At 35.6% G+C, this 70,255-nt stretch overlaps 7 protein-coding genes and 1 long non-coding RNA gene across 16 annotated transcripts in view; 4 read left to right on the top strand and 4 right to left on the bottom strand.

The window, feature by feature from the left end:
• The first annotated feature begins 16,616 nt into the window (after nucleotides 1-16,616).
• LOC112278344 (uncharacterized) lies at nucleotides 16,617-18,690 on the top strand. The gene is made up of 2 exons (XM_024511682.3): nucleotides 16,617-17,692; nucleotides 17,990-18,690. The coding sequence occupies exons 1-2, from the start codon at nucleotides 17,372-17,374 to the stop codon at nucleotides 18,470-18,472; spliced, it is 804 nt and encodes a 267-aa protein (XP_024367450.1). The 5' UTR covers nucleotides 16,617-17,371; the 3' UTR covers nucleotides 18,473-18,690.
• An 820-nt stretch (nucleotides 18,691-19,510) lies between these two features.
• LOC112278343 (uncharacterized) lies at nucleotides 19,511-27,377 on the bottom strand. Of its 4 annotated transcripts, none has more exons than XM_024511680.3 (20): nucleotides 27,148-27,373; nucleotides 26,507-26,557; nucleotides 25,943-26,217; nucleotides 25,552-25,684; nucleotides 25,026-25,075; nucleotides 24,758-24,847; nucleotides 24,432-24,548; nucleotides 23,959-24,074; nucleotides 23,450-23,584; nucleotides 22,966-23,101; nucleotides 22,609-22,692; nucleotides 22,355-22,411; nucleotides 22,075-22,170; nucleotides 21,773-21,903; nucleotides 21,509-21,616; nucleotides 21,265-21,364; nucleotides 20,895-21,116; nucleotides 20,626-20,699; nucleotides 20,359-20,481; nucleotides 19,511-20,057 (listed from the first exon to the last, which is right to left on the bottom strand). In XM_024511680.3, exons 3-20 carry the CDS (start codon nucleotides 26,123-26,125, stop codon nucleotides 19,982-19,984), a joined length of 2,031 nt encoding a protein of 676 aa, XP_024367448.1. In that variant the 5' UTR covers nucleotides 26,126-26,217; nucleotides 26,507-26,557; nucleotides 27,148-27,373; the 3' UTR covers nucleotides 19,511-19,981. The 4 variants fall into 4 exon arrangements, with proteins under 4 accessions (XP_024367448.1, XP_024367447.1, XP_024367446.1 ...); XM_024511679.3 differs by having other exon boundaries at nucleotides 27,100-27,370; XM_024511678.3 differs by lacking the exon at nucleotides 26,507-26,557 and having other exon boundaries at nucleotides 27,100-27,377.
• A 3,533-nt stretch (nucleotides 27,378-30,910) lies between these two features.
• On the top strand, nucleotides 30,911-37,299 carry LOC112278214 (LRR receptor-like serine/threonine-protein kinase FEI 2). 2 transcript variants are annotated; one of them, XM_024511371.3, is made up of 15 exons: nucleotides 30,916-31,782; nucleotides 32,059-32,244; nucleotides 32,423-32,614; nucleotides 33,015-33,150; nucleotides 33,399-33,470; nucleotides 33,643-33,714; nucleotides 33,895-33,966; nucleotides 34,261-34,332; nucleotides 34,569-34,640; nucleotides 34,760-34,917; nucleotides 35,031-35,201; nucleotides 35,366-35,698; nucleotides 35,852-36,106; nucleotides 36,297-36,430; nucleotides 36,694-37,299. In XM_024511371.3, the coding sequence occupies exons 3-15, from the start codon at nucleotides 32,473-32,475 to the stop codon at nucleotides 36,943-36,945; spliced, it is 1,941 nt and encodes a 646-aa protein (XP_024367139.1). In that variant the 5' UTR covers nucleotides 30,916-31,782; nucleotides 32,059-32,244; nucleotides 32,423-32,472; the 3' UTR covers nucleotides 36,946-37,299. The 2 variants fall into 2 exon arrangements, with proteins under 2 accessions (XP_024367140.1, XP_024367139.1); XM_024511372.3 differs by lacking the exon at nucleotides 32,059-32,244 and having other exon boundaries at nucleotides 30,911-31,782.
• A 6,313-nt stretch (nucleotides 37,300-43,612) lies between these two features.
• Nucleotides 43,613-49,735, top strand: LOC112278293 (protein HIRA). Its single transcript, XM_024511547.2, has 12 exons — nucleotides 43,613-43,752; nucleotides 44,372-44,641; nucleotides 45,047-45,298; nucleotides 45,479-45,670; nucleotides 45,920-46,140; nucleotides 46,335-46,485; nucleotides 46,602-47,612; nucleotides 47,773-47,986; nucleotides 48,207-48,441; nucleotides 48,668-48,796; nucleotides 48,979-49,075; nucleotides 49,330-49,735. The coding sequence occupies exons 1-12, from the start codon at nucleotides 43,645-43,647 to the stop codon at nucleotides 49,480-49,482; spliced, it is 3,033 nt and encodes a 1,010-aa protein (XP_024367315.1). The 5' UTR covers nucleotides 43,613-43,644; the 3' UTR covers nucleotides 49,483-49,735.
• On the bottom strand, nucleotides 49,658-51,336 carry LOC112278244 (3-hydroxyacyl-[acyl-carrier-protein] dehydratase, mitochondrial). The gene is made up of 5 exons (XM_073531847.2): nucleotides 51,218-51,336; nucleotides 51,026-51,140; nucleotides 50,611-50,858; nucleotides 50,342-50,457; nucleotides 49,658-50,179 (listed from the first exon to the last, which is right to left on the bottom strand). Exons 2-5 carry the CDS (start codon nucleotides 51,084-51,086, stop codon nucleotides 50,095-50,097), a joined length of 510 nt encoding a protein of 169 aa, XP_073387948.1. The 5' UTR covers nucleotides 51,087-51,140; nucleotides 51,218-51,336; the 3' UTR covers nucleotides 49,658-50,094.
• Nucleotides 51,337-51,728: 392 nt separating this feature from the next.
• Nucleotides 51,729-53,007, bottom strand: LOC141045013 (protein TIC 20-I, chloroplastic-like). Its single transcript, XM_073531846.2, has one exon. The coding sequence runs from the start codon at nucleotides 52,849-52,851 to the stop codon at nucleotides 51,994-51,996; it is 858 nt and encodes a 285-aa protein (XP_073387947.1). The 5' UTR covers nucleotides 52,852-53,007; the 3' UTR covers nucleotides 51,729-51,993.
• Nucleotides 53,008-64,258: 11,251 nt separating this feature from the next.
• On the top strand, nucleotides 64,259-66,889 carry LOC141045025 (uncharacterized). The gene is made up of 2 exons (XR_012216908.2): nucleotides 64,259-65,642; nucleotides 65,963-66,889. It is a non-coding gene; the product is annotated as an uncharacterized LOC141045025 (long non-coding RNA).
• Nucleotides 66,890-68,238: 1,349 nt separating this feature from the next.
• Nucleotides 68,239-70,255, bottom strand: part of LOC112278425 (uncharacterized) — a 2,724-nt gene continuing 707 nt past the window's right edge. The window contains exons 2-6 of one of the 5 annotated variants that reach the window (XR_016500901.1): nucleotides 70,195-70,255; nucleotides 69,787-69,984; nucleotides 69,561-69,605; nucleotides 68,959-69,230; nucleotides 68,239-68,386 (exon numbers count right to left, since the gene is read on the bottom strand). The exon at nucleotides 70,195-70,255 is cut by the window's right edge and continues 12 nt beyond it. Coding sequence is in view for 3 of the 5 variants with exons in the window: in XM_090247550.1 (XP_090103676.1) it covers nucleotides 69,030-69,230; nucleotides 69,561-69,605; nucleotides 69,787-69,984; nucleotides 70,195-70,255 (505 nt within the window). In the remaining 2 variants the exon portion in view is untranslated. The other 4 variants (XR_016500900.1, XM_090247550.1, XM_024511905.3 and 1 more) reach the window with 4 other exon arrangements.

Below are 70,255 nucleotides of genomic sequence, written 5' to 3'. Positions count from 1 at the left end.
TATTCTTATAAAAAATATTATGAAATAATATTTCTACTTAATCATATAGATTAATATTAGAATAAATATGTATGTCCATGATACATGCTCTTTTTACATGTAATCAATATCAAACATATGCAAAATCTATCAAGATCATTAAAAATCATATTAAATAGTAACTATAATTGGTTATAAAACTAGTAATAAATATCTTTACAAATCTTTCTACATAGGTTGTTAGGTCTTTATTGATAGATCTAGTAAATCTTGAAAGATTAGATAAAATTGATGCCCCTTGTAATCTTGTAGGTACTACAATTGATAGTCTTTTAAGCAACATCATTGGATCAATTTGGATGTTGATTTGAAAATTGTGATTATTTCTACTAGCTACATTAATCCTTTGAGTTGGAAATATTGAGATTTCTACTTAAGACTCTAAAGGATTCCCTCTACCATATTCCATTTCAATAGAAGCTTTTGACATCTTATCACCAATTTCTTCTAATATATGGATTTCTAAATTTGTAAGTTTAATATCTATTTCAAATTATAAAACACATCCAAATTATAAAACAAGGCTAGTAGAAGGATAAACTATCTTAGATTTAATTCTAAGTGTCATACAACTAAGTGTATGGTTTTTAAATAACTCCTTTAAGGTAAAAGACCTAATAGGGGATTAAAGCAAAATAAATAGATTTTAAATTATTTTAATTTTAATTTTATGAAATAACATAAAATCTTTTTCTTCTTACCTATTTGTAAGACATATGATTTAATTATATTCTAAGATGAGATCTTGTACCAATCTCAAATTAATGGTTTCATTCAATAATTAAATATTTTTCATAAATAATATACAAGGTCCAACTAAATACCAAGTTAAGAACTCATGTCAATCTTAATATGGCAAAATCATCTATTAATTGGACTCAATTCACAATTTAGAGATTGAAAAACAAGATCAAGGATAATACAAGTAATTTAAAATTTTAATATGTAGATACTACAAAAATTAGATAGATCAAATAAATCATGTAGGATAATATATAATAATCAACTTTGCTTCATGGAGGTCATTACTTTCTACAAGTACAGATTTAATGCCAAAAAAAAGTCATGCCAACCATCAATCCAACTTCACTTCTTACAAAATGTCTAAAAATTGAAAGCACCTATTACAAATATAACTAGGTATTCTTAACAAAAAGAGATGTAATGGAAAAATTCTTCGTGCATGAAATTGAATATTCGGTATTCAATTATACTATAAGATGATAGAATGATTAAGATATTACATTTAGGACAACAAGTCTCATTGTGCTTCTTCTTAAGTATACCTAAAATTTGAAATAAAAATAAAGAGCTAAGGTTTGAAATCCACTTAATTTTGCCAAGCATTTCTCTTTTTTCATGTGACTAAAATTTCAAATAAAATTGAAGAGCTCAAGTTTAAAATCTACTTAATTTTGCCAAACCATGCTCTTTTCTTGTGTATCTAAAATTTTAAATAAAATTGAATAGCTTGAGTTTGAAATCCACCATATTTATCCAAGTTGTGCTCCTTCCTTGCATATTAAGATTACTCTTTAAATTTAAAGTTTTACTTCAATTCCACTCTTTATGCTTTAGAAGTGACAACCAACATAAAGAAGACAACTAAATAATATTTATATTAATATTAGACTAATTAAATATTACTTAAGATCAGAAGAAGTAATATATCATAAAAGATAAATAAATGAATAAATAAAAATATATTAAACTTAAGTCAATACATAAAACTTATCATGCATATAAAAAAATAATATTAATGGATAAAATTTATAGTAAAAATTTAAGAAAAAAATTAAAATAAAAATTAAATTAAATTAAATTAAAATAAAATTCAATTAAATTAAAATTAAAAATATAATAAAATATTAAATAATTTTATTTTTTATTAATTAAATAATTATTTTAATTTAATGATACTATTCTATATTTAATATTTATTTTTTACTTATTTTTATTTTATTTATTATTTTATTTATTATTATTATAATTTAATAAAATTGAGACATAATTTAAAATAAAAAATTTAAAAGTATAACATAAAATTAACAATATAAATGATTAAAGAGATAGAAATCACTAACCTCAATTATATTCTGCTTCACGGAGCAATCTCTCTCTACTCCAAAAATTGCTAAAAATTCAATTTTGATTAAATAGCATTGAATTTTATACCACTACAAATTTAATTTGAAGGTGCTTGTATTCAAAAAAATTAAATATTAAATAGTTACCAAGTACTAAGAAATGCCTTTTTAAACATTTGATACATAAAACTGAGAAGGCAATGAATCTCTTTCTCATCTAAAATTTACCACAAATTCAAATCAATTCCAATTTAACTTCTAATAGCTTTTTAGAAATTTTAAATTAAGATACACAATCTTTACAAGTTTTGACTTAAAATATACAACATATAAAAATTGATTGGTGAAAACTTGAGAAAAAATCAACATTCAATTCAATAATGAAATTTTGACTATCTTATAAGCTAAGAAATAGAAAAGATTTGTTTACACCAATAAAGAAAAGATGTAAAATATTTATTAATGATGGAGAGCTACTTGAATTTTTCATTCAACGAAAACAAGGAAGATCAATTACAACAAGCAAACTTCACATTCACACATATCATTAGAAGCACCATCTTCCGACAAACGCACAATTTAGATAAATATAAATTTTTCCTTCAACTAAATTTATAAGATGGCCTCAATTAAAATTTTCTTGTAATTAGTGGTGTAAAGTAAAAGATAAAATAAAAAAAAATAAAAAAAATAACAATATAAATTAAGTGAAATAAGTGCAATCAAATAATTCTATACAACAGAAGTAGTCTATAGTTTGTTCACTAAATTTTCAACCAAAAATAAATATAATTAAATATTAAAAAGTATATTTTTAGATAAAAAAATTTATTTTCTTTATAATGACGTAAGAAAAATATAAATCGAAATTACTATGAATAAATTATAAAAGTTTTAAGATAATTAAAAAATAAATAATTAAAAAGTTAAGTGAAAATAATTTACTTCAAAAGTAACTTGCTTATAGATAAAAGATTTGAGCCTCACCAAGGCTCACATGTAGTATATATGGATTTTAAGAGAGGCCACAAGGCCTTATTTTTATCCTCCTAATTCTATTCAAGGTACTACAATCCATATGGAACATATGCACCTATTTTTTTACAAAGACTAGACTAGCTCCTGGTCCTCTTATTTCTACTAGTAAAACTCATAATTTTTTATTTTTGACTTCACCACAATGGTTAAAAAAATCCAAATATCCTAAGAACATTATGTGGCCTTCTAATCTTATTCTACTTTTTATAATGGCTCTTAAGGTGATAAAACTCAATTTTACAATATTCTTAAAATCTTCTGTAAAAATTCCTAAATAATTCTAAATAAATTTTAATTAAATCCTATAAAATCTTTTAATTTTTTTATAATTTTTTATCTATTTAAAGCTAAATTTTTCCTAATTTTATGATTTTTATGGTAATAAAATCAATTTAAATCTACTAAAAAATTCATTTTCTATATAATTAATTAAAAAAATATCAAGTTCTTTTTTATACTTCTTCTAAATAATAAATAATTATTGATAGGATTTTTTTAAGTAATACATGTAGATAGAAGGCCAATAAAGACAGTAGTCTCAATAACTAATCTTTAATTCTTAACAATAAGTAAAAATACTAAACCAACAAAGAAAATTGCCTCTAAGACTTATTAAGACTCCATTTTTATAACTTTTCTTCTAATAAGACTTTTGCAACTTAAAAGTACTTCTAAATTATAGTAAATACTTAAATAATCAAAAAGACTTTCTAACCTTAATATTTATATAATAAAATGACTTAAAACTATATTTTTAACTAATTTATCAATTAAAATGCATCGATGGAATTCATAGTATGTATATACATAGGCTAGCATATGCTTTTTAGTTCTTATAATTATTAGATTTTTTAAAAAAATCATCCTTTGTTCAATAATAATTCAAGATATTTAAACATGATTTTTATAAAAGCTACTTGACTTACTTTCTTATCTTAATAGCTAATAGATTAAAGATCGGCTAATAATTTTACATTCTAGACTATAAAAACTCTTTTATTATCTTAAAAAAACTATAAATTGATAAAAATAGAATAAAAAAGATAATTGATTAGTATGATTGACACTATTAAGGACAAGAACTCAATAAAAGCAATTAAAAAGTGAAACTCTCTCAAATAAATATAAAAAATATAGAAAAATATATATATTAAAAAAAAATAAAAAAAATAAAAAATAAAATGGCTATTACCTAAAGACAAGGAAACTAGACTAGAAGCAAGAATGAAATTGACAAGAGTGAAGAAGAATTTATTCTTTCTTCTATATATATTATCTATCTAGGATCTATATGGCAACATTCTATAGGATCTCCAAAAACATATTGACTTTGTAAGACATGTATCTTAACTTACAAGGTAATTTTTTTATATAGATGCTACATAATTAGTTTGTTTTATAAGCTATCAATACATGTATCATGTGATTAGTTTGTTGATCAAGTTTCTAACTTACATATTAACTACAAATATATGTAAAGTCAAAACAATGTTTAAGAAGCTTTTCTAGAAGGTATTATGAAATTAATCTACGTTTACCTACTTCTACCTATTCATATTATCTAGATAATGATTACAATAGATATATATTTGTGACATTATTCCCTTTTTTAAGGCCGAGTTCTACAAGGAGCAATAATCATATGTTAAGAAAGTCTAAGATGTAGCAAATTATATTTGCCACATACCATTATCTTTCTTTCTTTCAAAAGTAATTGATAGGTCCTAACAACCATCAATAATGTCCCATTCCACGATGAGAAGACCACCCTATTATTTGATCATTGTTGAAACCTTTGTAACTTCTTTCAAACAAAATATTTGTAAAACCATTAAGAGTCATTCCTATCTCTAATAAAATCACCAAATATTAAGAGTTTCTTCTCAAGTCGTAATATCAAATAGATTATATCTTGCCATCTGTTTGAAGAAAAATATGTTATTCTTGAAGGTCTTTATTCCTATTTTATCAACTTGAAAGATGAGATAATTACAATATCCCATCCAATAAGTCAAAAAATGATGGCTCTTGAATTGAATCCATTGGCTATTGATTTTTTATCTTCTAAACACCACAATTATATAGAAACTACAAACAATGATAGAAGGTAGAATGGAATATTTTCTAAATTATATTTCTTTTATAACAAAGGTTTATTATCCTTTATCTAGTTTTTTATAGATGTTGTTAATGAAAAGCTTTGATCTTTTCTATTGCATTTGTAAGATTTTTTGCTGGCTCTCATATACATTTGCTAATATTATATCTATACCAATGAATAAGATATTCTAACCTATCTTAGTGTCATCTTAAGTCTAAGTCTTCTTTTACTTCAAATTCTTGATTATTAACTACTTCTATAGGAGGCGGTGGTATTTATCTTCTTTTTAGAATATTCATTATCTTATATGGCTATAAAAGAAATACATGAAATATGGGATGGATTTTCATAAACTTCAATAGATGTAATCAATGAAAAATTAGATTGACTTGTTTACAAATAGAAAATGGTCCAACTCTATAATAATTCAAGTTGTCACAAGAAAAAATAGTTTTAATATTATGACAAAGTAACCATATCTTATTACCAACTTGAAAATGATGTTATTCCTTGCGATAAGCATCCGCATTGTTCTTTTTTTATTCTTGAGTCTCTTTAAGTCGTGTCTTTATTGATTAGCTGAGATAAATGATTTGTCAAAACTTCCATCACAAGATTATCAACTTTTAAAAAGTCAAAAACATCAAGATATGGATGATAACCATAATTAATATATATATATATATATATATATATATATATATATATATATATATATTTATTGTATAGAAGAATGTACTATATTATTATAAGTAAACTCTACCAATGGCAAAAGATTTGTCTAATTATCTTGTTGATAATTAATGATAGACCTCAAATACTACTCCAAAATTTAATTTACACACTCTATTTGTCCATCAATTTGAGGATGGAAAATCAAAGATAGTTTTATGTCTACTTTTAGAATCTCAAAAAGAATTCTCTAAAATTTTGATAAAAATTGAATTTTTTTATCTATTATAATATTCTTAAGAGATCCATGATAGTAATAGATTTGTCAAGGAAAAGCTTGGCTATTTCTTCAACTGTGATAGCTTTTGTACATAATACAAAATATGCTATCTTAATGAAATAATCTTCAATCACAAATATAGAATCATAAGAATCTAAGATTGAAAGATCCATAATAAAATCCATAGAAACAAAAGACCATGGTTGTTCTAAAATAGATAATCGTTGGAATAATTCATAGGACTCATAACAAAGAGATTTGGACCTTGAATAAATGTTTCATGACTTGACAAAGTCTTTCTTTGCCTTCCACATTTGTAGCCACTAAAAATCTTTAGATATAAGTTCTTAAGACTTTTTATATGCAATATATCTCATCATTAGAAAGTCATGACATACTTAAAGAACACATAAATTTTCTTCTTCTTCTAAAATAAATAAGCATCTTTTATAATAAAATAGATTATTTTTTAACTTAAACTTGGAAGCATTATGAAACTTAAAAGAAGGATTTTTGATATTATAAACAAGAAGAATAGAGGACATACTTGATTGAATTTGTTTGGTAAGGATTAAATCAATAGCTAGTATTGATTTTATTATTTGAAGATGAAAATGCTCCCTCTTCAAGAAAATCATTCTATATTGATCAAAAGTTGTATCTCCTTCTTTTGATGTAAGATAAAAATATCTATAAAAGGTGTCTAAAAAAATCTTGTTGTTTTTCAAGTCAATAAATAATCTTAAAATCAAATCTTAACAAAGACATGCTACAATGAATTTGGTGATGATTTAAAACATGTGTTGATATAATGTATTCAAGATTGTTGTAGTCAATATAAATAGTGATTGGATTAGAAGCACCTATTAGATAATGGCACCATTCTTAAAACAAATTTTACAACTACAAGAAGTTTTTTGTTGTGAATCTTGTAGTTGATCTTGGCTATTAAAATTTTTCTTGAATGAAAAGCTATTAAATGAAGTTTATCAGTTGTTTCTATTTATCATAATACAACATCCAAAACAAAGTCCAGTATATTTTTTTTCATAAAAAATGACTTAAAAAAGTTGTCATATAAGATTGATGCAAAAATAAAGGCTATCTTCAAAGCTTCAAATGTTGCTTTTGTTTCTTAATTCTATTGAAGTTTGTCTTTACAAGTCAAACATGTCAATGGAGCTACAATTTGAGAGAAGTTTTTGATGAAGATTTGGTAATGATTAGCAAATTTCAAAAAAAATTAGATATTTCTTACTATTTTTGAGATCTTTCAATCTATAATAGTTTAAACTTTCTTATGATCCATCATAAGTCCATCATTTGAAATGATGTATTCTAAAAAGTTGACCTGAGTAGTATGAAATATACACTTTTTTTATTTTAATATAAAATCATGTATCTTTTAATTTTTGTAACGTACAAAGAACATGAAGTTCATATTCTTTTATGTACTTAGAATAGATTAAGATTTTGTTAAAGTAACAGACAAGAAAGTCATCTAAAAACTCTCAAAAACATCATTCATTAGATGTTGAAAAGCTATTAGTGTATTTATAAGTCCAAAAGGCATGACATTGTATTTAAAATGTTTGTATCTTATTTGAAATGCAATCTTCTATTGAGCTCTTTTTTTGATGTATATTAGATTGTATGTTTATCATAGATCTATTTTTATATAGATCTTAACTTAATTTAATTGATTAAGAAGTCTAGATATCAAAGGTAGTAGATACATATTCTTAATCGTGATTTTGTTGAATCCTCGATAATCAATAAACATCCGCAATGATCCATCTTTTTTTTTTACAAATAAAATTAGAATTCTTGCTAAAAATTTGGAATGGCATATGAAATTTTTGGCTAGATTTTTTTCAATATATTCACTAAATTTATCTAACTTATTTTATGATAATTTATAAATTGATCCAAATTGTAGTTGAACTTCTTCTTGAAGATCAATTGAACAGCCATAGGGATAATATTCTAGTAAAATATCCACATTCTTTTTCTCAAATACATCTTCAAAATCTTAATATTAGCTTGGAATGCCACTTGTAATCTTTCTACCATTAGAAACAAGTACAATATAAATAACACAAGATAATCCTTCTTTTAGAATATACAAGAAAGTTCTTGCACCTATAAATATAAGTTTAATTACACTAAACTTATAATTTTTTACTTGATCAATTATATTCTTAGTTATACTTTTAAAAAAATCAAGACTATGAGAAATTTAATCTATTTTTGGATTATATTTTTTTAACCATGATAAACTTAAAATGGTTAGATTAGAAGAAGATCTAATAATGTTAAATATTACGAAGCTACTATAACCATTAGTTGTTACTTCTATAGGAAAGATTTTATGAATAATATTTTTTAAAGATAATAGATGACCATCTATGACTTCTATATAAATAAGTTGAATTTTCTTTACTAAAGATATGCTATATCTTTTAGCAAACTTTTCATCTAAAAAATATGTTGAAGCTCTTGAATCTAACAAGGCACAAGCTTTATAATGTTTAGGTCCTCAAATAATATTTATTGTAAAATAAAGAAAGGGTTTCAAGGAAAAAATAGGACCTTCACTAGATATTGTACAAGGTTCTAGCCACATAATTCCTATTGTATCTAGACAAACTTGTTTTTTGATATATTATTGTAGAATATGTAAATAAATTTTGTGGTAAGTTATTAGTTAGTTATTGATAACCTTGAGAATTAGACTTATAGTTAGGCAGTTTAGTTGGTAACAATAGGTTGTTAGTAGAACAAATGATTAAGAATTCAAAGATTCATAACCTTTGGAATCTGTTGGCCGATGGTCCATCTTTTGGTAGAATAAAGAGGTTGAGAAAAGGGAGATCGGGGCCAGACTGTGAAAGTCATAAGCCAGGGTAAGCTTGGTGCTACCTCTTTATTTTCTTTGCTTTTATTATTTGCTTGTGAAGAATTGTGATTGAGAGAAGTATTACTAAAACTGTGATTAGAATATTGTGGAATATGACTTTGGACTGACCGTTAATATTTGAAACATATTACATTAATTTGTATATCTTCTACTTCCAAATAAGTATGTTGAGAAGACATTGGCATTGTCATTGAATTATAATAATATTGAGGTGCTTGTGAATTTTTTTTAGATCAAAATTCAAAAAATTAATTGTTTCACCTTAAAATAAAATCAATTGCTTGACTCAATATTTAAAGATTAGATAAGTTGAAAATCAATTTTTTTACTTCATTTTATAATCTGTAGAAAAATTGGCTAATAAATACAACATCATTCTACTTGATATCAATTATAAGTTGTCAAAATTATAAAATATATAATACTATTGATCAATATCTTTATTACAAAAGATAGATCTTATTAGAATTAAATAGCTTTGGAATTGAAGTTCAATTATAAATTGTACTTCATTGATAAATCCTTGAAATTTGGATCTTGTGCCATCAAACTTCTTGAACTATACAATCTTTATTTCTTTAACACTAGAAGGATGTTCTACTGTAGGAGAACGGATATGATTTGGTGCAAATGTAAAAGTAGCTCCAATCATTTCTATATCTTTCCTCCTTGCCATTCTTGTTGTTTCTTACAGTGGTAAATTAAGTTGATGCATCACAAGTATTAACTCCTTCAATTTTTCTTACATTTGTGCCATTGCACTCTTAATTTCAAAAAGGTTTGCCATGATAATACTTAAATAAAGAAAAATATTTAATATCACTCTAGATAAATAAAAGAGTTGACTTAAAAATAAAAAAAAAATACTAATGATAATATCAATTTAGGATAAGATAATCCACAACTTCTTATATGCTTAAATCTTATTAAGAAAAAAGAGTAATCTACTTTTGATCAAAAAAAGACAAAGCTTTGATATTGTAAGTGTACTCATGTCAATTTGTCAAGGACAAGAACTTAATGAAAGCAAATAAACAAATAAGACTCTTTCAAAGAAATATGACAAAATAGAAATAGAAAAGTATATATATATATATATATATATATTAAAAAAGAAACTAGAATGGCTACTGTCAAAAGACAAAGAAACTAGAGACTCTTCAAACTAGACTAGAAGCAAGAAAGAAATTGATAAGAGTGAAGAAGACTTTATTCTTACCTCTATATTTATTATCTATCTAAGATCTATGTGGCGACAATCTATAGGACCTCCAAAAACGTATTGACTTTACATAACATGTATCTTAACTTACAAGATAAGTTTTTTATATTAATGCCACATAGTTAGCTTATTCTACAAGCTACCAACATATGTCACACATGATTAACTAATCGATCAAGTTTCTAACTTATCAATCAACTTCAAATACATATAAAGTCAAAATAGTGTCTAAAAAGCTTTTAAAAAAATTTTAGAAGATATTATGAAATTAATCTATTTTTACTTACTTCTACCTATTCATATTATCTAGATAATAATTATAGTGGATATATTCTCGTAACAAACAATAGAATTAAGTTGAAGGTAAGGTCGGGATAAAAAAATCCTATGAAAGGTTGGATTGATACTTGAGGATTAACCATTTGTGAGACAGGGGTGATATCAAATCTCTAGCCATTAAAATAGTTGCCTCAGATAAAATATGGAGACATTTGAAGATTGGTAATTAAGATTGATGAGCTAACTTTAAGCTTATTCTAAAAATATAAGGCTTATTTTCATAAGATTTGGAAGACTTTGAAATTATTATTCAAAGTTAAGAATTGTATTGGTAACTTTGGATTTATGCAATACAATTAGAGCTAGCACCCTTAGCTAGTTTATACAATTAATGTCACATCCACAATTTAAAATATAAAAAATCTTGATAAATTGGATGTCTTAAGTATATATAAAATTTTGTATTGAATTAATAATGCAGTTGAAAGATATCTAGTTTTTGATACAAGAAGATATCGGAAGTTGGTAGTTTGAAGTCAAATATGGTTTCTATGATGTCTAAAGATCTATTCTTTGAATGAAGGTGAAATTTGGCATGGTATTAGAAGACTTGAAGGTCAAGATACATACCAATTTTGAGCTAAAGTTAATACTTGGTGAAAGAAAAATTGCTATTGGAACATCTACATCAACTTTTGAATTGGTAGCCAAGTAGTATTAATACAATTTTTTGGACATTTTTCACAATCTATAGTTGGATTGGGCTGAATTTTTCTAAGCATGTAAAAGACTTATAATGGAATTTGTGTGCAAAAAATTTTATTAATAGAACAAACAAAATAGGAGTTACATCATACTAAAACTCATTGACTAGAATTAGGACTTGTAAAGAAAAATCATGATTGCCTAATTATGAAAGTAATAAGGCAATCAGAGTTTATATATAGTTGCAATCACTAAGAGGAGTGTTTTTGAACACTTTGTATTGGCTTTAAGTACTTTTGAGTTGAAATTCAAATTGTAGTCTTCTTATATGAATGAAACCTATTAAGATTTTTTGGATACTTGTAAAATACAGCTTTACCTTCCATAGCCAACTGCCTACTGCATTTTGAAACAAGACAACATGTAATATGACAATGTAAAAAAATCACTTAGATTTGTTTAACAAGATAGTAAAAATTCGATATGTTAATTAAATCATGTCTTATATGGCTTAAAACAAAGTCCTTCCATGTAATACAAAAAATAAATACTTATTTGAAATTACTTTGTATGATCAAAAGTACCAATAATTATAACCTATATTATTTTAAACAAGATGGAAATAAAATAATACTTATAACATATATTCAAAACTTATTCTTAATAAGAAAAAATAATAACATCATCTTATGGTTAAAATAAAAATTACATAAGCAATTTGATATAATAAACTTAAGAAAAATAACCAAATATTTAGAAATCAAATTCAAAATCTAATCCATGGTATATTTTTGTTACAACACTTGTATGCACTAAACATGGTACAAGAATTTCAAATGATTAATTTTAAAAGTAATTATATATGTAAACCATCTACTTTAGTTTTATTTACAAATATAAAAACTCCATAAGTTGATACACATAAGTATTGTCATATTATATAAGAACTCATCTTTTTAATAACTCCATTTAACTTGGACTTTGTAGTTAGCACAATCTCAAGGTTTATGTCTAAATCTCAAAAAACTTATTTAGATGTAGTTAATAATATGTAAAAATATATAAAAATAATGGAAAATTTTGCCTTGTATTACAGATTACAAAGAGATTATAAAATTTGTAGTTATACAAATGCTAACTAAGCTACCTATCTCAAAATAAGAAGATTCATTGGAGGATATTACTTTATGATGTCCAAGGTGACAATTACTTAGTAAAGTAAGAGGTAACAAATAATAAAAAAAATCTTTGAAAAAATCAAAATAGATGAGTCTAGCTATAGATGCATTAAAAGTAGTTTGACTCAAAAGACTACTTATCAAAAAAATAGGCTTTAGACCTTATTTCTTTCTTTAATTCTTACAAAAAGTAGCAAGCATATTTGGTTAAATATGCAAAATCATTATTTCCTACTTCTATATTGTACTAATTAATTTACAATTAAACTTGCATAAAAATCCTAACTTTAATGCAAGAATATAATACATAGAAAAGTATCACCATTTGATAGGAGAAATAGTTGCATCTAGTCAAATAAACTTATATTATATTTCTACAAATTCAAATCTACAAATATCTTTATAAAGATTATTTTTCAAACAAAACTTAAACAATATAGAACTAAACTAGGACTTACTAACTTTTCTACTATTTTATCATAAAAAATATTACTTGGATTTCTATAGGTAATTTACAACCACTTGATATGTCTTATAGCTCTTGAATTATGCTCGTGAAAAATGTCTCACTATTTTTTCACAATCTTCTTATGTATAATACAAACAAGGCTTTATTCTCTCTTTACTACATAGTACCTTAAAAAACTCTGTATTTTTGCATCAACACTTGCTCTAATCTTCACAAATAAGCTCCATCCAAATATACAATTAGTTACCCTATGGCTCTCATACTTTCTTCATTGTCTTGATTGTACTCCTTCACCTACCAATTGCAAGACAAGTCAATTCCTTGAGAAACAAGATCCTCAAGCATCAAAATTCAAAACCACTTTTTTTTTTTACTAGATCTTATGGCCCAACATGAAAATTACTAAAGATCTATCTCCTTATCAAATTCATTTTGATAAAGCGGCACCAATTAATATTGTACTATTTCCAATTCTAAACAAGCCAATAAAATCCTACACAAACGCATTAATATCAACACTATCAACTAAAAAAACAAGTAGTAACATCAACCTATATCATTAATGCAATCAAAGACAAAGTAAGACACAGTACTCAACAATCAAAGATTGAAAGACAAAATGAAGACTAACTACTCATCAAAGAATCCTTGTCATTTATTGTCATTTGCTGCATTCCTCATTCTTCAAAAAATTGTTGTAACCCTCAAAGTTTAGGATTATGTTATTTAGAGCTTGTGGTTTAGGATTATATCATTTATAACTTGTGGGAGGGTGTTGACATTCTCATTCACATGAACACAAGTCATCCCATATTCATCCACTGTAGATAACAGCCGCACCTTTTTTGGTTAACCAGATTGTGTATTATACTTAATATATCCTGATATATATAATCACACACTGCTTCAATTATCTATTATTCATTTTACTACATGTTTAGCAATCATCTGATGCATTGCAACATTTGGAACGATCGAAATCATATAGACTAGAACATACATTCGTGAAATCAAACGATGAACAAATCACATGTCAGGTTCAAAACACGCCACTGAATGCAAATTTCTCTTCGATAATACTACAGTTGTTCACTTCTTAATGGCACTTCCATTTGTTATTCACTTCTAAGAATATTGTTCGACTCCTGGTGAGACACACAACACCAAGGCACTGATCAAAAGACCCTAGCCACCAAGTTTACCGCTAAAACCAGAAGTTGTCAAGACGTTCGATTCTACTGAGATGGAGCACAGTGGGCAAGGCAGATTCGAGATGTCGCCGAACATGATCAGCGGGGAAGCTTCCGGAGCTTCATCGCAAAGAGGGAGCTGCGGTTTCAGAAACATGGTTTTGGAAACCAAGGCACAGTTGGGATGTACTCCACCCGCTTGACGGCTAGATCATGCCCAAAGCGACCGCTAGTGCAAATATCAGAAGCTAGTCCATGAACATCGCTCAGTGATGGAATGGTTTTTCATGCACGCACGCAAGCAAGCCTATTACTTCCAATCTGGTAGCTCCGTTGTTTACTGATCCATTTCTGTGGACCACCATATCAGGGACCCTACCATGACAATTGAGGTGTTAGATCTCGCTGGCTTTGGTTAACAACAAGTCTAGACATCAGCAACATCAACAATTCTGTACTCCATTCTCTGTTTACATCTTTGACGATTTGTTCGACTGCAGTGGATCCACGATGCTGCTCAGGCGGCGGCGACGAAGATGACGACCCCGTTGACTTTGACACTGATTTCGTTGGTATATGGATAAAAATCGTCTACTATTGATGAAAATTTGTCGGTATGTTGCCCAGAATAGCATGTAATCATCGTGAGATCTTTTTTTATTGTTTATGGGCTCAACAGACACAAATAAATGTATCTTATTTTTGTGTGTTAATGTGTGTGTGTGTATGTGTGTTTAGAATGATTTTACCGCTGCTTAGATTCCAAACAACAATATATATATTTGTGTTGTGTTGAAATAATGAAGGGGAATAAATGACTTGTTGGTACGCCTAATGATTCAGAGGGTTGAAAATAAGTACAGCAAGGAAGCGTATCTCCGTTTTCTGGGGAATGAATCAAAACTTATTCCAAATAATGCTGGACACAGGAACTAGGAAACACATTAAAAGCAAAGGAGTGAAATAATGAGATATTCATTCATACATGGCCCCACGACAACGTGAAAAGACAAGCCAGTGACCCACAACTGGTAAATTCTCATGGTCTGAGAGGAATGGATGTGGAGAGAGAACCAAACCCACGAAATGGAATGTCCTTTAACATGGCTTTACGACCGACTCTTGACTATGACATAATTCTGCTTTTACTATTCCAAACACGAGAAGGAAAATCAGAAAGAGAAGAATAATAATAATAATAATAAAGTGTGTGTGTGGACAAGAAAGATCATGTGTCTGGCGCCGGAATCTCGGAAGGCTGACGTGGAGGGTGACCGAAACAGACGTGGAAAGCTGGCGTGGACGCTGACCTGGACCGTGGGGGGTTAATGATTCCCAAACAGCAGTTGGGGTAGCGGCCAAAACCGACGGGGTCAGCAGTCAAGCAATCGCACAAGACTCGATTCACGACGCTTCCCCGAACTGATCTCGGCTAACCCGGCACCCAATTGGCTTGATTGCGAGGAGAAGGAGGAGCTCAATTCTAGCGCCTCGCATAGCATCGCGACCACAACGACGACGACGACGACGCTGGAGCTCGATCACATCGCGACAGGCAAACTCCTCGCAGTGGGGAACTACGCAGAGCGAGTGATGGGCGACGATCAGTCGCGACGGGGGTAAAAGCAGCGAGAGCGAAGAGCACATGGGTCACTGAGGTTGCGTCAGTAATTCCTTGACGGAGTTTGCCAGTGCCTGCTGCGTAAAAGCTGAACGGGCCACTCTTTGCTGCCCAACGCGAATGATGCTCTGCTGCGCTTTTCCAATCACGAGCTGGACATGCGTTGAAAGCGAGGGGATGAATATGGTGGTGGTGGTGGTGGTGGTGATGGTGGGGACGCAGGTTTTTTTTTTGCACTTAGTTGCTGTATCGAGATGTCCACTAGTTGGTGAAAGTCGTAGTGGTGGTGGATTTCGTGGTTTGCATCATGTGTGGGGTGCGGAGAATGTTTCATTCGGGTACATTACCTTGCGACGTATGTTCTATGCCTGATCATGTAGTGGGGAGGAGAGGTACACAGATTCTGGATGAGCGTTTTGGATGAGCTCGCTTTTGCGTCGCAACACATTTACTGGTTATGGGAGAGTGGAGCACTTCGTGGGTTTACAACTTTGGGCGCTGCGAGGAGCTATAAGACCCAAGCACTATCCCGGGGTGGAAACTTCGAGGCGACGGTTGCGTCTTCCCCAGATTTCGGGTGTAAATTTAGCCAACCAGGTATCTCGGCTCGTCTCGTTTCCAATCCGAGGCCTCGCCAACTGTTCCCCCCCAACGTTTTCGGTGCTGGGATTGCCAAACCCGGAAATGGACTCCATGCCCTGTTCGAATATGGAATCCCGACTCCCATGGATTCCTTCTTGTGATCCAACATATTCAGCAGTGCTCAGTTAACGCATAAATGCTCGGAAAACTGAGTTTGAGTTATTGTCTGAAACCGCCGAGGCAATGGATGCCATGTACTGAGGCTAGAATTAGATCGTGAAGGTCACAGTACAGGCGATGATCGATGATGAGAGGGAATGGAGATGTTTAGGAGTTTGATGGAGTTTGGGAGATCGAGTGGCTGCGTGCTCTTGTCGCTGGAGTTCAATAGCAGCTTTTCGTTACTGATAGTTGCATGATTGGTCGGAATTGGGAACAGATAGAAGAGGCTCGTTGTCAGAGTATTTATTGGAGAAGGTGCTTGTCGTCGATAGTTGCGATGGCAACGATTGCTTGAGGAATGTTTCTGTATTGGTTGGAATCGCGACGTGCTTCACTCTACAAGGGACGATTGCAGTGTGCTCTGTGCTGTTGGAGACTCTAAGCGCGCTACTGGTCTTCGGGGAGACAGGCAGGCAGGCAGGCAAGCAGGCGGAGAGGTGATTTGGGTGACTACTGCTCGCTCGAATGTATATTTGCTCGAAAGAGAGGACAGGGTCTGAGTATTGGAGCGTGCGATTGCACTTGAAACATAGTGCGGAACATCGCGGTATTACCAAATACAGAACGTCTTTCTGCAGCAGCTTGTGCGAGAAAAAAGCAACGAGAAGTTTGCGTCTTGAGATGTCTATGTTTGGGTTCCTATCCCTTATAGCTGTGGTCTAGCAAGAAACGCGCAGTAGATGAGGGCACGATTGCGGAAGGAACAGTTCGAATTGCATGTCTCGAAGAGTGAATTTATTTGTTACCAAAGGAAAATTTGACAACGATGAGGGAGGCCATGGCTAATTCTGTAGACTCGTCGCGAACTTGTAAGAGAGTTACGGTGGTGCTTTGCGCCATGGTTCATGTGGTGGTGACAGTGTATGTGCTCAGTCTCTTGGTCGAGTCTTCGTCGCAAGGATCCACGCCCCTGCCGGATTGCTTGAAAAGCTTGAATCCTTATAGAATACAGAAAGCGAAACCTACAACAAAGGATGAGGAATATAGAAAAGCCCTTATCGAATTGCGCCGTCAAGCAGCTCCTCTGGTACTGATATTGCGAATAAAAGACATCGAAGCGGAGCTAGCAATGGCCGATCAGGAGAAGGTTGGACTAACTCTTGATCCTTGTGCAAGCTCCTTTTGAATTTTCCACTCATTAAGGTATTTCATTGCAAAGTAGTTCAAGAGTTTCGAAGAGGACTGGCTTCCACTTTGAAGCCCCAATAGTTTCTCGTCAATTTTCACTCATCATGTGAGTAAGGAGTGTCTCATTTTGTTCTTAGTCCGCATGATTCTGTAGGATTATGATCAGGAAAAGTTCGATGATTGTGTGAACGTGGAACGACTTGCATTTAATGGTAACGCAATTAGTGAAGGAATTTTGACAAAATTTCATCTGCAGAATGAGATTCAAGCCGCGAAGAACATCGAGAAGGATGAGAAGGATGAGCTGGAAGATCAGAAAGAGTTGGAAACAGGGCAACGCCCACCAGCAGTAGTAGATGACCCAATTGGTAGAATTCAGCGGACTCTCACTCCGGAAAAGTGCCAACCAGAGCTGAAAACTGACTTCGGTGGAGTTGCTGTGCGGTGGGGTTTAACCCATCATGTGAACTCTGCTGCGGACTGTTGCAAGGCATGCTCACAGCAGGCTGCGTACGCGAAGTCAAGCCAGCGAAAGTGCAATGTCTGGGTGTTCTGCCCGGAGAAGAAAGGGTGTTCGTCTCCAGATGGTTACGAGCACAAATTTGGCGAGTGCTGGCTGAAACACGCAGATAAACCGCGCGGTATTGTGAATGACTACTCTCTCATAATGAGGAACAAAACAGCACCGCCAATGCCGGTTTTATGGATGTCTGGTGTGATTCCTTTTAATGGGGAATAACCGCAGCTGGTTTCAATGGATTTCCCTTCGGGTTTCAGCCCTTTACGGATGATTTCAGACAGACGAGAGTGTACTATAATCAATACTAGAGCTAGTCGGCACAAGCGGCACATCAGTATTTGCATTGAAATCTTCTTACAAGCCTGGATATCAGAATGTCACTTATTGATACTCTCTGGAGGAAAAGTTTCTCTCGTGTAATTGATCATCCATTTTCATGCAGTTGTTTCAATTGTGCTGTCTCCGTAATTTGTTGGGGCTAGAAGAGGTTTTTAAGGGTAACCGAGGACTGTATCAGAATTAGTGAAAATAGGGCTTCATCACCACTGTGTGCATATGATTAGCGCTTTGATTTCATGTCAGGACGTTAAGACGCTTAATCGGTAGTTAAATATTTTCCAGCAACCAAGATTCGTCTAGTTTTACGTAGAACATGCATATTAACGCGCATCTCTTCCTTATCCACACTAAGTTCACATGGTTCAGTGTCATCATACATGATATACAACCCAAAACCAACATGTTTATTGGAGAGATTTGTGCAAATTCTTGGATGTTTTGACACTTCATTTTTCTTAAATACTGTTTCAGAAATGATTGTCAAATTTCTTTATTGTGCTCCATACATCCACCAATTTTGTAAGTAGTTCCCTACTAGAGTATGTCAATATTACTGTATACCTATTGATTCGTTTTCGCATTTTTGCTGTTCAAAAATATGTTTTCATCCTCAACGTTGTCCCCGAGCTATGAGCTTGCCCAGTTCCTCGGGGTCAAACTTCTGGTCTCTCTTTTCCAGCGAACCCTTATCTACATTTCAAGTAATTATAACTCCCAAGTCATATCCTGCAGAACTGGAATGGGAAAAGCTCGCATTCTGCATACATGTCCGGCTATTAAGAAATAGTAAGACCACATTCGACGTATCTGAAGTTCAACACAAGTACCGACAGAAAAATACCCTGCTTCAAAGCATCAAGTGATGTGTCTCTATCACTAGAAGATTCCACAGATGAAGGGCATGATTGGGATAAGGGGTCGTCACAACTGTAATTGCAATTTCTGACTTATAATGTTAAGATGCATAACAAAAACTAGATCCTGTCAACAGAGTGCTGTACAAGAGCTACAAAAAGAAATTAAGGTATGTGTGTATCTGGTGAGGGATTAACTTAAAATGATGACAACCTACAATGAATGTATAAAATGGACCACCTACGAGGGGGATACGATTGTGAGGATTCTGCACGACTCAAACTTACAAGATCGCATTCTATGATTATTGCAAACTATACGTAAGGCTCCAAAGTTCCATACAAGTACAAAAGAATTGCTTACGGAGAAGAAAAGCGTTCATATCCTTCTCAGGGAATTTGGATTTTGTGAAGAAGGCTGTACGGTTCCTCTTAAGCTTGAACAAATCTTCAACATGTATGCTGGTCGGTTTAATCTTCAACTACAGGAAAAAATATCGTCAACTACGAAGGAATATTAGGAAAACGACAATGTCTAATTGTCCAGCCTCTCATATTTCCAACCGCAGCCAGATTTGCTGCCGTCCAGACACAACATTGCTGAGTGATACCTGCAGTCAGGAACGATACGTAAGCAGGAACAAAAGGAAATTCAGTCCACTAGAGCAGGTGAAGACGAGAAACAAAGATTTTTTACAAAAGAAACTGATCAACTTGCAACGCTAAATATTTCTTTTGGACAGTATTGACGATAACAACCAAGATATTAATTTTGAACCCTCATCTGGTCAGAATTGCATTTAATATTGACTTAGATGTGCACTGAAAGACCCAACGCATACATGAAGTATTAAAGTCCACAAATCATGGCAGCTTGATGGTGCCATTTACAGAAATGTTGAGAAGGCTTACTTCTTAAGAGCAGGACGATGGGCTATTGAAAGCAAGGTAATACCACTCCCACGCAAATTCTTGTACAGGTTTTCTTCCCCATCTGCACTCACTGCTGATGTGCATTCATCCAGCACAGCATACCTGTCCCACGAGAAACTACGCATTACAAAACCAACGAACGAGATGCAAAGGGCAGTACCTATGAATGATACAGGACCAAGACGTAAGTAACCAAAAGCATAAGCAATCCAGTAGTTTCGAATTGACACTGAGCTTTGTAAATACCTGGGGTTGTGGTATAGAACTCGAGCAACTGCCAGTCGCTGCTTTTCGCCACCAGACAAAGTCTCCTCCCAATTCTGAGGTGCAGATTAAAATCCAACATTCAGAGGAAATGACATGCAGAAAGAACAAAACATTAAGAATTTACTCTTCTCCATGCCTGAATCAAGTTTTTTCACTCCTTCAAATTACTATGCTCCATGTCATGAACTTGAGAATGACCAAAAACACGGCCTGAAATGCTTGCATTGAAAGGAAGAGGAATTAGGAACCTGCAACTGGTCAAGCCCATCTCCACGATGAACCAGATATCCGATCTCTGTTGCATCCAATGCATCCAACACTCGATTATCATCTGGATGATTTGTGTGCTTGAGAGATTGCAATGATGCAGAGCTGGACCATTTCTTTCCTTTGGTAGCCCTTGAAACAGACAAAGGGGGTGTTGGATACCGCACTTGATCTCTCAATGTTCCTCGCACAAGGTAAGGTCTCTGCAACGATCACGGTCAGTTAGCTCAAACCTTTGGCGCACACATCCCTACCAGAAATAACAAGTTCCCCTGTAATTGAAAATAGTAACGCCCTACTTTTCAAGGCCAAAGAGACCTCTACCATGGTAAATAATCAGAATATAATAACCTGAGAAAGGTAAAAAATTTCTCCTCGAGGTGGTCGACTGATGACACCACTCTGCAGAGGCCAAAGTTCCGCAAGAACACGGAATAACGAAGACTTACCACTGTACAACAGCAAACATATGACAGTCAGCCATGGAAACTTGAACACGTACTGTGACAGAAAGCGAAATGCTACAATAATAATAAGTGTTATTACAATGATGTTTATTATTATTATTCGAAAGCCAGATTTAATAAGTCAATACCTGCCGTTTGGTCCCATAATAATAGTTGATTGGCCTGTCGGCACCGAAAAGCTCAAGTCACGAACCAACATCGCTCCATCTGGGGAATAAAGAGAAACGTTCTTGAACCTGTCACCAAAAATCAGTTAATTTCAGTCATAGAATAGGTGATTTTTATTTTTATTTTTATTTTTATTATCTTTTTGCTCAAATTATTCTTAAGATTATTATATTTACCAACTTCATGTCTAGCTAAAACAAATGGCAAGAGGAGTATGAACTTACTCAATAGAGGGACCATACTTAAGCTGTGGCGTAATGTATGTTGCAATCTTATCTGGATCATTGGTCTCCACCATCTTCTGCAGAGCATGGGCACGATTTTCACGACCCTCTTTTGTACTCAACTGCTTTACCTGTTAAAACATTCAGATCAATATAGTTAATTTCCGTAAAAAACGGGGGAGCTAGCAAAAAGAAAAAGAAAAAAGTTACGTCGTCAACAAAAGAAGCTTTCCTGGTGCTACTCCATAGTGTAGACCATAACCTTGTAAGAGAAGTACCACAATGTGATGGAAAAAGCTTACTGATTCAAGAAGCTCAGACACCCTGGAGGTATGGCCAGCAAGCGCTGTTACTCTTTTGTAAACTAAAACGAGCTGCCCAATTGCAGACGAGGTGTTCTACACAATGCAAACCCAACATCGAATCATTTCAATACTTGATATAATGCACAGGAATTTGTAGACCCCAATAAACTGGTAGAAACGACAGAAAACAAAACCTTCTTTACAAACATAGTCTTTATCCCAAGATGAAGTGAAAACACATCTCATTCTATTTGTTTCCTGTCCAAGTGAAGTTTACCATCATAAGGCGCATAGAACGGATATAATCACCAGTCAGCTGCTTAGAGTCTCTTGTCTGCAAAGAAGAACCGAATGTTAGTCAAAAGTACAAATACTTCAATTACAATAATCAAAAGCTACACATTCAGATACATCTAAAAATAAGATTCATACTTCTGTATCAGCCTCCCAAGCCTCTGCAAATTGTACTAGATTTCTTTTGATACTTAAGAATTTTTCTGTTACTTACAAAATAACCGCTGTCAGACTCACCTCCTTGCTGTAGTACAGAGGTGCAGCATACACAAGTAGTCCAATAACAGAGGCAGTGTACTTGATAGTAAATCCATCTGCCACCTGCATCGTGTTGAGAAAAATAATGCATAAGATCTTCTCGATAATCCACTTAAGAAACCCCGGCATATACACAACTGTACAAATAAAACAGCACGCACTCGAACGCAACCCTACTGAAACAGTATTTCAAATTCAATATGAATCAACGTGTGGAAGTCAACTCACGGAAAGATCCCGAAATACTAGATCTAGAGAGTGGATTTCAAAAGAGTTCAAAATGTTCCATCTCTTATGTATCCCTAGAATGACAGAAGATAACGAACTGGCAAGAACCTGTTGAATGAATTTTTGGAATGATGAAAGTCGGGAGTGGCGCATGTATCGGTTCAAATGGTCATTTAGTATCATCCGCTCTGTATCTCCACCTGGTGGGTCATTAAATGCTATCTCCTCCGCATGGGAAACAATCCTAATCAATACAAGCACAAATACAAGAATACAAGTGCAGTCAAAACTCGACTCAAGGTCACTCATGAAAAGAGCGTACAATCGTCCTTAACATTTTCAAGGTGTCATACTGCAACGATGGTGTTGATATTTTCAGCACCGGTATACTTAACAGAATTAATACTTAAATCCAACTTACAGATAGATAAAGACAAAGTCGAAGTTAGGATATCGACAACTAGTACTTCAACCAATGCACTAATATCCTGAAGTGCATCGTGATCAAACTAAGTCTTGGCTTAAAGTACCGCAATCAAGTTGGTAGTATTCCTAGCTCGGGTAACAACCAATGAAACGAAAAATACTTTACCTTTGATGCGCGTTTCTGAAATTTCCAGCAAGAGCAGCTTCCTGAGCTGTCATTAAAGCCAGAGGAGGGCTAATAGAGCGTAAAAATGCTGATGTAAGTAGAAAATAAGCGTACAAAGCGAACTGTCCTTTGTACCTGCATGACATGCAGCACATAAATGAAACATACATGTGCTTTACAAACAAAATACCTGCTATTTGCATGGATAAAATTCTGGATTATTCATGAAATGCGAAAAAATCCTTCAAATTCAACAGAATTATACTCTCGTTCACGGCAAAAACTACATACTTCTACTGCCATAAAATATCGTTTTTTTTTCCTCTAAAGAGGTGCGGGAGAAAAATCACATTATATTTGAATTTTGCTTCTAACACTACAACGAAAAGGAAACGAATTATAATGCTGGTGACCCAGAAATGTAGTGAGAATGTTGCATCTGAAAAAGAAATACATTCCATGTCACTTGCTCTTCGAAGATAATAACTTAAAGAGAACATGAAACTTACCCTATGGTTCTAGCAAGAGAGCGTGTGAAGAGAATAATATCCAACATAGGTTTGAAAGTATAGGAGAAAAGCTCGCTAATTGCAGAAGAGAATTTCTGTACATCTTCAGTAATACGCTGCAGGAAAAAAACACAAGCTAAACTGAGGATGTAGGGCCCACAAATCAGAAGTAGACTGTTTTAAACAATGAACACTGTTTCCCCAAAGAAACAAACAAAAAGACTTAGTAAAGTAGATTGTGAACTACGATCAATCGATTTTCACAAATAACACGAAACGACAAATCATGTTCTAGCATCGAGGGACTCTTGAAGTGAAGACGGAAAAAGCTTGTTCTGCCTCTGTTCAAAGTTACAACGTTAACTCCCAATCCTTACATATCCCACGTTTCTGTGAACTGAAAACCCTGAAACTCGTAACAATTTGAGCAGTTCAGACACATAAAATAAGCGCTACCAATTAGCGAAACGTACTTGGTCTGCATTTGAAAGGCCGCGTAGAGTGGATGCCACGTAATACACACGATTTGACAAATAACAGTCATGCAAGTGCTCAGTGAGCCGCTGCTGGAAAGCAAGGCTAATTAATGCCTGCATACAACAATATGCCTTTTTCAAAACCACATATGCATGATTCAACAACTCAAGAGAATCAAAAAAACTATAGGACCAATTGTTGGCAAAATTCACGCTTGAGTGCTCCAAACAAAAGCAAGAGCAATGTAGCCCACCATCAGGTTACAGCCCCAGTATATCAAGATCTATGCAGAGAAATTATTTCAACCAAAATCGACCTTTACCTGCATATATTTCAAACCGCTGTTGACCAGTGCTGCAGGAACAGCCGCCCAAGCAAAGGCTGCAAGATTCGTCGCAAAGAGCGGCCAATCCTGACACGTTACAGTTGCTCTTTAGAAATAACACAACTCCACCTTACAACTCGCATTACTTCACTTCGTTTAGAACCCTACCGATAAACATAATGTAGCAGAAAGTGACCGCCCCTGAGGAACTATATTAAGGTAAAAATAAATAAATAAATGAATAAAATGACCATCAGATACTTACCTGATTTATAACTGACTGGCCAGAGATACCTTCTAAACCAGAGATGTAATCTGTCGAAACACAAAACCCAGACATGTACATCAGGACTTCAGTGATAGCAGTTACTCTAGTCATGTGTCACTGACGTCAAAAACTATATCATCGTCCTGATAATGTACATTTCCTTATGAAGATCTTGTTTGCAAAAAAGAAACACTCGCCCAAATTCTGACAACAACAAACGATGAAAACAGTTTTCGACCTTAATGTCCCAAAGATGATCATTGACATGGATAAAACCCCTCTAGAACATGTACAAGGTTACCAATTTGATCATATTGAGCACTAATTAGGAGCACGAGCTCTCAAAAATCTGCTCCATAATACTTGGATAATAGAGTATATACACAATGGTGAAAAACAATTGGAAATACTTAAACCCCCTCCATATCTTATTGCCCCTCCACTCCCACCAAAAAGTTTTTTTAATGGAATTAATAATTACAATGATAAAGAAAAGGAAAGTAAAATAAAAGGAGAGACAAACCTGTTAAAAGGGTCCGGCTAACAAGAAGGCAAGACTGTATAATAACTAAGACAGCTTCCTTGGACGTAAATGAGGGCATACATATTCGCAGAATCTCTTGTAACCGCTTTGCAAATAAAGCATTTACTGCAACCTGAACAGGGCGATAATCAAAAACAAAGTTAAAGAGCACCATTGGCAATTGCCGACAATGATGCATGTACCCGTTCTTCATCAGTCAATAGTGTTTAAGGATTCTTGTATAGTAAATAAATCATAGAGGGAAAATACAGAGAAAGAAAAGCTGATTGATAAAGAAGGCATTAAAATTCAGGTGGGGGTGAGCTGATATTAAATCCAAGTGCTAAAAAGATCAGTCATGTGCCCAAGATCCTTCCCGTGAAATACCAACCTTGGCCTTTCGGGGCTGCAAAGCTTGTTGAGCAGCAGATCTGGCATGTGTTTCACATAGGGCAGCTTGCTCCTTCTGAAATCTTTTGATATTTAGATGTAAAACCCTCCCGCCCACGAAGGCACCTCCTCCTACAAATGCTAAAGTCACAACCCGTTGCTGATGCTTGCTAAGCACAGCCATTGTGCACAAGCATGCACCAAAAACCTCCGCTTCTGTAAGAAGTTAACCCTTCAAGAACTTGAAATATCTTCTCAAGTCGCACAGCAACATCCCTGTTTTGAGAACAACAATACATTCAGATTCATCCATGTGGGGTAAATGAGAACAAATTAAATTATGAATACAAGTTTCTCCTTTTCTCACTTCGTTTTTCCCCTCAACTGCAGAAGCAAACGCCTTTCAAACTGATACTCTTTTAACTCATTACTAAAATATACAGACCAGTTAGACGACTTTGCGCACTGTTTACATAACCTAAATTTGACCTATGACGCCCTAAGAAAATCAAGGCCTTCGGGGTCAACATCATGATATTTTTTCAAAAGACTACGCAAATCATACCTATTCCCTAATTCCCTCCACCTTGTGCCACACGATTCTTCCTGCACAACACTGTGTTGCGGCTAATGTAAAAAGAACCGCACTTCAATTGTGACGCTAAAACTGACTCTTCTCTTCTCTTTTACAGCAACTCAAAAAAGCGTTACCCAAACAGAACCAACTCAATGATCCTTCACAACAGAAAAAACGCAAATCCTCTTACTAGTTCAAAAAAATAAAACTGAGGTGAAGAATTGGAGCTACAGCGAACATCATTCGGCAACTACAGAAGCAAACCGGAGTTCAACAACCTGAAACATGGAGCGAAAATAACCTGAACTCGTTCACTAATCCACAGGAGTCCCGAAAACCTACGCTACTTACAACACCAAAAAAAAGCCAGCTCCACGAGAATTCTCACACAATTCAAGCGAATTCCGCTGCCCCTACCCATCGGTCACCGATAGACACAGAAACAATCACGGCTCATACACCCCCTACAAATTCCTTCAAACTCCATTCACAACCCTAGAACCCATTTCGCCAGAAAAAACTCTCGTCGAAACCCAAAACCCACGCATCACAAGCCGCGGAAAAAAACGAGTATAACTCACGAATGAATTGCCCTGAGATCAAAGCATGCGATCAAAGGCGACGCTCACGTGAAACCAAGCTCGAGCTCCCGCCGTCCTCCTCCTCCTACGTCTCCTCCTCCTGCTAAGTGACTGCGGCTTTACCTACCAGTCTTGGAACATCATCCCCAACTGCGACCGAAACACGGGATTGATGGGAAGCAATCGGAGATGCGGCGAGTCCCTCAGTGCCACCGAACGAGGGGATTTTGCGCAACGGGTGCTCCACCGAGATTTCTTCCAAGACTTGCTTACAATGTTGATCTGCCGCCGGGTTGCTGCTGCTGCTGCTGTTGTCGTGGGGCCCTCACTCGGTCACGATCTCCCCTGCTTCTTCTTTTTAATTTGCTGATGTGGCACAGAGGTAGAGATGACGTGGCATCGTAGTTAATCCCCCCCCAAGTCGAGCCCCCGAGCCGGTCATGCCGCCAGAATTTTGGCGCCCTATCGCCTCAGAAGGGCACCACATCCATCGGGACCGCACCTCGTGGCACGCCACGTCTCCCGCGTGCTTACGTGTCCCATTCCCCTCTCCCTTTTCCATCCCCGTTTCGAACCCCAGCCCGGCCCATCTCCCCCTCCACCTTCCTTCCTGCCTTCCTTCGTTCCTTCCTTCCTTCGATGAATTTGTGTTGCTTTTGTGCTTGCTTTTTGTATCCTACGATGACCTTCGACTTTAGATTCACAAAAAAACTAACACACCTAACCAAAATTCATCCAGCAAATCTTTAATTCTTTTATTGGTTCTTTTGGGTTTTATTTTTCTCTGTTTTGGGATTGAGCACTGTGAGGGTGTCGTTAGTTGTTATACTCTGCTGTAAATTTAAAACATTTCAACCTCCTTGTACAAAAAATTTAAGTATGTTCATAATAATAATGATATATGTATAACCTTAAAATTAGGATGTATCAAGCTATATATATTCTTTTAAATAAATTTTTTTAAAAATATTTTAAAAATGTGTAATCCTTTTTAATGCTATGGACCACATATATATATATATATATATATATATACTATATATATATAAACACACATATTACATATTGAATAATATTTGGATATTAAAAATAGGGAGTTGTTAAATTTATTAAAGCCACACCCTCTCTTGCTATCTCATGATTAGTTCCTTCTATCTCCATCTCAGTCTCCACTTCCCAGTCCCTAGTCCCGCAATCCCATTTTTATTTCATGTCTTCCATCCCATATTTCCAACCTCCCCCCTTGTAAGTCTCTTGTTCTATAATTGGAGGGGAGGGGGATTTTCAAATATACATTTCAAGTTTCTTTATATTTGTTTTTGATTATTTAAATTAAATATTACATAATTATTTAAATTAAATAATGGCATTTAGAAAAGTAAAAGAATATGGATTATTTACAAATTAAATTGAAATGAATATAAAGTAAATATGAGAGCAAAGATCTAACTTTATTTATAAAAATTTATTGAAATAAATTTTGATAATTTATATGTTTTTAGTTATTGAATGTTATATTATAATAATCTTATAGACTCCTTCTTCATCCCCCAGTCTTGGAACAAGGGCCTAGAGGAGACAAGGGAGGGCTAAGAATAAGAGATAGGAGATATGGAACAAGAAACAGGGGTGGGAACAAGGGGCAAGGGATTGGGAACAAGAAGCAAGAGACTGAGAACAAGAGATGGACCGAACTATTGATAAGATGGCAAGAGATGGCGTGGCTTTAACAACTCCCTCAAAATATTACATAATTTTAATTCATAAAAAATAAGGTCTAATAGAATATATATTTTTATTTATATTTTCTATTTATATATGTACATATCTATAATCTAAACAGCATATTTTATAACATTTAATGTAATAAAAACACATTTTATTATTTATTTGTTAACAACTACATTCATTATTGTGTGATTTAATTAATTATTTTAGCTGATTCTATATGACTACTATTGTTTTGCATTGTCTTTATTAATCAAAAGTATTAATAATGAATTATATATATATATATATATATATATATATATATATATCATAAAAATCATAGATACCATGATGTATATTATAATATGAAATTATTGAAATTACTGGTTAATAGTATGTAATTAGAAGATAATATACCATGTATATCAAAGTATTAAAAATGTGCTAACAAAGTTTTAATTTTCATCTACCATTAAAGCATTTTTTTGTAAATTTTTTGAATCTTCCAAAAAAATAGATGATGTATTGTTATTTTACCAACAAACATTTTAATCCACTACTATTCAATCTTTTATTTACATAGATGTGCATTATCTAGTATATCTATATTTGTATAAGTTTTCTATATATTGCCAAATAAACTACAAATGATTAGATAAAAATTATTGTTATAAATATTATTATAATATGCATTTGTTCATATATTCTAATTTTAAAATTCCTTGTAGGAATTGAATTTATTAAACTAATGTTATAAACACGATTATTATAATAAAACTATAGTATTTTCATGAATGAAAATAAAATCAGATGATTATTTCTTAAAATTGAGGTAAAGATTTTGGTTTTGGTTTTTTTTGTTTTTTTGTTGTTGTTGTTTGTAAATTGCTTTATTTAACAACTAAAACAATTCAACACCTCTAATATTTTTTAAATAGGTAGAATATTGTTTTATAGTTTTTTATATATTTATGTATATTTATATTTGTGACACACAAATATAATTGTGAAATTTACTTCAGAATATTTGTAATAAGTTCGTTCTCAAAAAAACAAATCCTATCATTGATTGAATACATTACATTCTTCTTAGAAGATGATTTACTTTCATGTTTTTCCAATTGATCTTTAGAATTTTTTTGTTATTGCAAATACTCAAATATTACAAATGATATTTAAATATATTTTTCTAAATATTTTTCAAGTTTTTTAAAAAATATTATGTACATACAGTGTTTTCCATGTTAATTAATATACAAAATATTAATTAATTTAATTTTGTTAGATTTTATTAACTAATAAAAGTAATTAACAAATGCTACATGGTTGATAAGGTTATATGGTATTTGTAATTGGGAAAGGCAAGGCCACATGGCCATGTGGCTACACATGATTGGACAAAGCAAAGTCACGTGGCCACCATAGCTGAAGCCACCAACCAAGATTGCAGAGCCCTCACAAGATTTATTTTCATCTTGCCTTAAACTCCCTGCCTCTTATGATTAATAACTTTTGATATATAATATTTTTTCCTACAACAATTGATATTAATTAACAAAGGGAATACCATAAATACATATGTTTCACATATGTGTCCGCACACTACGTTGCCGTTGCAATTTTAGCGGCGCCACACTTTCCTCGCCTCTAACGCCATGCCTGTACAGCCTCTCGACAACGCTCCGAACCTTGCAGGCAGGCTCTTACCTATCTCTAGTTGTCACCTTACACGTAAAGTTCATGAGATTAGTGAGATAGGCCTTTGAAGAGCAGTTTTAAGAGGTGTGTTGGTGTTGTTATCGATTCTTAATGTACGCTGTGACTCTGCTGTCCATGGACATATGAATTTGTATCGGCATTGGGATTTGTCGTTACAGGAGATTACAGTGCAGCTTTTTTGGCTTAGCCTCTCACCACGTGAGCGATCGAGATAAAGGCAACCTGGAGAAAAAAAGGATCTGTCCAACTTTTACTGAGCCCCTCATGTTTTGTCGCATCAGTGTTGACACATTATGTGCATGTCGGATGAAGGATCCTTTTGGTTGTTGTCATTGAGTTTCTCCACCTTCTTGACGGGATGCTAGGTATTTTTACTTTGTGTGATCTTGTGCTGCGTGGTTTTGTGCCATGTGACGCCAAGACCGAAGAGAGTGGTTGTGGTTTCGCATTCTTCGCATTTTTGAGCGCAAGTGGAGATTTCTCGACGAGGATTCTTTCACGTAGTTCGAAGTGCTTTTGCACTTTTTCTGTACAAATTTTTAGTGGCTGCGTAATCTTCGCTGTGTGATCGAAGCTTATTTCCTGGGGTTCTGCAGTCAGTGGTAGAATATGCTTTCGTTAAATGCTTTTGTTCAATACTCATTGCGATACAGATTAGTGCGCCGAGTTTGGTATTGTTGGATAACAGGTCTGTACTGATGATTTAGTAGTAGCAGAATTTGATAATGGGGTCCGTAGATTTGACACTAAGGGAGGTAGTTAACTGGGGATGCTAGTCACATGTCTTCGCGTTAACTTTTTCTGAATCTTGTTGACAGTGCGTCAGTTAGCGGTGGCTTCAACGGGCATTCATGATACGATATCGAAGGACTTGTCAAATGTTTGTGGTCGGAAGAATAATGCGCATCATTGCATTCCTTACTACGAATTCATTGAAAAACTCATAGTAGACAAATGCTAGTTGCGCTCAACCGAGACTCAGACAGCAAATCAACGGATCAACTGTTTTTGTCTCTGTGCAGCATAGCCACTGGAAATTGCCCGCTTAGCATGATTGTATCATATCTTAACAAGCCTAGGGAGTAGGACAAAGGCTTTGCTATGGTCGTCTAGGACTCCACAGTATATTACTATTGAACTAAAAATGTTTCTAAACCTTCTCGAACTCAAATTGGTATAGCTGGGTGTGAGCCACAATTTGGTCTATCCTTTCAAGGAGCTTGAACTTGTGAGCTGTGACTTCGAGCCGATCTGGTGAGTTTACAATAATCCTTGACAAGATAGCCTTCTGGTTCAAAATCTCTGATAAGTTCTGAATTACTATATAAGATGGAGAACTTGGAGAAACACGAAACGGATGTTTATGTTTGCGTTGAGAGCAGGCACCCGGCTACTTTGTAATCATTTTCTCAGAAACTAAGAACAACTGGAGTATTTTACATTGCTAGTATTTTAAGCTTTCTTCAGGATTCTGATTCGAGCACCTCTATTTCCCATTCTCAATTTGGGGGCATTATCTCACTTTAAAAGCGTTGGAAGGGAGGTATTGGATTTTCTGTCACGTAGTGCTTTCACTCCATCAGAACGTAGTACTTAGGGGCGACGAGAAAAAGGATGCAGCTCGCTCCTGTTTTGCCTGGGGGCGCTAAGTCGGTGTTGTCGGTTACAACTTCGAAGCAGTAGAGCCTGCAATCCATCTTTGCGAACCTGTGGGAGGTTTGATGCCAAAGTTTTCATATCAGTGTCTGCAGCGTGTTAAATTCGGCTTCACTATCAGAACTAGCTTTAGTATCCAGCCGTTGGACTGGGATGGTGATCTTCTGAGAAATAATTTTATGCATAGAGAAGCTTGGCTCTTGTTTTCTCGCTCTAAATATTTGCCTTCAAACTACAGGAAATAACCATTTAAATCCAAACCACTGACGGCAAGGGTTTCAACGTGAGATGTTCGACAAAGAGAGTTTAGTCTCTCACCTAAATAGCAAGAGATGCTACTTCATGAGAAACTTGAGCTTATGGAGCTGTGTTTGTTTGTTGTTGGTAACTTCGGTCCTACACATTCCTACTTCCGCATTGTCACCAGATGGTAAAATCTCCAAAGAACTAGAATCTCTTTGACTGGTTACATTGCTTTCTTCAGAGTATGCCTGTTTTAACAACAATACATTTTCCTGTTGAAGATGGGATGTAATTCTTTCATTGTTATCGGATTTGAAGAGTCTCACTTATTTAATTCTTATCTTCAAGCTACCTGTATTGCAATACAATTTCTTGCTTCCGTCCCTGATGGTTACTTTTAGAGGGACACTCTGCACTCTGTCTGAGCACCATTTCTAAATTTTGTTACTTAGTACCTTTTCTATGTGAAGTCTGGTCATCTTGTTTAGAGGGCATTGCAGTCCATTGTGCAGCTCTGTGTAGAATTCAATTGAGAATATTTGAGCGATGATTTCAATGTGAATTTCAGAATTCTGTTTAATCTTCAGGTGAAGCGTTGCTATCCTTCAAGCGGAGTCTGTTAAATGCAAATCGCACACTTTCGAGCTGGAATGAATCCCACCCTAATCCATGTTTGTGGTTGGGGGTTACATGTCTCCCTAAAAGCGACCGGGTATATATACTGTAAGTGCAGCTACCAATGTGGTAACCCCCTATCACATGTCTAATTCTATGGATCATTACAAAGCTCTTCAACTCTTCTTTGCGAATAAGAATTTACTCATTGTTCAACGATTATGTCTACCATCTAGTATCCTGATAGAGACTGAGAGCTTGATTATTTGACAGAGATTAGCTACAACTTTTCTTCAAAATCTCATGCGAAAATATTCCCCTCGGAAATCATCCTCGTCATCTTGTACTGTGTGTAGAAACATCTCTCGTCGGAACTTGCGAGGAATCATATCATCGAAAATTGGGAAGCTTGACCAGCTGCGCAGGATGTAAGTTTATTAGATTTGTTTGATATCTACCTAAGCGCATTGACCTTCTTGCTCTTGTTCACACCTCCATACGGTTTGTTTAGCTTCCAGCCGTGAAACGTTGAGAGCAGAATATAGTTTCGACTTCCTCTTATCTTCAGCTGAATAATACAACTCTCTTGGTGTTTATCAGTGGCCTTCACCACAATAATTTGTTCGGCAGCATTCCAAAGGACATAGGCAACTGCGTCAATCTTAAAGCACTGTAAATATCTTGATCTCATTTTGCTAGCAGTAGAATGGTTTCGTCAAGGAATGAATATGCAATAGGTTTGTAGTGTAAGGAGTTGCAGATGCAAAATCTTGTCTTTATAAAGGTCAAAATCTGGTTGTGGGAGGACAGTGCGAAAACAATTAATTTCACCACATTAATTCTTTCGTTCAGGTACTTGCAAGGAAATTTTTTAATAGGTAACATTCCAGATGAGTTCGGAAAGCTGCAGCGCCTCAAAATCTTGTGAGTGATCCTAGTCCTGTGAATACTCCTGTCAAGACGCCTTTGCTTTTATTTGCTCTACTCATAACTGGTTCTTCGTATTGCACTACTCAGAGAATCATGCCACTTTATTTAGTCACAAAAGTTTTTCGCAATAAAATGTTGAACATTGAATGTGCCAATTCAAAAGTATTGTGCCGGATGTGGGGTGTGGCGCCAGATAAGGGTCAATACTAAAAAGAAGATTTATATTCAATTCTCAATTCAGCATTTACATTACGTGTGTAATCCTAAATATGTTATGTTCATTTTCAGGGATATTTCTAATAACGGCTTGATGGGAAGCATTCCTCAAGCTATTGGGCGCCTTTCACAGCTTTCCTTCCTGTAAGTGCCACCACTTCTTCCTGCTATCACTAGTATGCCTGCCCTTCAAAAAAATATAGATAAGATAAGAAAATCTCAATGGCTATTAATCTGCTGGTATTACATAATAATATTTATGTTGACCGCACATCTTGAACTTTTATGACCTCGCACATTCATCGACCAGTTATGCGTTGAGCTAAACTGGTGGTTGTCACCTATTCAGAAGTTTAATTTGCTTCAACCTCTTTGTTCAGAAATCTTTCGGCCAACTTCCTGACCGGAAAAATACCTGCAGTCGGAGTTCTGGCGAAGTTCGGCAGTCTCTCGTAAGAACTTGATTTCCTGCGTGGATGATTTGAAGTTATTTTTCTTGATTTCTGCTGTATTCTTGAAGCCTTTCTCTCCACACCTATTATCAAACTAGCAATTTACTATCAATTTCCAGGTTCTCTTCAAATCCGGGACTATGTGGATCCCAGGTAAAGGTCCTGTGCCAGAGCGTTCCTCCCAGTACTCCAAATGCCCCAATACTCATACCAACTCAGACTGCTCCAGCTTCAGCTCTAGCTCCAGCTTCAGTTAATGAATCATTGCCAGTAACAGGTATATTAGAACTCTGCAACTTATTGATCGTCTAAGTAGAAGGAAATCACGTTCATTGTTCCGCAAAATGAAGGCATGTTCTGACAAGAGAAGAATTGCATGGTGGATTCTAGGAATGGCGAATGCATCAACTGGCAGTCATTCAACTGATTTGCGCAGTATACTTTTGATGAGCGCAGTAGGCATTGTTGGCGTTTCTCTGCTACTAGCTGTTTTATGCGTTGGAGCCTTCATTGTCCATAAGAAGAATTCCAGTAATCTTTACCAAGGCAATAATATTGAGGGTCTCTTTTCTTTCCCTACTTTTCCTTTGTTGACTGTGGTCGACTATCTGACCTCTCTTTTTAGGTCTGAACGTCATATTTTATCATTGGTCTCGCCTCAAAGCATGTTAATGTGACAATGCATTTAACAATGGACCAAGTCGACCATGATGTTTGTTTTGCAGGTTCAAAATTGGTGATGTTCCATACTGACTTGCCTTACAACCGAGATGACGTATTCAAGAGCATAGAAAACTTGGGCGATTCAGACATTATTGGTTCTGGTGGCTTTGGGACGGTATACCGTTTAGTCATGGATGATGGCTGCACGTTTGCTGTCAAGAAGATAGGAAAACAGGGTATAAGCTCTCAACAATTGTTCGAAAAAGAGTTGGGAATTCTGGGGAGCTTTAAGCACCAAAATTTAGTGAATCTTCGTGGGTACTGCAACGCTCCTTTGGCCAGCCTGTTGATCTATGACTTCTTACCAAAGGGAAACCTCGACGAGAACTTACACGGTAGGTACTTTTTTCCAAAACATGTAGGTGTTTGGGACTTTATATGCACATTACATCAATATCATACAGTCAACCCTCGATTTTATTTACTTTTACTTTAGTTGCGCATTATCGAAGCTAAGTCATGATTAAAGATTAATTTCTTTGATGCAGAGAAGTTGCTATGTGAAGGCCGTCTTAGTTGGAACATACGAATGAATGTAGCAGTTGGCTCAGCCCGAGGGATTGCATATCTTCATCACGATTGTGTTCCTCGAATCATTCACCGGGGCATCAAGTCCAGCAACGTTCTGTTAGATGAGAAGTTGGAGCCTCATGTGTCTGATTTTGGTTTGGCGAAGCTTCTGGAAGGCGAATCCTCTCATGTAACAACTGTTGTTGCTGGCACGTTTGGTTATTTGGCACCAGGCACGTTTATATCATAAGTTATTCTATGTTAACATGTGCGAAGGTTCAGAATTTGCATTTTGAATTGTGGTATGTAATCGTAGAAACACAATATTTCAAAGATCCTCGGAAAGCGTGATGCATCCAGCGATTATCAAATATCGGCTGTCCACATGATACTAATTGTTGAACTATTTCCAATATTGTGCAGAGTACATGCAGAGTGGGCGGGCTACGGAGAAGGGTGACGTCTATAGCTTTGGTGTTATGCTTCTGGAGCTGATCAGCGGCAAACGACCCACTGATGCTTTACTTGTTGAGAACAATTTGAATTTAGTCATTTGGGTAAGTGTTATCGTTGTATACTATCTAGAATTTCAGTGGAAAAATTGAATTGTTTGCAATTGTATGAGCTTACCACATGTTTACATATTTGAATATTGTTGAGGTGTACTCGGTTTATTTGATCACAAAAAGAAAAAAAGAAAAAAAGAAAAAAAGAAAGCAACGTAAGTAACTCAAGTAGTTGTATCCACAGAGCACCGACTTCGACACACAGTCAAGTTGTTACGTATTGATTTTTTCGGTATTTTCATCTGATTTTGCAGGCTACTTCCTGTGTCAAAAATAATGTAATAGAGGAAATAGTGGATAAGAGTTGCTTAGAAGACACATCAATCGAGCATATTGAGCCCATTCTGCAGGTTGCGTTGCAGTGTATTTCCCCAAACCCGGAGGAGCGGCCTACAATGGATAGAGTTGTGCAGTTGCTCGAAGCCGAAACTCTCTCAAGTGTTCCGAGTGAACTTACCAACTTTTACAGCTCTCCTGTTTCTGATCTCGAAAATCGCGAGCGCTGAAACAATCCCCACCCCTTCTTCTTTTTTGTGTTTTTTTGTGTGTGTGTGTGTGTTTTATTTTTGTACATCACAGTAGTATACACCACAAATCCATAATTTTACTTTCATTACGCTGGATATGTAGTATCGCCACCACATACAGTCTAGAAAAGAACTAGAAAGAGATCGATTGTAACCTCTACGTTATCTGAAGCTACTCATCACAGCCTGCCTGAGAAAACTAATTCATCATCAGTGCTTCTGTAACACTGTCAATTTATATTGGTTACATGTACGTGCCTTCAAGAAGAGATGAAACCTTCGCAGCTTCTGACAAAAAATATGAGCAAACCAAGTGGTTTTAAACATTCGCAATTAGTCTTTACCGTGCAACACCAGGTTGTATGTACCATCACGAACTGTTGGTTGAATGACGTGCACTTAATATTTCTGGGGAAATACATCGGATAAACATACCAAAATCACGTTGCTCTGGGCACGTAAGAACTAAGATCAGTTGTCTGGAGACTTCACATACTACATGTCTCCTAGTAACGCAACTTTGTGTAAACTATTCACCATACCATCTGCTTACACATTCCACTGACAATTTAGGTGATTACTTCAAAAGCAGGTGCACTCTCTACCAAAACATAAAATCAAGAATTTGTAGCATCAATCAGGGCAATGAAGAAACTGAGAACAAGCAATAGGAAAAAAAGAAAAAAATTAAAAGAAAAAAAGAAAAAAAGAAGAGATGCTCCAGTCCTCTCGAAGACAAAGACCATATTAAACTTTGCAATTCATTGGATAAACCAAAGAGACAAAAACCATCTCTAATTGACTGTATATGTCATTGTTTTCATCAACAATGAAGCAATAACTTAATTTTTGATCAACTAGAGATTAATATCTGCATGTTAAGATTATGCATGTTAAGATTAATATCTGCATGTTAAGATTATGCATGTTAAGATTAATATCTGCATGTTATTGTTACAGTTTTTTAAGAGTAGTATTGCAAGATTAATAGGCATGGAGCTTGGAAGCACCACAACGTGGAATAGCATAGAACATAGTGGAACGGCATACAACATAAATTTCACATCATATCAACCTTCAAACAAAAGGTTAATTTACAACACATAGTTTATAATGTTTTTTAGTGCCTAATGGCACAAGTTTTTACTAGTGTTATATAAATACAAACAAGATAAAATTATATTTCTTCAAATAAAAAATCAAATATCAATATTCTACAATAAAAAAATATATGTGTATATAATTTTTTAAAAAACATATAAAAATATATATTTAAAATACAAATGAATGTATATATTATATATATATAATATAAAAAATTATTTATTTATTTTTCTACTTATGTATATCAATTAGAAATGGCACCATGGCTTTTTAAAGTCTATTGAACTATCTATACATTTATCCATCTAAAATGAATTATAGATAGAAATAGTTTGAACCATCTTCACAATGAAAAAATAAAATAAAAAATCCTAACTTGAATTCTCTTCTTTACAAAATCTAATGGAATTATAATAAGCAAAGTTATAGCATATACAAATAAAACTTTATGAGCAACTAAGTAGAGTAATAAAAAAAATGCAAAGACTCTCATGATGCATGATGCAAAAAGAATGTAAAGAAAACCCACATAATAGAATGAAGAATTGAAGAGAGTTCCTAAAACATGGTGTCAAATCTCATTCCATACAATTCAAATATAGAGCACACAACGGCCCTAAGTCCTACCTTATACAATAATCAATCTTAAACTATTTGATCATGCAATATTTGTGCTTTATTCAAAGAACTAAGTTTAATTTGATCATATTGTTAATATAGCCCTCAATTCGGTAGCACAGTATGAATTTGAGAGATAAATATTGAAAGAAGCAAAAAATAAAAATAAATATAAGACAACTTGAAAAAATGAGAAGTTGGTCTATTCTCTTAAATGAATACATTTGATCAAACATATTTTCAACACAAAAATTTATTTTAGATATAAACATACTTGAATTTTAATATATATATAATTAAGATAAAATAATTAATATACTATTTTTATTATTTTTTTTGAAATATATTAAATTTGATGAATAAAAAGTCATTTTATTTTAATGTTTTTTCTTTTGTATTGAAGTTAATATTATATCAATAAATTTAAAGAATAAATATTTGAAATAGACCCAATAATTTTTTATGTTTGTTATAGACATCTTAAATATTGATAGTAGTATCATACCTATACAATAAAACAACTTAGGTATATAACAAAGACATAATTAAGCCTCATCATCCGCCAAACATGGATAAATAAGAGAATGGATGGACAAGAGCACAACTTCTTCTATTTGCAATGCGCAACAACTTTGAGTTATTAATGTGAATATCCTCAAACTTCATTCAAGTTTCTAAGGATATTAGGGTTAGGTAGGAGGTTTTGCATGGTGGTCACAATACTGCTCTATTATGGACAAGGAACCATATTTTGGTTCTTGAATGCATGTCTTTAAATGTTCACATCGGGAGGTTTGAGTTGTATGGACTACATTTGGTTTAATACACAACAAAACTAAGTTTTAATTTATACTTCTTTTGTTGTTGTATTGTATGGTTGTATTTGAATCTAAAAAAACATGAAAGGAAGTCAAATTATGAAATTGGGGGAATTTAAAATAGACGTTGAATTGGCTTGGGAGATTGAGCAAGGTCTTCATTTTCTATATAAATGTTTATGTTCTTAAGTGCTTGTTGCTAGCATTCAAATGAGGACACATGTCTTGGATGTTTAATTAAATTTAGCTCTGATAAAACCTCTATTTATTTATTAATTTATTAATTTTTATATTTGTGTATATTGATTATTCAATATATATATATATATATTTCTCCACATATCCATCCAAAATATATTCTTTGTTAAAGTGTGATACCTACACTATATTGTTTTTAAAACAAAACAATGATATCTTTTTAAATAAATATTATTTTTTAGCTTTCATATTTTAAAAAAAAACATATCATAATTGTTTTATGTTATTTAATCTCTCTTTTTTGTATTTTATATATGGTTTATTTTTCTTACTAAACCGACCTTCTTGAATATGCACATATAAAACATAGTACATGAGTCATTTCAGTAATTTATATTTAAGTGAATTTTCATGTATATCACATGAACTTTTAACATTAGCAATTCATTTGATGTGTGATTGTTTCTTCTACATGAACAATCAGTAGCATGTATTTTGCACTTTTTTGGTCATTCTATCCCATGCTGTATAAAGTAATGTAATACATATGATCACATATTATCCAGTAACAAAAAAGTAATTCATGTCCTTTAATATTTTACACTTATTACTACAACTTCTTAACAACATTTCATGAGTAAACTTAACATGTATTTTGTACTTGATTTGTTTTTGTCTGCTTTCATGTGTTACTTCTATATCAAATTGTTTTATACTTTTATTTTCCCTTTGGTTTTAGTCTTTTCAAAAATCTATTTAATTTAAAAAAAGTAGCTTTGTAAATGCTTCATCAAATGCTTTTTATGCTGTTTTTCTTCAATTCTAAGATTTTTCTCATTCATGTATCTATTTACCAAGAATATATATATATATATATATATACTTTAATTTTCCATTTGAAGAAATTTTGAAAATTTGACTTGCATAGGGTATTTATTTTTTACTTTTTATTTTTTTAATTTTACTTTACACATGTGTAAGTGATTATGTTATTTTAAAAGTTTGATCACTACTCGGGACTCTTCTATCTTTAAAACCTGCATTAGAATTTAATTGGTTTGGAATAAAATCAAATATGAGTAATCACTGTAAATCTACTGCATTGAAATGAAAATTTAAGGTTGGTTTTTACTCAAAATCTCATGAAAGGACAATGTTAACCTATAAACAACACTTTACAAATTTATTGCAAGAACTTTGAACTTGAAAACTGATTGCAAAACTTTTCCAAAATTAAATGATGCAAATAGAGTACTGCAAGGTTATGAAATCGCACCAGAAATATTTGTTGTGATGAAAGAAAAGAAAAAAAAGAAAAACCTATTTTATTTTATGATATATATATATATATATATATATATCTGTAATAATTTTTCATTTATTTTGATGAAGTATTTGAGAATAAAAAAATAATAATATATTTTTAAAGTCTTTTAAAAAAATATTATGCCCATACAAAGACCTTCATTGTTTTTTTTTTTTTTTTTTTTTTCTTTACTCTTGTGTTGAATAATAATTTTCTCATGAACAAAGTTTTGAAATAGAGTAATTCATTCAACATTGGTGAAAATTAAAAATTAAAAGTATAAAAACCAACGTCATGACACCACTCTCCATACATTCACTGTGAATAAACAACAATAATTAATTGCAAGTGGCGCTATTTACCGTTACTAACCCAAAAAATAACTATCACGCCAAATAAAATAAAATAAAATAGCATATATTCAGCATAGAGGAGAAATTAATGTACAACTTTCATCCAATCATATTGGATGAAATGCGTCCGTTCGTCCGTTTGCAAACTGGTTGACAAAACAGCGCCGAACATCTGACTGTATGAACGCTCCCCAGCCAGGCTTCGGGAACATAATGGGAACTCCATGCGAACGCTTCGCAACTTCTCCAATGTAGATTCTACCAGTACATTTCTACGCTTAGGGAATACAGTAGTCATCCAACTCACGATTAGTGAACCAAGAGAACTGAAGCTCAGGCAAAATGAGAGATAGAGAGTACGTGTGAGCTGTAGATTTCGTTCTCCACTTCTCCAGAACGTTCTTCTAATTCTGTACCTCATAACCGCGGAACGCACACCGTGCGGGTCAGTAATAGGGGGGGCCACGCACACGGCCATACGCCCTACCCCCGAAAATATCACATGCCACGTGTACCGCATTAGAAGCGAATATTCGAATGGAGTGTAATTTAAAAAGTGCTACCAGAGCGCGCGGGGAGGTAAATCTACCCGCGAGGTGGTGGTAACTTTGAGGGGTTTACCCACGGTGATAGGCCCCTGGATACCATGACCTAATTGCGATGAGGACTGGTTGACTGTGTGTGCGTGTGTGTGTTTTTGCAACAACAATTGTTGTTGTTTTTGACTGCGAAGGTTTTTCGCTTCGTCACGCCCTCGCATTCGCTGCCGCAACAGGGCTCCAGAGCTTTTACAAAAGCCGGAGGGCGGGAGGGCTGGGAGTCATTATGGAGGGGCCAGTGGAGACGGTTGTTTCTCATTCGCTATGTCTAGTTAACGAAGCGTGACGGACGGTTCCCCTTTCACCAGGAAACCAACGACAAGCAGAAGTTGAAGGAAATTTTCTTAAAGAGAACCATAAATCCCTGAAGCTGTGCGACTTCTTCTTCTTCTTCTTCTTCTTATTCCTCATCCTCAGAGTATCGTTTTTGATACCACGATGGTGAATAGTTATTATTGGAAATAACATTATTAATAATAAATGATATTTTATAAATTTTGATTGGTTTTGTAAGTTCGAGATGGTGTGAGGTTGGGAAGAGGAGGAGGAGGAGGAGGAGAAAGAGAGAGTGAAGGAAAAAGAGGGAGAGAGAGAGGAAGGGAGGTCATGTGGAGTGACGCTGCTTGGTGTCAGTTGTTGCTTGTCACACATCCATCCCCTTGATCTACTGCTGTTCTCAGGGATGTGTGAGTCACACCCGCATTGGAGAAACCGAACAACCTTGGCTGGTTAACCTTAGGGTGGCGGATTGGCTTAAGCTGACTGTGGATACGCTAACTCATTCAGAAGTTAGTGAAAGCTTGGTTCATCTTTTTCATTGTCATCTTTGGTTGGACAAGGGGTTTGGCTTGGATCACAATCTGCTGTGATTATTCTTTTAAGTGGTTTCTTTCTGTGACGTCCTTTTTCTTCGTAGTAGTAATAATAATAAGAACAATAATAATAATAATAATAATCTTTTAGTTTTTCTATTAATACCTGGCTCCGTTTGGAGCGTGTGGGCATTGAGAGAGGGGTAGAGAGGAGAGGAGAGAAGGGGAGGAAAGCCGGAGGTAGAACACCTTCTTGGCCGTGGCATGGTAGCAACATTCTGTTCTTCCCCTGCGCCGCTTCTTCGTTTCTTGCAGGTAGTGTCTGTTGTGGTTTCTACGGTTGTCTAGGAGGGACATAACCTTTTTATGAATACGATGGAGGGGGTTACATATTACACCATGTATGTGTGTCTGGTAAACTTTTGATAGGTCTTTTTTTTTTTTTTTTTTTTTTTTTGTAGGTTTGTATGATTTGTGGCATGTGAGAAAACCTACACAACAGAATTTTCTTTCTTGCCACATTTTGGAAGCCTCGCAGACCACCTGGTAGGCTTTGATTCAGGGGCCACCATAGCAGTGCTTTCTGTCACCGCTCCTCAATCTGGGCAAAGCCAATGTCAGCCTCCTGTCTGGCATCCGCTTCCGCATGTAAACCTTAAACCCATCTCGCTCCTCCCGTTGCCCCTTCTGGTCTCCCATCTGTGGTGCTCCTCCGCTTCCTCTTTTAAGACATTTCCGGTATCTCTTGTACATGGTTTTCGTTATTCATACCGTGTGTTCTCTGGCACGACGTTAGCGAGGCCCTGCCCACGCAGGGGCTGGGCGTGGGCAAGGGTGGGGCGACACGAAGTGCTTAAGTAGCCCCTCAGAATGATCGTGGAAAAGCCTACGTGGTTGCGCCATGCCGGACTCCAGATTTTCTCCGTCGACACGCAGCCCAATGGCCTACGCTTCGCCACAGCCGGAGGGGATCACAAGGTATTCACATGCACTTGTCATACTTTGGAATGTTCTCCCTTATTATTGTTTCGTAATTTTTAGAAGGGTAGTTCGATTGTTTCTTCTGGAGGAATTCTGACAATATCGAGATTACTATGTGGATGCGGTGGTGTTTAGTGTAGGTATTTGTAACAGCCGTCTAGGATGATGTGTAGTTGCTTTCCTATTTGATCGCTTAGTGGCGTTCCTCCAACAGTATGAGAATTGGGGGGCGCAGATTTGCATTCTGCCGTGCTTGAATGCAGCAGTGTAGAATATCTTAGGTTTCGAGGTTCACGTTAGGAACTACTGCAAGCTGCAACATCACTCGGAGTAATGTTCTTCATTTTCAGGAACGTTATAGTGGATGCTGTGAACTTGTCAGTCTGTTTAATTCATGAGTATGAGAGCGTGATTCCCTCGAAGTGCTAGGGTTGTATTATTTTAGAAATTCTACAGCATACTTACTTCTACCGTGCTTCCGCTTGATTCTTCTCTGGTATCAACTGCAATGATAAGATCAATCAGGAATATGGAGATTCAAGTAGGGTAAACTTTTTACATGAATATTTGCAATGCATAGGCAAAGTGCTCATAATTAAAACCGCTGTGTGTAAAGGTACGAATATGGAATATGAAGCCATTGGCAGAGAAAGAAACAGATTCAGACACGAAGCTACTTGCAACATTAAGAGACCATTTTGGTTCTGTCAATTGTGTTCGATGGGCAAAGTGTGGTCAGAAAATAGCTTCTGGATCCGACGATCAGGTTGTTTATATTCATGAAAAAAGGCCCGGCTCCGGCACTACGGAATTCGGGAGTGGGGAACCTCCAGATGTTGAAAACTGGAAGGTTCTTCTTACCCTAAGGGGTCATTCTGCTGACGTGGTATTTTTCTGTCCCTTTCATTCCATGCATTGCTTCTATTGATGAATGAAGTGCGTACCCTTTGTAATCGAATTTAACCAAAAAAATTCCGGTGTGGCCTTTATGAGATTATTTTGATGATATCGTCATGTCCACCTACAAAATAGTGTTACTTCTGTTGATAGAATAGGATCGTATACTTATTGCCTCTACTTTTTTATTTTATTTTTTTAATTGGGTTTTAATTTTAACATGTACTTGAGCCTAAAGTTCATTAGTGTTAGTTGTATTAATGGTGAGTTGGTAGTGACGAGGTTTAGGTTTTTGATGCAAGTGCGAGTTCTTTAGTCTGAACATGAACTCTTACGTTCTTTTAAGGCACTAAATTATACGTTTGATTGGCTGTGTGTGCGTTCCCTGAAGTAGGTGGATCTTGGGTGGTCTCCGGATGATACTCAGCTTGCTAGCTGTAGTCTGGACAACTCTATTCGTATATGGCAAACCTCAACTGGTGCCCTCCTTTCAGTTCTCACTGGTCATCAGAGTCTAGTGAAAGGGTTGACCTGGGATCCCATTGGATCCTTTTTGGCAACTCAATCCGATGACAAGTCTGTAATAATCTGGCGAACTAGCAACTGGAGCATGGTGAAAAAGGTTGAAGGGCCATGGGAAAAAACTGTAAGTTTCAGAAACTTGTAGTGCACCATGCATCTCTCTGTTGTATCAGTTTAGATGTTGTTTGAAGACTGAATTACAAGCTTGTGTATTCCATGCATTAAAATGTATGAAAGGATGGCAGTCCTTGTTATCTGGAGGTTCATCTGCATATTGGGGTACTTACTTGCAGACCTTGTCCAGGTTGGGTCTACGTTCTTCAGGCGATTGGGGTGGTCGCCGTGCGGCCACTTCATTGCCACAACCCACGGCTTTCAGAACCCGAGTCATACAGCACCAGTTTTGGAGAGGGGAGAGTGGATGGCATCTTTTGATTTCGTTGGCCATAACGCACCAGTTGTGGCTGTCCGTTTTAATCATTCTATGTTTCGTAAGGTAAAGACGATTGCACTTTGTCTCTGGAAGTATGGGATATGATACGGCTGACCTTTCTAAACTTCCGTCAAATTCTAGAAGTCAAGTTTTGGGGTGTTAGAGGACACAACTGCGCAAAAGATTCTAAATTCAGTCTTCTAGGATTCAATAGAAGAGGTACAACACCCTGAAGGTTTTTATTTTCTTGTGCAAGGTATGAACCTTATACTACATTGACTGTGAATAACATTTCAAAACTCCTGGAATCAGGTGAAAAAGGCTCCTGCGGATGGAGCAGTGGATGTAGCTGGAAATGGAGCAATATTAGGGGCAGCTAATGGGACTTCTTCGAAAACTAAAGAACCACCGCCTTATAACGTTATAGCTATCGGGAGCCAAGACTGCTGTATTTCCGTGTGGACAACTGGAAGTCCTCGTCCGGTATTTATTGGGAAGCATTTTTTTCAACAAAGTGTGGTTGACCTTTCCTGGTTCGTTCCCCATCTTACTGCTGCATACTTTTGTTGTCTTGATCATGCTTGTAAATTATTACAAAGTCGTGGAGGGAGAAGCTGATAGACAAGAGCTTGATTGGCTTATAAAGTTCACCTTTTACAGTCCTGGAACTCCAGGGTTTACACTACTTCACGTACTTCTAAACATGACATCTCTACTTGCTAAACAGGAGCCCAGATGGTTATACTCTTTTCTGCTGCTCTCTTGATGGATCTGTTGCGTCCTTTCAATTTGAACGCAAAGAGCTCGGTGAAAAAATATCTGACGCAGAAATGGAAGAGTTTAAAAAGAGCCGCTATGGTGATCTTCGCGTCCGACAGGTTAGTTTTGTTCGTCTCCCTTCTGATCAAGGTTATGTTTGTACAACTCATGTTGGGCATGTTCGGTGTGTGCCATGTCGTTCGTGCTTCTATCTTAACATGTCATGACGTTTCAGGCAACGGTAGCTGAAAGCCCAGCGCAATTAATGCTGGAAGCGGCAGCGGCTAAGCAATGGGGAAGTGGAAATGCTTCAAATGCAAACACTATCGACTCAACTAAAGCAGTATCCCAAGCCGAAAATGGCGCAGTTACTGCAGAGGTGCCTAAAAAGGTGCTCACAAAACCTCCTTCAGCACCTGCTCCCGAGGTGCCTATAAAGGTGCCGACTAAACCTCCCTCAGCGCCTGCTCTTGGTGCAGATGTTCGTAATGGCAGCCTTGTGCCAAGTGTTCCCCTTCTAACTCCTAGAGTAAATCCGAGCCCAGTCAAGCAGACGGAGTACAGGCGAGCCGATGGACGGCGACGGATCATTCCAGAACCTTTGGGCCCACCTCGAGGGGATGACGTGTTTGGCAATGGTGCATTGCACAGTACTATTAAGAATGATTCCGTTACAATCACGGCTGACGCTAGAAAAGAGGATTTGGGATCCATCGGATTAAAATCATCTGAAAGTGCATTCAAGCGGAAGTTGCCGGAAGATTACGTCAAGCCTGACATGCCACCCGCAAAACGAAGCAATGGATCTGCGCTGAACGAGGCCTTGGCTCCCGCGGCTTGCTGCAGTTCAGCTGCTGTTGTTGCAATTGGCGTGGGCAATGAAGGACCACCAAATATTGCAAGTGGTGGTGTGCAAGCGGATGTGGTGGTACCAGCTGAAAAGATGACTACTCCTGAGGGAGTGCTATCGATAAGAATCCGAGAGCCTGAAGGTGCTGGTGGTGAGGATTCTAAAAACCGAGCTCCTATTTACTTGGAAGCCAGGCCCGCGGATTGTACAAGTAATTTAGGATCAGTTTTGGGCTCTACAGCTCCCATCTCAATACGTGAAAGCTCTGCCAAGGCGAAGATAATTTGCTCTCAAGGTGGAGAGGTTCGTTGGTGTGATTACTTAGTCTCCATGCCTACTGCTCTGGCTGGAAATTCCAATTTTTGGGCTGTAGCTTGTGGAGACGGTAGTCTACAGGTACGTTATCAATTATTATTTCTCCTACAGCTCGGTCTTGGTTTATAAATCATTACATTCTACACCAGGCCATTTCTTGGTGAACTCCTTTTATTTTGAACACTTCGCTGCGTGGAGTCACTGTTATTGAAGACTGAAGTAGAGTCGGACATGTTTCCAGATTTATACAAAGGCTGGACGCAGGGCACAGCCGAGCCTGATGTTGGGATCGGCAGCAGCGTTTATGGACTGTGACGAGAACTGGAAATTAATGGTTGTAACCCGGAATGGATCACTTTATTTATGGGACTTGCAAGAGTCGAGGCGCCTACTTCATGAATCACTAGGCCCTCTTCTGAATTCCACTTCAGCAAATTCAATGCTGGCCAGTAATGGTGAGAAGCTGGATCCTTTCTAATTCGTTCTTCTGATAGGTTCTAGATTCTAGCAGTGCTTCCGTTTCCAAAAAATGTTTTTCTATCGCAGCCGTTAATACTCAAAGAACGTTTGAATCGTTTTGGTAATATAGGCACAGAATTCGAAGTATTTGAGACTGGAATGTCCTGATTGTGATCTATTTGTGGGAGATCTTGACGTATGTGTTGGATTGTGTAGGGACGATGAAACTAGTTTCTGCGAGACTCTCTAAGGCAGGAGCTCCGCTTGTAGTACTGGCCAATCGACATGCTTTTATCTTCAACTCCAGCATGTGCTGTTGGTTGAGAGTTGCTGACGATACGTTTCCAGCATCTAATTTTGTTTCCGCATGGCCGGACGCTGACGATGGGGAACTAGCAAACCTTCAGGCAGGTGTTGCTGTAGCGGCTGGTCCATCATTCCTTTGGAATAGGTTAGTCTACTCAAATCTTAACTTCATCCTGGGTCTATTTCTAAAATTGAAACATAGCCTTCACTCTTCCAAACCATACCTTGAAGAAACCATCTAAGAGGATCATATTATCTAAGGAAATCATTATCCTGCTGTATGTTGTAGTGTATACCCATATTGGCCTACAATCCTTTTAATAGATAAGAAGAAATCTCACTTCTTGATTTTGAAAACATTTTGTGGCAAGAATGTCCCTTTCCGAGGAGAAATGGCAGACACGAGTCCATCTGGAAGTTCAAATGAGTTCTGCTTTAGCGCTGAAGTCCGCTAGCGAGTATCGCCGGTGTCTCGTTGCATATGCGCGCTGCTTATCAAAGTAAGTACTTTTCCTTCTGGACCTTAAGTTCCACTGTCAATCTAAACCGGGCTCTTGATGCTTTCGTCAATTACTTGATTTTATTTTTTATTTTTTATAAAGCAGTAGGATTAGAAAGTGATAACAGGAGAGGGATATTTAGAGCCGCTAAGGTGTACTGATGGGGTTTGTGGACGCTTTAGGGAAAGTGACGAAGCACGGCTAAGGGAGCTTTGTGAAGAGTTATTGGGACCTGTTGGCTCTGTTGGAAAGCTGCAGTTGTCTAAACCTGACATCCTTGTAAGCACGTTGCTTGCGCTCCTACAGTCCACATATTCACTTAAAAAATTATTGATCGTCTTTCTACCAATAATGCAGCGCAGTATTATGACTGATTTTGCAATGCCGAAGATGGTGAATGGCAGTTCTCTAATTTTTTTTTTACAATCAAGATTCATCAGTTTACTTGTGTTTGTGTCTTTTGTGTCCGGACTATGTTATGAAACTGCTCGGTTGGACGTTTGCATTGACAAGCTGGATGTTCCATATCGCAGGGCATGAGCAAGAGAGAGTTGCTCAAGGGGATTGTGTTGCCAGCAATGGCATCAAACAGAGCTATCCAGCGTCTCCTGAATGAATTTGTGGATCTTGTCACTGAGTGTGAAGCTGCTGAGAAGGCTTTAGAACCAGGAGGCTCAATTTTGTGATTATCACACTGGATACTATTCACCCTTGGTGACCATGTCACGTTTTTGTGATTTAGCATTGGAAATTTCGGAAACTGTTGTATAAAAGCATGATGTAACATGGTAGGTATGATATTAGAGGACGCAATAGGATGGCATGAGCATGTAAGAGCTTGTTCTTTACCTTGTGCTAGTGTTTTGACTCTTTGTTGTGAAGATCAACAGAAAAAGAATATAACTCTTGAAGCCATGTTTGCTCCATTTCAACTTTCAACTCTGTGAGACACCATTGTTACTTACCGTACCACTGATAAAATCTGGTATCTCGTACCCAATTGAAATTTTCTAAATGAAGGATCGGTTGGAAAGTAACTCACGACCTTCATTAGCGTTTATGACCAATATCCGGTACTGTATGAAACAAAATAGACCACGCAATTTGTGAACTCACTGGTCATATTTTTGATAAGACAGACGGTTGTGACAGAAAAACCCTCAATTGCAAAAATACTAACGTGGTATGTCCTTCCAGTTACAACAACGGCCTGAAAGTCCGCTTTGGATGGCTCCCAGAAAGTCTTTTGAAATCCATCGCAGCAATTGTTCGGATGTCGATGCTGTGTGCTACGTTACCTACACGGGAAGTAAAGCCACAGCTTCACCGCCTACCACAACTGCAGGGTCTCCCTTCTTGAAACAATGAGTAGCGAACGTAACCCTGGAATTCATTCAAGGCAACAAGGAACTCTCAGAGCCTAAAAACCACAAGGTTTCAAATAAACTGAAGCGGCTTTGGAAGATGGGAAACACTGCTCAAACCAAACTGAACAAAGATGGATGAGAGATTGTATGAGTGTCAGGGATCAATTATTATGGTCACCTATAGTGGTGTCTAAGCTTCTTGACAGCGATGACCTCCACTTCCGCACAGAGATCGTCACCGACAAGGACAGGAGTTCGGAAATTAAGTGTCTGGGAGACATAGACGGCTCCGTCCTGCACACGCACACCACCTCTGGCGTTTGGCAGCCCTAATCTAGAAACTTTTAAACTGGTGCTTGAAAATATATTGCAACATAATTTGCACCAATGTAGGTTGAAATTCCTTATGCAATAAAAAAGAAAGAGGAATTTAAGATTTCAGCTTACGAAGTTGGAACCAATGACGGCAGGGAAAAGGCCAGCGTAAAGCATGCCCTGCACGACTCGCCCCTGAAACCCTGCAGATTGAGCAGCCGAATCGCATGTGTGTATGGGATTGGTGTCCCCACATAGTGAAACATACGATGCAACGTCTTCCGTGGTGAACCGGCGCTCCATTTCGAATTTCTGCCCTTCTTGCACCACAGCAGCTCCTTCCTTCTTCAGACCTGTCGCCGTTGTCGAAAGCTTGCGCCCTAGATCCCAATAATTGTGGAATCCCTCGTTAAGGATTAATCAACAATCAAACAAGTAGGGGCATACAGGAAATCTCAACGCAATTCTCGATGTCGAGTTTGTTTGTTAGTTAGTTTTTTTTTTTTTTTGAAGTTGCGGAGCGCTGAGAGTTACGATTGGGACTGACCTTGAGAAGCCAACCATCTCGCGGAAATTGAAGCCAATGTGCTGCCCTTGCTCGCAGCCATCGTGACTGCACCCCCGACCTTCAGCAGTAATCACTCCAACAAAACGATTCCGAGCTGAGTAAAACAAATGAATAGTTTGGTCGTAGGCTTTGGGACTAGGGTTTAGGTGAGCCTTGAGTAAATTAATATACCTTCTGTGATAGTCTTCACACCAAGGCGACACTTCCAGACAAGTGGCAACCCTACTAAATTGTGAGAAGAGCCCCTTTAAAGAGTACCTTAAGATGTATTCAGAATCTGCACAGGTCGATGGCATTTGAGGATTTGCACAAGGATATGGGATTCAAAAGAGGTTTCCCAACATTGACCTTAGCGAAGTGGCAGTTTAACAAGTGCTGAATTCGTGCAATATCATTCAGGTCAGACTTCGAATTGCAGTGTTCGACCCACGTTTAGTGATACCAAGTCCCTTCGGCAATCTCTGCCTGTCTCTATTACCAGAGCGAAGTAGACAATATTTTCTGTTTCCTTCGTATATTTAAATAGCAGCTTTCACAGCTAGTTGACATACTTAAAAATCAAGCAATTGCAATAGAACTAAGCATCTTCAACGAGAATTTCGTTTGCTAAGAATGTGGCAGTGCGTACAGCCTGCTGGAAAATATGAAAGGTGAGAGAGGTAACACAGGTAAGCTAGGAAGATGGCAACAGGAACAAAAAATTTGATCAGATAAGGTGTTGCATTCCTACATGCACTCAGGAAATCGGGCCTAGACAACCAAATCAGTTTACCCAAACTTCCTCCATTAGCAAAGAAAATTGTGGAATAGGCACTAGAAATTGCGCTTCCTGACCTTCCGGGGACGCAAACGCAAATCCATGCATGATTCGTGCAAGATCGACCTAATTGCCTCCTGTATAAAATACCTACATATTCTGTCCTACTTAAAGCATTTCACATATACAACTATTCGTAAGGAATCTGCATGTAGGATGCATCGGATAAGAAAGGCACATCAGCGTACATGCCGTTCAAAGCACACCTAATGCAATCCAGCACAATAAACAAGAACGCAAATGTAACAGCCAGCCAGTAGTGCGCTCCAAATTTGCCCCAGTACACCGCCTGGGGCACCCAATCATTCACGGTACCAATCACTTGCACTATAATCTCGAGAAGCATCCCCGTCACCACATGAAACCGCAAGAAATGAGGCCATCGGTTGTTGCGGACAATGCCTAAATAAGCGCCAAAAAAATACGCCAGCAAGAACCAGCTGGGTAAGGAACCAATGAGGATAAGAAACGGATATGTGCAAAACTCATAATCTTCTATGAAGGAGTGCAAACTGTAAGCAGTCTCCGCGTACATCCACGTCTCGCTTAAAGGCATTAGGTATGGCACACACGCCAAGATACGCCACCAGAATTTGGGCTTCTCTTGCATAGGTGCGAATCCTTTGAACGATGGCACATCTTCGGTGGCTGCCCTGGGAGTAACATTGCATCGTCTCCGCCTCAACGTGATCTCGCTGACTGTCGAACTCCCCCAAATCCTACCACTCTCACCCTCTAGAAAGCAAGAAGACATGGACCCTAAGGGTGCAAATACTTGCTTATTGTGACTCAAAGTCATTCCCCTCGCGCCTGCCGGTAAACCCGAATTACAGATTGCAAATCCACATCCCAGCGGTGTAAGATGCGTTGATGAAGAAGAAGAAGCAGAAGAAGCAGAAGAGGAAAAAGCTATACTTCTCGTCGCCATCTTCGAATAGCTCAATACTTGAGACAATGAGCTTGTCTGCATTACCGCAAAGGAAGCCATCCTGCCAATAGAAAAAAATTTCGTGCAACTCCTTCCCAGCTCCTTCTGAAAACAACACCCTACAGCGATGCAAGCCCCGAATCGCCTTGTGGAGATTAGCGACAATCCAAGCGATAGCCGCAAATCATCCGAAGTGGGAGTGGGTTGCTAAAACCCCTTCACGGATAAGCCCCCCCCCCCCCTGTGAGGCCTTTCCTTTTGCGTTCACACTGCATGTTCCTTCGGTCTTGCCAGCTGTCTGCCACGTGGCCGTGGACTCTCGACACGAGCTTCAGCTATTCTTCGTGAGCGTTTTTCCTTTTTCTTTTTTGCATTACATGAAACTGGCTCGTCCTTTGTTATCCAACTTTTACAATTTATTTTATTTTTGTAGATGGCTTAATTTTGTTTTAAAATTGTGTGGTGAGAAATAAGTTATTGCATAGTTGGATGTTGGTTGTGATCAAGTGGGAAAACAATTATAGCATAGTTTTTCTAACATTTGTGTTGTTTTCTTTACTTTTGATGTCTTATAGGGCATACATTGCAATGTAGTCAGAGTGAAATGATATGCAATGAAGGTCTGGAGTTCCACCAGAAATGTAAAGAGACAAAGTATAATGTAATACGTTCAAATCATTATATGTTTGTTTTATCGTTTCTTTTCTTTTCTAATTCACAATAAATAAAATCTAGGATAAATCCTATACTTAATCTTAAAGAAAGTTTCTTTTCTTTTCTAATTCACAATAAATAAAATCTAGGATAAACCCTATACTTAATCTTAAAAAAAATATTGTCTGTTAAAAAAATCAAAGTGTTTAAGATTGAAGTTGTGATTACTTTAACAACTAATTTGAGTTTTTGAATGTAAAATAAAAGATCCTAGCATGATTTTTGCATATGATAATCTTGCAAAACAGTTGATGATGGGTCAAATCCAAATGGATGATTATATGAGTGCATGGAAGTATACATGGATGAAGTTATAAGACAAATTGGTAGATGAAGTTATAAGACAAATCGAAAGATGAAGTTATAAGACAAATTAGAGAATGAAGTTAGAGGACGAATTGGTAGATGAAGTTATAAGAAAAATTGGTGGATGAAGTTATAGAACAAATTAGTGGATGAAGTTATAGGACAAATTGGTGGATGAAGTTATAGGACGAATTGGTGGATGAAGTTATAGGACGAATTGGTGGATGAAGTTATAGGACGAATTGGTAGATGAAGTTATAAGATGAATTAATAGATGAAGTTATAGGATGAATTAGTAGATGAAGTTATAAGATGAATTAATGGATGAAGCTATAGGATGAATTGGTAGATGAAGTTATAAGACAAATTGGTCGATGAAGTTATATTACATGCAACTTCAACTAACTAATTGCATGTAATATAATTCATGATGCATGATTCAACAAACCAACATAGAAGATATGTTTCAAAGCTTAAAGCTTTGAAATCATGAATTACATAAAATGATGGTTTTTATTATAAGAATTGTAGCAATTTGTACTTAAAACTTAGATAACAATAGAATTCTTAGGGCCAAGAGAATTTTTTTATAAATCTATGGTCATGGAAATTGACTCCAAAATAATTGTTTTGATATTTTTTTTCTATACATTATTTGATTGTATATAATGAAGTGGTTTAGATTACAGGAATTAGGTTCAACCCATCAATACTTTGGAAGTAGGTAAATGAAGATGACGAAGAGGTTCTAGACTAGAAGAAGAAGAAGAATTCAAAAGCAAAGAGGTAGCAGAAAAGGATTTACAAACCTTTTAACAAAATTGAAAATGCAGGATATTAATTCTCTTACCTCTTGCATGCAAAGCAAGCGTTTTATCATTTGTACTATATCCTCATGAATTTGACTTTAAAGATCCCACTAAATTTTAGTAAATAAAATTTATAATGGTAAATATACCACAAGTACATGAGGTTGTTGACCAAAGAACAAGACCAATCCTTGTTGCAGTGTTAATTACATAGGTTCTCCACAATTTGATTAGTTTTTATAATTACAAAAAAAAAATAAAAAAAATAAAAAAATAAATAAAGAAGAAGACATCAAAATTGAGTACTCTTTGAGCTATTCAAGGGTATTTGGTCTTGATTAAGTAAAATCCATCTATTTCTTATGTGAGGTGACATTTACATAGAAAGAAATATCCTAAACTATCACTCATCCATCTTTGATAATCTTTTGTGCTTAGACGTTATAGGATTTGTATATATATCTCAAATACAACTAGTGAACCTTGGAAGTTAGGCACTTGTTATATTGCTTGGAGAACTTGGGATAATTTGGCTTATGTGAATGGAACATTGTTCATTCTATTAAGCATTTCTTGTTTGATTCTTGCTACTAATTGCATTATACATGGAAAGAACTCTCGAGACACTTTTTGTATAATTGATTGTAATTTAATTGATTAAACTAGTGCATCTATTTTTGCATGTAGGTCTTCTCAAAGGATTTGAGCGGATCAAAGGCTGGACCTACAAATGAGTTATTTGGTGAACATACATAAGCTAATTAGTATACAAAGGTATTTACTTCTCACCTCTCTATCTTCTATTATAATCAAATTATTTGGTTTTTTTTGAGGTGACTTATTTTTTTGGTAAAGAACTATTGGTAAGGTATGTAGATCTACAGGGAGTTGAGTTATAGGATCATCTTGTTCTTCAATGTCTCTAAGGACATTTATAAATAATTAATTGATGGCTATCTCAAATTCTTTGTTTTTTTTAATAGAATCGAGTTGTTTACTTGTGATTCATATTTGGTAGATATTGTATGTGGATGTTGTAAGAGAATTATTACTAGATATTGTAGTAGAAATAGTTGTGAAGGTAGAAATTACCATTTGAATTTGCTGTTAGTCATAGTTGCAAATATTCCATGTTTGGTCCATACTTCTCCAAAAACCTTGTGAAGTTGGGCTTATTATTCAGCCGCTTAAGTGTGTTAATCAATAGAGTTCCAAGAAGCCATCCTAATATATATAGTTATTTTTAAATATAAAAAAATATTTTCATTAGGTTGAATGGATTTGGTTCAATTTATGTCCACTCTTTTGGATCCAAAAGTACCAAAGAAGTGTGGTTTTTAGTACTTTCCACAAAGTACTAGGAGTAACCATACATGCCTCTTCAAACTCCCATGCTGATTTATTGGTTTGTATATTGGAGTTGTCAAGTTCAAGCAGCTATCCATATAACAGATTTGACCATATAATATAAGTTGTTAGATTTTGAATCAAGGTATATAGTAAATTGAAGTAATTCTAGGTGGGATGCACTTCGAGGCAGTTCATCAATGGATATTCAAGTATTTCTACTGCTAAATCATTACAAATCTAACAATGTCTTTCTCTACCAACTTAGCTATGCCATAATCTAATTAGTGGTTGTCTCATAAGCAATAATCAATGTATTGCAGTAATCTTTCAAAGCAACCATGAATATCATATTCTAATTAATATCTATCGATATTGTTTATTAATATATTCTTATTTTTTTAATTTTATAATCCCTTTTATATAACTCTTTATTAAGTTGAGTCCAATGTAAAATTTTAATTTTGTTATATATCTATAAAAGTTGTTTCTTTTAATGGATCCAATATCTTTCTATTACTATTCATTTGGATCCTATGGGAGGTATAGAATAGCTATTGAAAGGGAACTAAATTCTTTTTAAGATTTAAAACTCTTCTAATTTATAGTAATATAAATTCTATTATAATGTCCTTGTTTTACTCCTTATGATATCTCCAAATTGTCTTTTGGCAATGAGTGAGATTTTGTGCAAGTTTTTATATTGTATCATGGATGAAATAATCTTTTTAGAGGACTTTGTATTGAAATTGCAAATGTCCATTGCCATGGAAAAAGTAGTGGTGCTCCAAAATATTATCTACTTCATACCCCTATTCATCATTAATTACAATTAGTGGTAGTGGTGCTGATTAGTGTTGATTTAAGGAGTTCCTTGATTCAATATGAAACTCCTTGAGCTACAAAACATGAAAGATTGGATGAACCCAAATATGTGGTGGAAGCTTGAGGCGGTATGGAACATTAAAAATCAATGCAAAAATGCAAAAAGATCCAAGTTACTAAAGTGTCAACTTACAAACTTGGATGGATATAATAAGTAGAAAGTTGGCATTGGAAAGTAATACTTGGTCACTTTCTTAGAAGATCTTGTATTGCAAATGGTTATTTGCATATTTCTTCCGTCAATTTTGTATAGTAATGAGGTAATGTCATGCTTTTTGTAAGACTATTATAAGCTATTGTACAAATTCCTTTGTTGTTAGGTTGTTGGTGTCAATGATATGATAAAGAATTGTTAGCATAATCTGATGTTGACCAGTATTAAGAAAGAATAGTCAATGATTGATACTTATTTAAATATTATCATTATAAGTAAATTCTAAAGGTGTCAAATATTCATTTCAGTTATTATGGTGAACCACCACAAATGTTTGTAGCATACCTTCAAAGTTCCAATTTGCACGCTCTGTTTGTCCATTTACTCGAGGATAGAATGAAGTAGGCATGACAAGCTGTATACCCAATAGCTTGAATAGAGTTTGCCAAAAATTCTCTGTAAAAAGCAGATGTTGATTTAAAATGATGAAACCAAGTTATTTATAATGATAAAAGATAATATCAAAGAAGACTCGTGCAAGTACTAAAATATCAATATTAGAGCATATCGTAGCCAAATGAAGTTGTTTTAAGAATTTATCCACAAAAATAGTAATTGTGGTATGATTGTGAGACATCTATGATAAAGACGTAATGGGATCTATAATCACATACTTCTATTGTGCCATATATAATAAAATTGACTACAATAGCTCAAGAGATGTTGCATTGCATGCTTTATTATGCCAAAATGATTTTTAGAAGTACACAAAAGCTTAAACATCATGTTCCAAACCTATCCAAATTCATATCCTTGAGATCTATTCTAGGGTCTTTTCATGCCCTAGATGTCCAAATATTGGAATATTGTGCCTTTCTTAAAGTATGTATATTCAAAGTATAGTATCATCAAGTACATAATTTTTTTTTTTTTTGAAATAGAACAAGCTATCAGTAAAACAAAAATCTTGATATTATACATTATCCACCTTTAGTTGAATTATAGCCATCTTTAAATAAGCATCTCAATGCATAGCTTTGTTCCATTTTGCTCCTCTAATTAGGTTTGAAATGATACTAATAATGGTAGAAATTTCTATATTATTCTCTAGTTCAAGCTTCAAGTTTGATCTTCGTAACAAGATATCTAATGCAATATATTGTTGTCTTCACTTGTACTTAAGCTAAATGTCAAAGAGCTTCAATTGTTCTTCTTAATGATGACGTTATAATTTCATATTTTTCAAATAAAAATGGTGTAGCAAGGGATGATGGTCAGTTCAAATAATCACTAGCTTCTCTAATAAATAATGTTACCACATCTCTACAGTATGTATAATTGCTAGCTGCTCTTGATCACGTCCAAAGTAATTGTACTCTGCCCTTTCAAGCTTGCATGATTCATATGGTATAAGTTAAAGGCTCCTATTAAAGTTTTGTTGAAGGATTATACCAATAGCAAAGTCATAAGCATCAATGTTAAGTGTAGAAGAAAATTTGGATTCATTTGATTGCGACATTTGAGCAATAATGAGTGCCTCTTTTAACTTGTTAAAGGTATTTTTTTGCTTTAGTTTTCATTCAAATGAGGCACCTTTTTCCAATAAGCTTATTAGTTAGACAATAATGTGTGTAAATTATCAAATAAAATGGTAATAATATCTAGCAAGGCCTAAGAATGAGCGGACTTCAAAAGTATCTTTCACAGTTGGTCAATATTCTATTACTTTTATTTTATCCTACTCTATGTGCATGCCTTCAAAAATTACATACGTCAAAAGGTGATGTGTAACTTCCAAAGTTCATACTTTAATTGCTTATAATAGAATCAATTATCTTGTAGTTGGCACAACACTTCTTATAGATGTTGCTCTTGCTTTGCAAAGATTTTACTGTAAACTAAGATATCTTTGATGAAAACAACTACATAATTGTTCAAAAGATCACAAAATAATTTATTCATGTAATCTGTGAAGGAAGCTGGAATATTGGTGAGACTAAAAGATAAAACAAGCAATTCAAAATATCCATAGTGTATACAAAATGTTATCTTTTTTATATCCTCCTTCATAATAGGTATCTACTAATAGCCATTTCAAAGGTCTAATTTGCTAAAGATGATTGTACCTCAAAGTTGATTAAAAAGATTATTCACACATGGAAGTGGATATGTATTCTTTATAATTTACTTATTGAAGCATCAATAGTTAATGCAAAGCCAAAGTCTACTATCGTTTTTGGATGCAAAGAATATAGGTGCTTCCTATGGCAAGGTGTTTTTTCAAATAATGTCCTTTTCTAAAAGTTTATCCAATATCTTTTCCAATTCTTTAACTTCATTTGGTGTTAGGTGATAAATTAGTCAATTTAATAGTTTGGCTATGAGAAATAGTTTTATTTAAAACAAGATACCTCAATCATGTGGCATACCAATAGATAAGTTGATTGAAAAGACATTCTAATATTCATGTATGAATTGCTCTGATCATTTTGCTCTTTCAACTGTCATTTCTACTACTAAGGTAAGATTTGGAACCACCACATATTTTGATGATTATGTTGTATTTGCTTCTTGATAAAGATTGTTCTTAAAAATAATCTTTTAGCTGTAAATTATTTTGCTACCTCATTCAATACGAAGGTAGAAAGAGTCATCTTGTGTCCACCATCTTTAAAGGAGTCGTCCTTAGTAATTAATCAACTTGTTTATTTTTTACCTCTAGCCATGGTATATCAAAGATAATATCATATCTGAACTTTGTTATATTGAAATTCTCCCTCAAGGCATAAGTATCACTCAACTTTAAGGTTTCTTTTTTATATGTCTCACTTAATATGTTCTCTCATTCATCTACTAGATATATATTCTTTCTTTTGATCATCTTGGCTTTAATCCCAAGTTGATTGACAATCCCAATTTAGATATAATTTTTTATAGAACTGCAATCTACAAGCACTCAACATAGCTATCTTCTTAATTGAATCGTTAAATATACTAGTCAATTCTTCTGATAGTTGTCTAAGGCCATGTTATTTGTCTTTGAGAGACAATAGCTATCCCTAATAGTAGCCTTTGATGCCTTTTCTGAAGAGTCATGTTTTCTTGTTTGACTTCTTTACGAACTTAGTGAGCCTCAAGATTGTGAATCCACCTTGGTTTATTGATGTTTAAATTTTGACATTTTAAATAATCTCTAATTTGATGGCCTAACTCTTGATAATAGAAATACAATCTCTTTTAAGCCAATATTTGTCCTCTCTATAGTGTTAGTAGTCTTTGCAAGGTATCAATTTCTATGAGTGTTGGTTATTGTGCCATAGTATTGGATAGCAACATATGACTTTACAATATAGGTTGTGCTCCATAGTTTCTGAAATTTATACCATTGATCTTCTATACAATCCTAATTGTCTTTTCAAATGTTTGTGAATTCTTTAATTCCACCTCTTACTCAACTACAAGTTTCAACCTTCATACAAATTAATCTATCATCTCTGCCTTTAAAGCATTATTAATTTGAAGATATAAAAACTTAAATTGAGAGATATAATTTTGCTTTGACATTGATTGTATAAGGTTAGCCAACTAATCACGTACTAACTTTTCTACATTGATGGATTGAAATTGACTCCTAAGCTTAATCTCAAACTTCTCTTAGAGAAAAAATCCACCTTAAGTTCTATAATTTTGAGCTCTATGTTGCTACCAAATGGTTGCCGCATCTCTCAAATAATTGGCTGCATATATAATTCTTTTGGTGGTATTTGGCCTCAATAGTTGGAGGTATTGTTGTATATTGAAGAGCTATTGGCATACATCTTCTTGCCTTAAAGACTTAAAATATATATTGGACTTGGTCAATTTCAACCTAATAGATATCAATTCTTTTGCCTTAAAGCCTTCTACTTATTCTTATAGAATAGCTATCTGATTTAGGAGGTATTATATCTGAGCCTCCATCTTGGATGACTTTGCCATATCTTCCATGTTGTAATTTTTTTACAAGACTTTTCTATCATAACGCCTTCTCACTTTTCAATTGACTTCTTAAAAGTAGCTCACTGTAGCTCCAAAATAATATCCAATGTGGCCACAACAACTGACTTCTAATTAGACAATGGCTATCAACACACTGTTATAAAGCATAGTAACATTTACTTTGATATCAATGAAATGGGACTAAATTCTCTATAAGATTTAAAACCTTTTGAATCTAGAAGAACATAAATTCTATTACAACCTAGTACATAGCAAGCAAGAACAAAATTGAATAGAACTAAATAAAATAGAACAATCAAAAGAAAAACAAAGAAAAAGAGAATAGAATAGAATAGAAAAAAATGCAAATCAAACTTAATTGAGAAAAAATGACCAAAGCCATACCTAACCAAATACTCAAATGGCCTTGGCAAGTCTTATTTATACTTTATTCAACCATCTTGGAACTTTCTAGAATATTCTTAATAATAAGTTCTATCAAAATATTTGTTCTTTTTACAAGATTTTAGAAGTAAGGCCTATCAAGATAACCAGCATAAGCCCTTCTAGAATGTTCTATGGTAGATCCTTCATAGGCCACCAACTTAGCCTCAATTTTAGAAACTTTCCAAAAATTATCTATCTCTATGTGTCAACAATACAAATACCCTATTACAAATATAGAACTAAAGAGCCATATTTTGCAATCATTTGTTGGAGATTAATTTGAATTAAATTTTTGTACTTTGTCCCTTTTAGTGGATAAGATTATGACACTTACTTGTTCTAAGTTGTTGGAAAGAATTATATTAAGTTCACTTTGTTTCTTTTTGAGTTCTCTAATTGAAAGAATGTTATATATATGTACTTTCTATTTACCTTTATATTTTTCTATGATATGATATATTATCAAGATTGATCTTTTTATTTTGAAGGTTATTCAATCACCAAGTTTAAGTAAAAAGCAACCTTCAAGGTTTCAAAGAATGGCCATGACAACCTCTTCACATTGTATTGATGAAGTATAAGATTAAATTCTAATTTTGAGGAATTTTAGTAGCATCCAATCTTAATGTAAGAATTACCACAAGTCTTTTACTATGAAGATATTGTTTTTCTTTCATAAGCATAATTGTGTCTCTCAATATGTTCCTAATATTCTTATTTTGTCCTGAATTTGATGATTCTCAAATAATGACTATCGCATGAATTTTTTGTAGTATCTTGGTTTTTTTTTTTTTTTTTTTTAATCTATTTTATATTTGTGTCCATACATAGAATGAGGCTTGTTGTAGTAGTGAAGTTATTTGTGGTGGCCAATAAGTTGTTATAATTTAGTGGAGATTTCAATGTCATTGTCTTATACTAATAGGTTTAATTTGTATAATATTATGACATGCAAAAGTTTTCTATGGCTCATAGCTCAATTTTAGTGCACGTACTATTAAGTTGGATAAGGAGGCTACTATTTAAAATATCAAATTAAGGATCTTTAAGCCTCCTTGTATTGTAGGTTGAATGACAATAGTCTAGGAAATTTTGGCTCTTATATTTGCTCCGTCTTTTATGCCCTATATATAGTTCCTTGCTAGAGCCTTTGTTTGTTTGAATATAGATCCTACTATACTAGCACATGAGTTGATGTACTATATTGAGGTAAGTATGACTTGATTTATAATTAGAATTTATCCTAGTAAAGAGAGTCTTTTTGTTTTCCATAAGTTTAATGCTTTTGTCATTGAAATTAGGATCTTCTTACTAATTTCTTCAAGAGCTATCTGAGATCCTAATGAAAAACCTAGGTAGGTAGTAATAGTCCCAATTGGTAACTATTAAGGCCTAGATCTTTCTATCATATCTAGTTTCTGTCTGTGGAGTTAGTCCATATTTCCACCATTTTGTTCCAATTGACTTTTGCTTCCAAAATTTAATAGAATAAGTTGATATCTTTCATTATATTGTCGAGATTTTGTTTAGATCCTACAAGATAAAGTATTGAATTATTAGCAAATATTAGATTTGTAGTCATTGTTTCATCTAGAAAAATGAGGCCTGTGATTCCATTGCGGCTATCATCCAATATATATTTGAGGGCATCACTAACTAAAAGATTGAAATAAGGTGCCATGAGGCACCTTTTTTTGATTGACCATTTGAGTAAGAAATTCAATCATGGTATGCTGTTGAAGCAAACTATGGTATTGGCATGGATGTAGAGTGTCATACTTAGTTGGACTTAAGTTTGACAAAATCCCATATGCAAAATCAGTTGTTGTAAAAATATCCATGATACTTGATCATAAGCTTTCTTGAAGTCTAATAAGAGATGTATGAGTTCTTGTTGACTGATTTTTGCCTAGGACATGGCTTCAATGGCCATAAAGACATGATCAAAAATAATTTGGCTAGGTATGAAGGTTGTTTGCTTCGAAAAAATCCATAGCAATAAGTATTTCTTTATTTGGATGGCCGATAGCTTAGCAAATTTTTTATGAATACAATTCAATATTAAGATAGGTCTTAAATTGGTGATCCAAATTAGGTCCCCCTATTTTGGAAGCAAAACTATCTTACTTATGTTTAGCTTTGGATAGAGGGATTTTGTTTTGTTGCAAAGACTTTTGTATATAGTTGTCTAAAGTCTACTATAGTAAAGTATAGTTCTCTAAAGTTTAGCACCATGTACTCTATTGCGGTAGAATTCACTTGGAGCTCCATCTAGTCTTATTGTTCTGCCTTTTGGAACTGCCTACATGGCCTTTTGAACCTCTTTTGTGGTTATGGATTGGGTGAGTTTAGTATTTTACTACTTTGGAAATGCTGGTGAAGCATTCAGTTTGGCCTGTTTCATTTGCCTCCACTTCTTCGTCCTTGGTGTATAAGGTCGTGTAAAAGTTATCTACATAGGCTCTCATGTCCAAAGGGTCGGAGATGTCTCTACCTTCATCATCAAATTTTCTAAGTCAAGTTGGAGTGGGTTGACCATTGTAATATTTGAAGAATTCTCTATTACAATAATCTCCTATGCTGGTCCAATCTAAGAGGATAAAGTCATATTTGTATTCCATATTGTTTTGTCGGCTTCTCTAAAGTGCGATCTGTGCCTCATCCAATTTCTTCCTTGCTTAGAGGTCCTCCCAATGGTGCTGGAGTGCCATTTCAGCATTAAATACTTCAGTGAATAGGACTGTGAATTCTTCGTCCCATTCTTGTTTTATTCGTTTTGTTTCCTTGTTACTGAGTAATTTAACTGCTTTGACCGCGTGGATGATTTTAGTGTTCCAGTTTGCTGAGGCAATGGCTTGTTTCTATGTTGTAAGAAGCAGTTGTGTGCTTTCCTTCTCCTTTAGGAGCAGAGTATTGAATCGGCTGGTTTTTGGGATCCATGGAAGGTTGGGTACGATTTTCGTGAATACCGGGGTGTGATCTGATATGTGGGGCATGGAGCTCCATATTCTAATAATTCCTCCTAGCTTGTTCAGTTTTGGTGGTAGGTAAATCCTATCAATCCAAGTACAAATGTTCCAGGGAGGAATTTTGCCATTGTCTCATGAATACGTCTTATTTATCTTTCAAAAGTTATTCAAGGAGAAGCAATCTGTAACCACTTGGTGTAGGAGTAGGTTGGTCCAGGCCATTATTTCTTGTTGTCCTCTTCCTGTGGTTGGGGTTCCACCTTGTTTGTCCTCAAGGTATTCAATGGCATTGAAGTCTTTTGCTAGAATGCAATGTGCTGGGGGTAGCTGAAATCTCCGCATTTGGTTCCATAGACTAGCTCGGGATCCTGTTTTGTTATATTCGTATATGTTGATCACTCATATTTTGAGATCTTGGGTCCACTTGAATGTAGCGTATTGTGCTCTTCCAGGAGTTATTATGCCATATTCACATGCCAATGAGGGTGATTCTATTAGATAGTAGCATGCCAATGCTTCCTTGGTATGAGGCTTGGTTGGCTGAGTAAGATGCCTCACTCCATAATGTTGTGTTATTCATTAAGTCGATTTGATGTGTCTTGGATTTGCATTCCTCAAGCGAGAGCTTGTGCTCTTGGAGTAAGAGGATGTCTGGCCTTGGTTTTGATTTCAAAAAGAACTCTCTAATTTTTCTTCTTTTTTTGATACCTGCGAAGTCTCATCCCAGGCTTTGGACATTCAGAGTTGCAATGCAAATGGGTTCATTCATTGCCCTAGTATCCTATTGATGGAGTACATGACTCCCCCTCCGCTTCCCTTCTGGGGAACCCTCTCTCTTATTGTATGTTGGATTCTAGTCTGATCTGTGTTATGGGTTCCGATGTCGGTACCTTTGGTGGATTACATCCAAAAAAGAAATGCAGTCCTTGTTTTCCTATTTCCTATTGTTGTGCTTCTATATGGGTGTCTTGGGAGATAAGATGTTGGATCTGTGTCCGGAAAAGTTGCCACTTGTAGCAATGGGCTGCCTTAAGTGTGCATACATTTTCATCATATGTGATAAGCGGGGTGATGATACCTAATGTTGTATTGTCTGAAGGGCTTGTCCACTTGTACTTCCATGTTGCGTCTGTCCAGCTTCGAATGGAATTGATGTGTTGAATTTTTAGTATGGTTTTCTACCGTAGGTGGCGCATTATTTTATTTGTCAGATGGAGGCGTGCTTGTTCTGTCGTCCATCTTGTAAGATTTTGTTGTTGTGTGAGGTAGAACGAGATGGGTGGGTGGCCTCTTTTTGTAGCTTGGTGGATGATTGGAGTCTCATATAGTTTATCGGTCCTTGTCCTTAGGAATATGGAGACGATAGCAGCTGAGCACTCTGTTTCAGTCGGGGAATTCTAGCCTAGGGCTTCCCAGAAATTAGTGTATTTGGGTCGTTGAGTAACCAATGTGCCCGGCTGCTACTGGATTGCTTTCTTCTCTGGCTTCTAGTTTAGCTTTAGGCTGCCAGATGAAGTTTTGTTTCTTAGAACTGACTCTGTTATGCTTCTGTTGTTTTGTAGGTTCCTTGGGATCTGTTGACGAGTTTGTGTGGCGAATAGATTTTCTTTGCCTTTGCTTTTTCCGTTCTGCAATCCTTTCGCTCGCTAGTTGTCTGACTAAAGTGCATTTGCCTACATTGTGTTCATAGGAGTGGTACCGGTTGCACTGTTCATTAAATCCTTTGTATTCAATCATATACTCATTTTCTGTATCCGTGTCCATTCTCATGATCCAGATTGACCTAGGGAGGTCCTCTGTGTTGTCAGTCAAGATCCTTACTCTTGGTCCGGATAGTTTCGCTCTATATGTTTCTCTATCGTCGATCAGAAGTATCTTAAATGTTTGGTGCAATATCGAGTGAAGAATATTTTGGTTCGGAGAGAGTGGGGGAGACTATTCACTTGTGCTCAAAGCGCTGTCTTAAGTTGCTTATGTGATGCTAGTTCGTCTTTTTTGTAATATGGGGACCATGGGTAGCAGCATAGTTCCCTATTATCTACTCTGTAGGAATAGGTACTAAGGGTTTGTCTTATGCCTTCCTCCTATGTGAATTGTAGCTCTATGTAGTTGTTATCTCGGATAATGAGACACTTGAAGGAGTGATGCAGTTTAGTTTTAGCCCATATTGTAAGTCTACGGATGCCCGGGCTGCGTTCTCTCAGTACTCCTAGGACCATATATTTTTGAAATTGTTGCATTTTGTCTTTGTGCTTCTGACGGATTTCAGGGTCGATAGTAGCATTGATTGTCGGATGGGGTGCAGTGGTGGTTCTCTCTACCTTTTCCGGTTCCGCACTATCTATTTCCCTAGTTTTTGGTTGTCCTTCAATTGATGGGTTTGATAATAACATAGGTGTTACCTGATGTTTGGTAACGGGGCTGTATTGTGTAAAATTCTTCCACGAATTCGAGAAGGTCTATGAACACTCTACACACCATTTCTGCTACTGCCTCTTTTTCGTTGGTTTTATGGCCCAATCTCAGGTTCCCATGTTGATGTATGACTTGTTCCGCTTTTGCCCTGGGGTTCTGTACCTGTTTCCGTAAGTGAATAAAGAATACCCTGTCTGTGTCCCCCCCCCCCCGCCCCCCCAATGGAAATGAGTTTGCACTAAGTTCTATTCCTCTTGTTTCCTCTATGCCCGGGGTGTGGAAGTATTGGTTCACTTGTGTGGTGTCTGGGGTGGTCTCCCTTTGAATCTCTTCTTGGTTGTCCTCCTGTGGGTACTGTTGTTTTTGTGGTGTACCTGTCAACAAGCCACTGAGTGTGGTAGAGATTACATGTGGTGTTTGGTCGTTCTTTTTTGACTGTCCAATTGGGGTAGATATCTCTTTTAAGCTTGATGCTCCTTCCATTGCTCAGTGGTGTGCAGTTGGTGGTTTGTACCGTTTATTGCTTTCGTCACCATTTCATATGCCTTGTTGTGTCGCTCCACTATTGAGCTTCCTTCGCGTGTCCTCAGATAGTATCTTGAAGCCCTGGATCCCTCTCCACTACTCGTATGTTTTGCGTCATAATCAATTGACTCTGCTACAGAGTTGCGGCCAATAGTGTTGGTACTGCTGTTCTGCGATCTGGTCCGGCCAACTACTATTCTATGCGCCATACTGCTCTAAATCACACAAAATGTAGTGCACTGTGCTCCACAAGAGGTGAACAATGCGTTACTGGCTATTACGTACACAAAATACCTTGCCACACTCGATTAGAGGGCTTTCGTAAAATGCGGATCTGCGGTGGTGCGGCTCCGATTTTCACGGAACCCACCGGCCGTCGCTCCTACAAGGGGGGATTCCACCTGAACTCGACCAATAGAAGAGTGCCACCTGTTGCTCATGTATAGTGGTTGACAAATCATATACTCTTCAATACTCCGTGCTCTTCACTAATCCTCACTACCATCCTAACATTACGTCATTCATCCATTCACGCATATATATCCATACTCCCACTTATTCATCCACACATGCAACGACTGTTCATCGAGTACAAAACAGTTTCTGCGGAGGAATTTCTCTGGAGGCTTCAGATCGCTGAAATGAGCAGGGTTTTTAACAGCCAGTGTGTATAGCACCGTTCAGTTGGATCAACATTTTACATATTAACTTTTAACATATGGTAATCGAAACTTTTTACATATTTTATACATACGTTTATGTTTTGTTTTGTTTTGTTTCTGTTTTTGTAAAATTTTGTGTTTTCATATCTTTGCTTACATTTTGTGCATGAGGAATTCCAAAAAATTAAGTAAAATCATATCATTCAAGAAAAGTGAATATTCTACCGCCAGTCTATTGTTGTGTACATGATATCAAAGTATTTTTTAAAATTTTTTGTGTTACAATAATTATGAAGTATTGAAGAATCATGTTTTTGAAGAATCACGTTTCTTTATGTCTATGATCACTGCCATCAATGGTGACCTATGTGTTTATACTATTACCTGCAAATAAGGCAGTTTAATTTATTTTGGTTATTTATATCTACAAACTATATATATTTTTTGAACTTTTTCACATTATGCTAAAACACCTAAATTGCGACATTTTCAATTGACTAAAGTTCACTAGTCCATCCATCCATCCGCACATTACTCTAAAATCAAAAATATAGGCTGCGGATTCATTGATGAAGCTGGCAGAATTCATGCACTCTCAAAAACACATCGTCTGGCTACGAAGACTTCACATTCACAACATGGTGCGCCTCAAAATCACTACTCATCCTCACTACCATCCCACACATTACGTCACCCATCTATCCACACATACATGTCCATACTCCCATTTTATTCATCCAGCCATCCACCAACGGTTCATTCATTTGCAATCTCATACATGCATCCATCTGTAAACCTATGCACCCACAAAGCCCATCCACCAATTCGTCCAAAAACTCATCTATATATGCTTCTATGCACTCATACATTCATCTATATTTAATACTTTAAATCTCGATCGTGGATGAATTAGAGTAACATCCATCAAAATTGAGCGGGCAGATAAGGAATCATACAGAACGCGACGTGTCAGTCACAGTGCATTCATTCGAATCGCGATCCCCACGTGAATCGGGGCGGGAGTGAGTCACGGAAACTCTTCGTCTTCGCCGATCTTGATGGGCGGGAGAGGATTGGGCGAGGGCGGGATGGCGATAATGCCGTCGCTGGACAGCAGCTCAGCCCAGTCGTCCAGGTATATTAATTTGGTGTCCGAGTCTTGCGCCGCTCTCACCATGCTGCTCGCCTCGTCCACAGTGAACTTATCACCTCGTTCCCTGAACATGCTCTGTCACATTCCAGGAGTAGTTGTAGCAATACTAGTAGTATCAAATGAAAAGAAGAAGAAGAAGAAGAAGAAGAATCGATCATATCCTGCATGGTTTAATTTCGCAAACTGAAGACTCTCCCCGTTCTTCTTCTCACTAGTTTCTGGGATTTGCAAAACAGTTTCTGCGTAGGAGTTTCTCTGGAGGCTTCAGATCGCCGAAATGAGCGGAGTTTTTAAACAGCCAGTGCATGTAGCACCGTTCAGTTGGATCTGTCGGAACATAGTTGAAATTGTTGATGCAAAGAATGTCATGTGCTAGGTTATTCAAAGTGATGTAATTAACTTCACCTTAAGCTCTTCTGGTTCCAAAGTTTCCCTTCCTAGCCAAATTGTCTGCATAGATTTGTAAGTGTTGGTAGACAAATGTTAATTGAGGCAGCTCAATTTGGAAATGGACAACAGTCCTAGCGAAGTGCGTAGCTGGTAGAAGGTGTGTCCGTTTCAGAAGTTAGGGATCAATTTTTATGATTGGTAGGGCTGTGAACCAAAATCTACAGAATTGATGAGTCTCAACTATCAAGTGATGGCACAACGCGTCGAGCTGCCAACTTGTTTTCTGGATTGAACATACATTTAGGGCCTTCAAAACTTTTTCCTTAGGTAACCGGTTCAAGCAACCCGGGTTGTTGAACATCATTCCAGCGACCTGTTGTTCAAAATTGTCACACTCGAAGTAACCTCTCTGAGTTTGGGATTCCTCTTTCATTTTACACTGCAGCAGAAATTTTACACGTTGATGAGTAGGTACACATTATCTACAAATACAAATGTACCCAATCACTCATGACACAAAACTCTCAAGAAATCATCAACCTCCTTACACGAACATTCACTGGAGACTCATGTCATGTCAACCAATTATGATTAATTGTGCTCAAAGGTCCAGTTTACGAATCGCAGCAGCGTGGAATGAAATATTTACAGCAGTGATTATGTCTTCAATTTGCGCCTCTGAAGGGTTAAATCCTACACCTCGCATGATT

The sequence above is a fragment of the Physcomitrium patens genome, chromosome 25 (assembly GCF_059467195.1).
Source record: "Physcomitrium patens ecotype Gransden chromosome 25, ASM5946719v1, whole genome shotgun sequence".
In the NCBI taxonomy this organism is placed as follows: Eukaryota; Viridiplantae; Streptophyta; class Bryopsida; order Funariales; family Funariaceae; genus Physcomitrium; species Physcomitrium patens.
This window is presented reverse-complemented; position numbering and strand designations above follow the sequence as displayed.

Bases quoted from the DNA above. Each gene is read 5' to 3' on its own strand.
- LOC112278344 (XM_024511682.3), top strand. From the start codon at position 17,372: ATGAGGGAGGCCATGGCTAATTCTGTAGACTCGTCGCGAACTTGTAAG. The intron at 17,693-17,989 runs GTTGGACTAACT...TTTCATCTGCAG, and splicing joins CAATGGCCGATCAGGAGAAG to AATGAGATTCAAGCCGCGAA.
- LOC112278343 (XM_024511678.3), bottom strand. From the start codon at position 26,125: ATGGCTGTGCTTAGCAAGCATCAGCAACGGGTTGTGACTTTAGCATTT. The intron at 21,365-21,508 runs GTATTGACTTAT...GCTGTTGTACAG, and splicing joins ATTATGGGACCAAACGGCAG to TGGTAAGTCTTCGTTATTCC. The intron at 20,058-20,358 runs GTAAGCCTTCTC...TCCTGACTGCAG, and splicing joins CATCGTCCTGCTCTTAAGAA to GTATCACTCAGCAATGTTGT.
- LOC112278214 (XM_024511372.3), top strand. From the start codon at position 32,473: ATGTTCGACAAAGAGAGTTTAGTCTCTCACCTAAATAGCAAGAGATGC. The intron at 33,151-33,398 runs GTAAGTGCAGCT...TACTGTGTGTAG, and splicing joins AGCGACCGGGTATATATACT to AAACATCTCTCGTCGGAACT. The intron at 33,471-33,642 runs GTAAGTTTATTA...GGTGTTTATCAG, and splicing joins CTTGACCAGCTGCGCAGGAT to TGGCCTTCACCACAATAATT.
- LOC112278293 (XM_024511547.2), top strand. From the start codon at position 43,645: ATGATCGTGGAAAAGCCTACGTGGTTGCGCCATGCCGGACTCCAGATT. The intron at 43,753-44,371 runs GTATTCACATGC...CTGTGTGTAAAG, and splicing joins CAGCCGGAGGGGATCACAAG to GTACGAATATGGAATATGAA. The intron at 45,671-45,919 runs GTAAAGACGATT...TCCTGGAATCAG, and splicing joins ATCATTCTATGTTTCGTAAG to GTGAAAAAGGCTCCTGCGGA.
- LOC112278244 (XM_073531847.2), bottom strand. From the start codon at position 51,086: ATGGCTGCGAGCAAGGGCAGCACATTGGCTTCAATTTCCGCGAGATGG. The intron at 50,859-51,025 runs GTCAGTCCCAAT...ATTGGGATCTAG, and splicing joins GAGATGGTTGGCTTCTCAAG to GGCGCAAGCTTTCGACAACG. The intron at 50,458-50,610 runs GTAAGCTGAAAT...GTGCGTGTGCAG, and splicing joins CCGTCATTGGTTCCAACTTC to GACGGAGCCGTCTATGTCTC.
- LOC141045013 (XM_073531846.2), bottom strand. From the start codon at position 52,851: ATGGCTTCCTTTGCGGTAATGCAGACAAGCTCATTGTCTCAAGTATTG.